Source organism: Gavia stellata, unplaced genomic scaffold (genome assembly GCF_030936135.1).
Source record: "Gavia stellata isolate bGavSte3 unplaced genomic scaffold, bGavSte3.hap2 HAP2_SCAFFOLD_42, whole genome shotgun sequence".
Taxonomy (NCBI): domain Eukaryota; kingdom Metazoa; phylum Chordata; class Aves; order Gaviiformes; family Gaviidae; genus Gavia; species Gavia stellata.
In genome coordinates this window covers 198,819-267,613 of record NW_026776913.1, presented here as the reverse complement: position 1 = coordinate 267,613, position 68,795 = coordinate 198,819, and the positions used below count along the sequence as shown (strand labels likewise).

Here is a 68,795-nt window from a genome sequence, read left to right as displayed (position 1 = left end):
GTGAATGATCCACAGGGATCTGCCTGGGACTGGCTCAGCATGGCTTGCAGGCACCACAGCCTGCTCACTCTGCAGAGCACCACTGCCAGCTTGGGGTCCTGTGGGGAGCACAGCAAGGGGGCAAGAGAGGCCAGCCAGGCCAGCACGGACACAATTCCTTGGGAAAAGGCTCTCTGGGGGCAGGGACATCCCTGGACAAGAGCAAAGGAGCAACCCTGTGCTTCCAGGGGGGCAATAAATCACCAAGAGAAACCTATTTCTGCATGCACCAGCTCGGGGCAGGCTTCTCTATTGCTGGGGCAGCCGGAGCAGCCTGAGGAGCCCCTGGGCCAGGAGTCTTTTCCCGGGAGAGGGACTGGCACAGAGGGTCTTGCTGGCATTGGACGACAAGGATGTCTTGGAGACAGGAGCAGGGGACACAGGGAGACACTGGCCTCTGTCTCCTCATGCCATGGCTGGCCCTCAGCCCTGGAGCTGATGGGAAGGCTGAGACACCTCTCTGCCCCCCAGGAGTTACAGTGACTTCCAGAGGGGCTGGGGCTGGGGGGTTGAGTGCGCAGAGCTTTGCAGCACCCATCAGTGGGCACTGCCGTGGGGTCAGCCCAGAATGGGCTGCTTTTCTGGGCTGGGTAGGGGAGAGATGGGTGGGAGGTGGGAAGTGATGGGGAGAGCCAGAGAGGGACTGGGCTGGGCTTGAAAGTGCTCGGGAGAAGAACACACTAAAGTTAGCTGAGCTGTTGGACCATGCAGGGTGCGGACTCACGCGAGGGGGTTGGTGGTGCAGAACCAGGGCTCGTGGAAGGCAGCTGAGACTTGCAGCCGCGGGAGGGATGAGGCTGCTCTGTGCTTTTGGTGGCATGGAGAGTTGGGGAAGGTGGCCCAGGGCATTTGTAACCCCTCAGCCTTTCTCGCTGGCTGTTTCCAACACTGGCAGCACACCCCAAGTTTACAGGTGAATTTTCCTGCCTGTCCATCTCCATTCTCCTGCTGGGCTCAGAGCTTGAATCACTTTGCTTGAAACAAAGGACCTCCAGGATGGTCAGGGACTGGAGCACCTTTCCCATGAGGAGAGGCTGAGGGAGCTGAGCTAGTCCAGCCTGGAGAAAGGAAGGCTGAGAGGGACCTCATTGCTGCCTGCCAGTGCCTACAAAAACATTCTAGAGAATAGAGGAAGAGGCTTTACACCATGGTGCATGGCCGGAGGACAATAGACTGTGGGTGGGAGGTGAAAGAGGAGAGATTAAGCCTGGAGATAAGGGAAGTCTATTTCACCATGAGCTGAGCCAAGCGTTGGAGCAGGTCACACAGAGATGCTGTGCAGACTCCGTCCCTGGAGGTTTTCAAACTCTGACTGGACCAAGCCTTAAACAACCTGGTCGGACACTTTTTTCTGGCAGGTTGGACTGCAGAACTCCCAAGGTCCCTTCCAACTTGAATTGATCCTATAATGTCAGGCCCTTTTTCTGACAGCAACAGAGCAAATGTTTATGGGACAAGAATCTTCCTCTGCTGCATGTGACCACCTAAACTAACATCTAAGCCAGCAAAGAGACGTCAAGACCACCGTGTGACTCTCTCTCTGCAAAGACTGAGGGGTATCATTGACAGTCCTGAGCAGGAACTGTCTTGGGGGCACAGGGCTCTGTGTGTTGTAAATACTCTGATTTTTTTAAAATAATCAAAATATGATCATATAGAAAGGTTAAATTTGATTAATAAATGAAATAATAAGATACAAATGCATAAGTTAGGATTGTGAAGTTAGAAACAATAACCATAGGAACCTCACCAGGGAGTCACTGTTCCATTCTAAGGAACTAATAGTAACGAGATGGAACGATGAAGAATTGAATAGAAAAGTCTTGCTTGAGTCCTGTGACCTGATATGCACCAATGATGCTGCTTGGAAAATTCCTTACCTTTCCCATCTTGATTTGAATATCAAGAATGCCGATCAATAGATATTAATAGAAATAACCATTGATTATTTTAAGTATGGATATTGATAGAATAGTATAGTCCAAAGAGCGATTAATAAAAATTAAATTATATATATATTTTGTATGAAGGTAACTAGGTATGATTTATCTGTGATTTATTCATAAACTAACTGTTGAACAATGTAGCATTGTGAAGAGGTAGAATTTGCTTGTCAAGAGAATGATAAGTTGTAGGCCTGGTCAGTAAACCGGGGAAAACTAAAGAAGATTCCAAGAATGGGATTTTGCAACCAACCTGAGCATGCGCAAAGATTGGGTTCAACTAAAGGACACCATGAGGAAGACTATGGCCGACCACCAGAGGACCTTTAGACCACCACCTGTATACCTGAAGGCGCATGCGTCACGAGCATTTACATATATTAATGAGTTCTTGGAAATTGTATGAATATGTTAATTGTTTCTTGGAAATATGATGAATATGTATACTTTGATTGTATATAACTTTTGTAGCAGAGAAACTAAGCACGCACACGAGGTGGAGCGATCTCCTGTGCGTCCAGCACTGCAATAAAGAAGTGCCTGCTCACCTACATACATTGTGCAGATGAGTTTTTATATTACAGATTTGTAACATGTGCAAGACACAAAATGACCTTTTTTAAAATGCTGCCAGCCTGATAAGAGACATGTTTAGAAAATGTCAATAAAAATAAAGCAAAGAACTAAACATGAAGATGCAAAGCAAAGAAAATGTTTAAAAACACTTTTCAGCTTTTAAAATCTTCATTGTTTTATTTTCTTGTGTTTTAATATACTGGTCAATGGGGGGAATTTGTGTCCTTGTTCTTTTTTTTTTTTTTAAAAGGAAGGTTTTTTCCAGAACTGGGTTTAGATGTAAGACACAAATGCCTTCAGCTATGGGGACACAGGCACCTCCTGCCAGTACAGATGCCCTGGACACCCCCTGCCCAGCCTGAAACTGTAGCTCCCGAGAAGCTCTGCTCAGGCTTGCCAGTCCCAGGCAAAACCTCAGGTACACTCAGGTCTCTAAATGTGGCCCTGGATATTTTATGGTCAGACAGACAAGGTCTGCCTGGAAAGATGAACAAATCTGCAACATTAAAAAAACATATATAAGCACATTTTCATCAGCTGAAACAATGGAGTACTTCTAATATAATGGCAATGTTTTCACACCGTGTCAGAATGGGAATTTGCAGGAATTGCATTGATCATAGGAGAAAAAATAGTCATCTCCTGTACTTGCATTACGACTACTCTATCTATTATATTACGTTGCATATTTAATGTCCCTCATCTTTCAGGTGTTCCTACCTCTCCTGGTTAAATGACCATGTCTAAGGGCATCTTTTCAGCAGATGTATTGGGACATTTGCCCTTCCCATTGCTGGCCAGATTTCCCACTCCCCTTGCTCTTTGTTCATTCAAATACCGTCCACCCATCTGGTTGCTGCTTTGAGCGTCAGGGAGTTAGAAACTTGCCCCATCTTTCTGAAGTCACGTTAATTCTTTAATCAGCTCCTTAATTGCGTTTCTACCTATCTCTTCCTATCTCTCTGTCTAAACCATTTCTTGCACGGCTATCGTTGTTGGCCATCTCCACCACAGGATGCCCTACACTGTCCCACACTTGCACCAGTTTCCCTGCAGGCTGTAGACCCACTATCCGCTTCCCCACCTTGCTGTCACCCTCACAGGTCCCTGCCTGTACCGATGTCTCTCTTTGAAACAGAAAGCCATGGGCTGATCACAGACAAACACCGCCAGCCCCGGTGACCTCTTGTTGCACCATGGCATAACCCTTCAAGTGACATTTCATTTTCTCTCATGTCTAGTCTCAGCCTCCAAAGCTTTTCCTTTCTCATGCCTCTTCCTCTACAAAGAAAAGCTTCATCCTCTCTGAAACCACTTTTCAAGTAGTTGCAGGCTACTCCAACATTGCTCTGGCCTCTATGTCATGAGGCCAAAGCAGCCCAGGTCCCTCAGCCTCTCTGCACGAGTCATGTGATTCAGCCCCTTCACCCCATCTTGGCAGACGTCCTCTGGACCTTCTCCAGTTCCTCCCCACTCCTGCAGAACATGGAGCCCCACACCAGGACACATTATTTTGGATGTGGCCACACCAGTGCTGAGTCAAGGAGGGAGGTAACTGCCCTTGTCTGGGTCGCCACGCTCCTCCTAATTCAGCCCCATATGCAGCTGGCCTTATTCGTGCCCAGCATGCTCCACTGGCTCCTAGAGCATCCCTTGTAGTGACCATGGCCTTCTCCATAGGGACACTCCTCAGCCATCAGCTCCAAGCTTGCCCTGATACATGCCCTGATGCAGAACTGGCCACTTCTCCTTGTAAAGCTTGGTGAGCTTTCTCTTGGAGAAATCTCAGAGTTTCTCGAGGTCCCCCAGAACTGAAGCTTCATTGTGTCAGCTGTTAATGGGTGCGTGTAGGTGGCTCACCCTGTCCTGTGGTGCCTCGAACAAGACGACAGCATGAGGAACTGAAGGACATGATGGATCATAAAAGGAGGTACTAGTTTAATGGACTTGCTGACCAAGGTAAGAATTCCCAATGCAGCCATCCCAGAAACACCAAAGGAGAGCAACAGGCAAGCAAAGCCAGGGCCAGTGGGTAAAGTGAAAACAGAGGTGGGCTTCTTGTATGAGAGGCATTGAGGATGACCAAAGGGAAGAACTTGGGATGGGGGAATCAGGGAAAAAGGAAGTTGGAGGTGAAGCAAAGGGTACAAGCAGGGCTGCTTATGGACACCTGCCAAGTAGCCCTCAATCTGAGCAGGGACATCAGCATGGCTGGGCACACCTCTGCTGTGCCTGTCCAGGAATGCACACAGAGAGGGGAGCAAACAGGAGGAATTTGGAGTCTGTGGGCAGTTCCTGAGCTGTAATCTGACTTAGATACCAGAGACACAGTCAGACAGCTCACACCACTGGAATGTGGCCATGGCTGGATGCAGGCTCTTGAGGAAGGACGGGGCAGGTCAGTGAGGAGGGGAAGTTGCCCTGTATGTGGGCGAGCAGCAGGAAAGCATGGAGCTCTGCTTGTGACAGACGATGAGCCAGATGAGAGCTGATGGAGCAGGATAAGTGGGCAGACCAACGTGGGTAACATAGTCGGTGTCTGCTGTGGACCAACCGTATTCGGAAGAAGCAGCAGATGAGGCCTTCTTCAGAGAAGTAGAAGCCTCTCGTTCACAGACCTTGGTCCTCATGGGGGGCATTAGCCAGTCAGGCACCTGCCCGAGGGGCAGCACAGCAGGGCACAAGACACCCAGGAGGGTTCTGGAGGGCACCGAGAACCTCCTGAGCATTCAGAGAGGGTGTTAGGAAAGTCAACGTCCATCTCGAGTTCAATCTGGTAATTCAGCCTGGATGTGAAAGGCCTCAACAAAGGATTCAACAACAGTCCAGGAGCAAGAGGAAGGCTTGGGAAAATGCAGGCCTACTGCTAGATGGGGCAGAGACCCTAGTGACAGAGAGCACAGAAAGGGCCAAGGTACTCCATGCCTTTTCCTCTCTGAGTTTACTGGTAAGACCAACCTTCAGGAATCCCAGGCACCCAAGACCAGAAGCAAGGAGCAAGGAAGACTTTCTCTTGGTGCAGGAGTCTCAGGTTAGGGAACGTTTAAGCAAACTGCACATGCGTAAGTCCTTGGGACCTGAGAGGATGCTCTCATGAGTGCTGAGGAAGCTGGCTGACGTCATTGTAGGCCACTTGAAACCATGTGTGCAAGGTCATGGTGACTGAGTGAGGGTCCTGAGGGCTAGAAGAAAACAAAGGTAAAACCTATCTTGAAGCAGGGCAAGGAGGAGGATGCAGGGAGCTGTCAGCCTGTCTCCCATTATACCCCTATAGACAAGCTGAGCAAATATGGTCTAGATAAGTGGAAAAGGAGGTGGACTGGAAACTGATGGAATGGCTGGTCCCAGAGGGTTGTGTCCAGTGGCACAAAGTCCAGCTGGAGGATAATCAGCAGTGGTGTTGCAAAGGGGTTGTTACTGGGTCCCATTCTATTCAACTTTTCATTACAGTCCTGGATGATGGGACCAAACGCATCCTGAGCAAGTTTGTGGATGATACAAAATTGGGAGGAGTGGCTGATACACCGGCTGGTTGCACTGCCGCTCAGAAGGACCTGGGCAGGCTGGTGAACTGGCTAGAGAGGAACCTCATGAAGTTCAACAAAGGGAAACACAAAGACCTGCCCGTGGGCAGGAATAACTCCATGGCCCAGTACAGGCTGGGGGCTGACTGGCTGGAAAGCACGTTTCTAGAGAAGGATCAGGGGGTCCTGGTGGAAACCAAGCTAGCCACGAGCCAGCAGTGTGGCTGTGTGGCAAAGCAGACCTACAGCCTCCTGGGCTGCATTCAGGAGAGCTTGGCCAGCAGGTCGAGAGAGGTGGTCCTGCCCCTCTAGTCAGCACTGGTGAGGCCACATCTGGAGTGCTATGTCCAGTGCTGGGATGCCCAGCGAAAGAGACATGCACTTACTGGAGTGAGTCCAGCAAAGGGCCACAAATATGATGAAGGCACACAAGCATCTCTCACAAGGAGAGGCTGAGAGAGCTGGGACTTTTTAGCCTGAAGAAGGGAAGGTTCATGGAGATCTCATCAATGTGTATCGATACCCAATGGCAGGGAACGAAGATCAGGGAGCCAGACTCTTCTCCATGCTGCCCAGTGACAGACAATGGGTAGAATCTGAAGCACAGGAACTTCCATCTCAACACAAGAAAACACTTTTCTACTGTGAGGGTGGTTGATCACTGCAACAGGTTATCCAGAGAGGTTGTGGAGTCTCCATCCATGGAGATACTCAAAACCCAGCTGGACCCTGTATTGGGCAACCTGCTCTAGACTAGGCTAGGCAATCTCCAGAGATACTGCCAAGAAGGGTCAGAAGGAACCAATGGAGGTGTCTAGTGCTACGATGTGCTCTGAGCAGGGAGAGCTTGTCAGTAGGATCCCGTTGGTCAGTGCTTTCTCCACTTGAGTTTTGAAAACCTCTGAGCCCCACACTCTGTGCTAATCAACTATGAAAGTGACTGGTTGTTTTCTTAAACCTCAGTTGAAATTTGCCTTCTAGCTTCTTGTCCTCATTGTCTCTTGTCCTCTTCTGCCCTTCCTGACTGCCAGGCAGATCCTCATGCCTACTCTGACCATGGACAATCACAACCTTCTCTCCAAGTGTGGCCTCATTGAGATCCCCTGCGACTGCACAGCCAAGCATTGGTGGCCAGCTCCAAGCAGAGCTACACCCTGGGGGTCCCTGCATGGGCTCAGAGGAGGGCATGTGGAGGCACCCAGCACCTCACACAGAGGGAATGTGGCAGTGCCTGTGGGCTGGCACCAAGGCAGAGTTTGAGGCAGAAGGGGTGAGCAGAGAAGCCCTCCAGCAGCTCCTCTGCATACCTGGTCAGGGAGTAATGCACTTGGTGGTGCTCGTGAGTGAGGACGATGGCATGGGAGGGGAGGTACTACGAGCTGTGGTGCAGGGCACTGGGGCTCAGCCCTGCTCTGGGGCCTGCCAGGGTCTGGGCATGTGTGAGCCCATGCAGGTCTGGCTGTTCCCCCAGTGCAGACACTGAGCCCAGCAAGAGGATGGAGCTGGTCATATTTCAAAGATCAGCCTTCACCTGGTCCACGGTGAATGGCCAGGGCTGGAAATGGCTGGTATGGGGAACGAGGACTGGGCGTGACTTTGGGGTAAGGGCCAGCGCATGGGGTGGAGGAGGCTGTCTCAAGGGCATGTGCTGGGCACAGAGACCAAGGGACAGCAGCAAACTCATACGGCTCCCCAATATCTTCCCAGGGCCCCGAGTTCGTGGTGCTGCTCTGCAGAGCTATTTGGCTGTGGTGCCTGGGGCCACCAGTGACTCCACACTGGCCTTGCTGGTCAGGGAGGGAAGCAGCTCCAGCTGGATGGGGATGACTGCTGCTAATCTCCCCAGTGCACTGGGGAGATCCCATTTCATTACAGGGATGCCATGGGGGAGGTATAACCCATGAGCACACAGCAGTGGCAGTAGGAGGGGTGTGAGGTCACCATCACTATAACCCATGAGCACACAGCGGTGGCAGTAGGAGGGGTGTGAGGTCACCATCACTATAACCCAGGCGCACACAGCAGTGGCAGTAGGAGGGTATGAGGTCACGTCACCAGTGGCAGCCCATGGCCATCGGGGCTCGGTGCAGAGCGGCCGTGTGCTGTCACAAGGGCATCACGGGGGACAGGAGCTGCCCGGCCCCATGCCTGCGAGGCCGAAGGAGCAGCCCCTGCAGCCCTGGCTGGAGCAGTCGGGGTGGGGGTGGCTCGGGGGCACCGCAGGGATGTGCCAGGGCACGGCGCCAGGGGGAAACCACAGACTTCCTGCCTGGGCGTGATGGGGGGGAGCGCGGGGAGCGCTGCGAGGCCACGTGGGCTGTGGTTTGTGCACCTGCAGGCTGCAGCTCCGGAGCCACCCGCGGGGAATAACGGCCCCTCAGTGACATGCCAAGAGTCAGGGATGCATGTGAGCCTGCGGGCTGCATGTCTGCTGCCAGGACAGGGACACATCCCAGCTCCAGCTCATTTGAAGGGACCTTCCATGGGGCTCTCCAGGGAGGGACAGGCGAGCCAGCACTCCTGGCATGGGGCTCTGGCCTGGGCTAAGGCCCTTTCGCAGCTGCTGCTCCCAGTGCAGCGGGGTCTGTAGCAGGGGCAGGGGCTGTTCCCTTCCCTTCCTGACACAGCCCTCAGTGCAGTCCCAGCCCTGCGGTTCCCATGGCAGGGGGATGGCTGGACACTCGCGCCTTGGGCTCTTGGATGTGCCCAACATAGGAGATGCTCAGTGCTCCTGGTCCACACAGCAGGGTTCAAGGGGTGAAAAAATGCATTTCCCCCACTACAACCGGTCCTGTCCTGTGATGTCCCACCACCACAGTGACGTGACATTTGCAGCGGAGCCATCCCTCATATATGGTCATGAATTGAACTGGAGAAGTTCATTGGAGGGCTCGGCTGTGTCGGAGGGGAGATAGCTCCCGATAATGTCTAAAAAGGTGCTGCTGCTGCTTCGATTGGCTCCTTCTGTAGCTGGGCTGGCATGTGCGGAGATATATTGCCATCCCGCTGCCATTGTCCCCATGAGTCCCCAGGTGCTGTGGCAGGGAGTGTGGCAGAGCAGGAATGTGCTGGCAGGGCAGAAGGCTCAGGATGGGCACAGAGGGACTCCTGTCCCCTGAGGTGCTGTGGCTGCTTCTCTGGGTGCAGCTGTGCAGAGGTAAGTGCCGACTCCCTTGTCCCACAGCCCAGGGCCAGCGGGTACCAGCGTGGTCATTGGGATCTGTCTGGGAACGGGGTTTCTTTGCAGGTGCCACTGAGACGAGGGCCAGAAGGTGCTCAAGTCCATGGACCCTGTGCCTTTCCCTGTGCCCATCTGGGTGGGAGAGAGTGTCTCCTTTTCCGGGGTTCCAGTGTTTAGGGCAGCCTCTGCCTAGCTTGATTCATAGACACCCTGTCCTGGGGTACCCTTTTGGACACCCCCCTCTTCCCCAACACGGTGCCTTTGGAGCCAGTGGTGGCCTAGCTAGTGATGGCAGCACCCAGAGATCCCCAGGGCACTGCCAACCTTTGGGCTACCCCAGAGGGTTTCTGTGCGGCTCGCTGCCCCCTTGTTCCAGGGGAGCCCTGACCCCATGACAGCAGTTCGTACCTCTCAGAGAGAAGGGGACCGGGCATCTCCAGTAGAGAGACATCCTTCCTGGGGGGCCTGGCTCAGTGCAGGGACTGAACTGACACCAGAGGCGAGGAGGGGATGTGGGTTGGGGGACCATCGGGATCGTCTCGGTGCTCCTTGTGAACATGGAAAGCCCCGGCGTGGGGTTGGGTTTGGACGGTGCTGGGGCAGGCGGTTTGCATGGGAAGCTGCAGGCCTGGGTGCCTGGGGCTGTTCAGGGGGTGCTGGGCTGTGGAGGAGCGGGTGCCCAGTGCAGGGCTGGGCAGTGTGCGGGTGGGTATGGGCGGGGGGGCACGTGGTCATTGCAGTGGGAGAAGGTACCTTGTGTGGTGGGATGGTGAATGACTCAGCCGGGCCAGAACTCAACACCCCCAGCCTTGTGCAGCCCCTGAGGATAGAAGGGACCCTCACATTGTACTGGGGACAGCCTGGAAGGGAGTGGGCTCCCACCCTGGTACCTCTGACTCTACCTGGGCAGGGGGTTCCCCCAGACATGCAGTGCTAAGGTTTGGTGCTCTCCTGACCCATCCCATGTTGTTGTTTAAAGGAGCTGCGGAGGTGAGGCTGGCGGATGGCGGCAGGCGCTGTGCCGGGAGAGTGGAGGTGAAACACAGGGGCCAGTGGGGGACCGTGTGTGGTGACTACTGGAGTATGAACGATGCTGCAGTGGTTTGTAAGCAGCTGGACTGTGGGTCTGCTGTTGGAGCTCCTCAGTACGGACAATTTGGACCAGGATCCGGCCCCATTTGGATGGATGATGTTGGCTGTAAAGGCACCGAGTCTGCCCTGTCTGACTGCACACACAGAGGATGGGGTAAACATAACTGTGGTCACGGTGGTGATGCTGGAGTGACGTGTTCAGGTAAGGGATCAGCCTGTTGCCTACCTTTGGGGCTGGGACAGGCAAAGGAACCTGGCTGTGCCCTCAGGGAGCAACAAGCAGATGTCTAATCAGGGCCCAGTGTGGCCAATCACACTGCCAAGCCAGGACTGTCGTTGCTGGTGTAATCGGTCTCCAGGGAAAGCCCAGTGGGAGCCTACCCCAAGGCGAACTAACTCTGCCTCAGTTTCTCAGCCCCGCCTCAGTTGGTGTCTTGGGCTGCAGATGAGTCCTCCATCCCTGGCCCAGGGTGTCCACTGGGCTTCATCGATCTCCACCTATTCTGCCAGTTCCCAGACAAAAATGCTGAGGGTCCCTGTCCTGGAAACACCACGGGGGACTTGCTTGGCACCCCACATCTTGGAGGACTGGTGTGAGGTGGCTGGTCACACTGGGTAATTCCCCCTCACAGACATGAGCACCTCGACTGAATTGAAGGGACTTTTTAGAGTGGTGGGCCCTGGGCAAAGGAGCAGGGTGGCCACAAAGCCCTTTGCTGCCTGTCCCGAGGGCTCAGGGCTTGGTGGCTGCTTGACCCTGGCTGCTTCTTCCATCGCCAGAGTCCCAGGCTGGCACTAGGACGTCCCTGGGACTGTGACAGCCCTGCGGGGACATGACCCCGTGCAGGTTGTGCTGGCCACTGCCCAACCTCTCCTGCCTGCCCACATCTCCCTACACTGCCCCATGACACGAGGGACTTTGGCAGCACTTGCAGATCCTCATCTGTGCTGGCTGTTCCGTGAGAGTAGGCATGGGCCCAGGGGGGCATGTGAAACTCCTGCCCCTCTGTCTGGCCGTTGATCCGGGTTGTGCACACATCCAGGCAGAGCGTTGTGTCCCTGGCTGAGAACATTCCCCCTTGAGCAGGCATCAGAGGGGTCTGGACAGGCACCAGCCATGATTACAGCTGCAGCATTTCTGTGCTCTGTGACATCTCCTGCTTAAAAGGAACCTCCCAGCACCCTAGAGCACCCCTGGGAGCGTGTTGTATTTATGGCTGTATCAAGGTGATGGCCCTGCCTGGTCGCAAGCTCTGCAGGGACTGAGCAGGCTGCAGCAGTCATTATCATCTGGGCCAGTTCTTGTGGACCCAAACTGCGCACACCACTGCGGTGATGGGGGGACCATGCCGGGCAGTGAAGGGCACTTTGTGCAGCAGCAGATTGTCAGAGTGGAGCCTGGTGCTGCACCAGACACATAACCTCTAGAGCCCTGAGGGTGTAGAGAAGGGGTGCGGGGAGGGTGGGGCTGGATGTGTTTATGTCACCAACACTCCCGCACAGCTTCCTCTGGGATGTGCAATGGGTGATTTGGTCATGGCTTGCTTGAAGGTCACCAGAGATGTGGAAATGTAACTGCCAGAGGGCTCTGGGAACTCCCAGCTGCTTTGTGTTTTTTCCAGGATTTGTCCGGCTGGTGGAAGGGAAGAGCCGCTGCTCAGGACGTGTGGAGATCCGTGATGGGGACCAGTGGAAAACCGTCTGTGATTCCCACTTTGGTCCCAAAGCTGCTGACGTGGTCTGCAGGGAGCTGCAGTGCGGCGTGGCCCTGCCTGTCACTGGAGGAGGTCACTTTGGAGAAGGGGTCTGTCCCATCTGGGATGGAGCGCTGCAGTGTGTGGGGAATGAATCCCTCCTGGCCTCCTGCCCCAGAGGGTCCCCCAGGGACCAGCCCTGCACCCACGTGAACAGCGCTATTGTCACCTGCACATGTAAGAATTCTGGTGGGGTGTTGAACACTGGGTTGAGCCCCAGCCTGGGGCGGGGGAGGCAGGTTGTGCTGTGGAGACAAGGGAACTGGGGTATCTGTTGCCACAGGCTGGCAGAGAGGTGACCTTCCTGGGGGATCCTCGACAAGGGCAGGGCTGGGCTGAGGCCTTGGGGACAAGGAGGGGGCATGGGTTGGGAGGGCTCCCTGGGATCACCGTGTTGCCCCACAAGGGACACAGGAAGGCCTGAGGGTGGAGGATGGGTTGGGAGGTGCCCTAGGCAGGCTGTGGTCCAGGGGAGCTGGGGGCCCTGGGGAGAAGCAGCAGTGTGTGCCTGGGGGAGCCCTGGTGGGGACAGGTCTCTTCTCAGGGTGCTGGCTGGGGAGGAGCGGGTGCCCTGGGCTGGGGGCAGGGGACAGCTGGCCATTGGGTGGGAGTGTCAAGGTCTGTGGGGCCACAAACAACACAGTAGGGCTGGACCTGGGCACCCCCAACCTTGCACAGCCCGTGGGGATAGAAGGAACCCCTGCACTGCCCTGGGAACAGCCTGGCAGGGAGTGGGCTCCCACCCTGGTACCTCTGACTCCGTCCGGGCAGGAGTTTCCCCAGACCCACAGTGCTGGGGCTCGGCACTGTCTTGACTGGTCCTGTGTCAGTGTTTGAAGGTGCTGCGGAGGTGAGGCTGGCGGATGGCGGCAAACACTGTGCCGGGAGAGTGGAGGTGAAACACAGGGGCCAGTGGGGGACCGTGTGTGGTGACTATTGGGGCATGGATGATGCTGCAGTGGTTTGTAAGCAGCTGGACTGTGGGTCTGCTGTTGGAGCGCCTCAGTACGGACACTTTGGGCCAGGATCCGGCCCCATTTGGATGGATGATGTTGGCTGTAATGGCACTGAGTCTGCCCTGTCTGACTGCACACATGGAGGATGGGGTGAACATAACTGTGGTCACGGTGGTGATGCTGGAGTGACGTGTTCAGGTAAGGGAGAGCCTGTTCTCCACCTTGGGAGGTAGGACAGGGAAAGGGGCCTGGTTGTGCCCTCAGGGAGCAACACATGGATGCTTGAGCAGGGTCCCATGATGCTGGTTGAACTGCTGAGCTGGGATTGTCATTGCTGATGTCCTCCATCCCTGGGGAAGGCCCAGTGGGAACCTGCCCCAGGGTGTCCATACCCTGCCTGGCCCCTGAAGTGGCTCAGATAAATCCCCCACCCAGCCCCGCAGTGTCTGTTGGTTCCCATCTTTCTCCTCCCTTTCACCCAGGGCCTGTCTGGCAGCACTGAGGGGAGGGCCAGGTCCCCCCATGCCAGAGGCACCAAGAGTGACTCACGCAGACACCCACAGCCGCAGGGAAGGGCGTGAGATGGATGGGGAATTTTGGGTTGTGCCCCCTGGCAGACAGGAGTCCCTTGGCCCAAGCAAAGGGATTGCTTGGAGAGGGGGACCACGGGGCTTGGGCAGACGAGTGGGGTGGCATGTGGCACTTCATTCCTCTCCCAGGGTCACCCCTCAAGAGACTTCCCGTGAGGATACAGCCCTGTCCAGGCAGTGCTGACCCGCTGCCCAGCCTCTCAGGTCTCTCCCAGTGCTGGGCTGCCTTGCACTTTTGGATGTGCCACCGTTTACTGGCTCTCCTCTGTGCCTGCCCTTGCACTGGGAGCTCGTGAAAGCCCAGGGTTGCTCTTCTGTCCACTCTCCTGCCCTCTTCCCGGCTGTTGGCCAGGGACATGCGCATCCAGAAGTGCACTCTGGCCATGGCTGAGGACCTCTTTCCCAGGAGGGTGCTGGAGCGGGGGGCTGGTACAGACACTGACTGCAGGTACAGCCTCACCATGCTTCTGCTCTGTGACATATTCTGTCTACCCGAAGCACCCCAACAGTTCAAGACCCCCTGGGGAATGGGGTGCATTTCTGGCAGCTCCAAGGGGTTCCTCACGTCTGGCCCTGAGCTCAGTGGGGCAGAGCAAGCTGCAGCAGCCAACAGCGCCTGGGCGCATTTCCCTGGACCCCAAGTGCTTCAGGTGCTGCAGTGCCCAGGGACCAGTGCCAGGCAGCCCCAGGCCTCTGGGGCAGCAGCAGTTTGTCTGAGCGGTGCCTGTGGCTATGGCTTTGGGAGAGAAGCAAGCCCACAAGTGCTGTGCTGATTTCTGAGGAGCAGCAGGGGGGCCCTGATGTGTTTGTGCCATCAGCACCCCCTGAGAACAGCAGGGGTGGTCGTGGGGCTTTTTGCCCGTGGCAACCAAAGGGCTGTGGGAAATCTCAGGGGTCTTTGGTTGGTCCAGAATCTGTCCAGCTGGTCTGAGGGGAGAGCCCCTTCTAAGGACATGTAGCGATGCATGAGGACGACCTCTGGATAACTGTCTGTGACTCACACTTTGGTCCCAAAGGCAGCAACATGGTCTGCAGGGTCTGCTGTGGGTCTGAGATAGGCACGTACCCTTGAGTGCTGTGATGGTGTAGTGAAGGGGCGCAAGGGTTCCTGGATGCCTTTGTGGCACCAACACTCCCGCACAGCTTCCTCTGGGATGTGCAATGGGTGATTTGGTCATGGCTTGCTTGAAGGTCACCAGAGATGTGGAAATGTAACTGCCAGAGGGCTCTGGGAACTCCCAGCTGCTTTGTGTTTTTTCCAGGATTTGTCCGGCTGGTGGAAGGGAAGAGCCACTGCTCAGGACGTGTGGAGATCCGTGATGGGGACCAGTGGAAAACCGTCTGTGATTCCCACTTTGGTCCCAAAGCTGCTGACGTGGTCTGCAGGGAGCTGCAGTGCGGCGTGGCCCTGCCTGTCACTGGAGGAGGTCACTTTGGAGAAGGGGTCGGTCCCATCTGGGATGGAGCGCTGCAGTGTGTGGGGAATGAATCCCTCCTGGCCTCCTGCCCCAGAGGGTCCCCCAGGGACCAGCCCTGCACCCACGTGAACAGCGCTATTGTCACCTGCACACGTAAGGACTCGGGGTGGGGTGTTGAACACTGGGGCTGTGCCCGGGGTTGGGGAACAGAACAAGGACCGTGCTGGGCCGGGTGTGAGGGCAGGAGGGATGAGGGGATTGTCTGCAGCATGAAAATAGTGCAGAAGGAGAAGAAAGGCATGCTGTTCCTCTGGCCTCCCCGCCAGCTACTGGGGGTACAAGAGCACCAATCCGCCCTCTCTCCTCCTCCTCTGTCCCCAGAGTACACAGGGTTCAGGCTGGTGAACGGCAGCACGGCATGTGCAGGGAGGGTGGAGGTCCAGGTGCTGGGGACCTGGGGGACCCTCTGTGCCTCCCACTGGGATCTGTCGGATGCCCACGTTCTCTGTCATCAACTCAACTGTGGGTTTGCCGAGTCCATTCCTGGAGGAGAGTATTTTGGGAGAGAGACTGGCCCTGTCTGGAGAGACTCATTCCACTGTGACGGGACTGAAGCCCACCTGGGTCAGTGCCCAGTGATCACCCTGGGGGCCTCACCATGCTCCCGCGGGAGCAACGCTGCTGTTATTTGCTCAGGTGAGTGCCGGAAAAATGCTGCCTTAACTTCATTCGCCCTTTGTGTGCATCATGGCCACCCAAAGTAGGGGTCGCAAGGCAGTACCAGGCTGAATTTCTCCCTGGAGAAACCCAGGAGCCAACGGGAGGGCTTTGCCTGCTTAGTCTGACCACTCTGCTGCGGGAGAGCTGAGGACTGAAGCATCAGGGCAGTGGCTTAGGCCCTGGTGCCGCTGCCAGGCCTGGGCTCCTCTGTTCCTATACTTTGGGATGAGCCCAGGACAGGGCTGCAGGGCACTGCCTCAGCCCTCTGGCTGCAGACAGCTGCATCCCATCCCCACAGAGGGCCCTGCAGAGCCTCATCCCACCACCCAGGCAGGAGCCCCCAGCAGCAGCAGACCTGGGTGTGAGCTGTAGAACAGGCCAAAGCTTTGCCCTCTCTTCTCGCCAACACAAGGCTCAATCTTGTCCTGTTTGGTCGGAAAATCCCCTCTTGCCCTGCTCCCTGAAGGGTACCATGCTCCCCGGTGCCGCCAATGGCTGTGGTATCTCTGCTCTCCCTAGGCTCAGCCAGCTTTGCATCCCTGCGGCTGGTGGGTGGAGGGAGCCGGTGCGATGGGCGAGTGGAGATCTTCCAGCATGGGACGTGGGGCAGAGTCCTGGATGACCAGTGGGATGTGCAGGAGGCCAGCGTGGTGTGCCGGCAGCTGCGGTGCGGAGAGGCAGGGAGAGCTTACAACCCCCCAAAGCCGGAGCGAGGGACGGGCCCTGTGGGGCTGCGAGGGGTCCGGTGCGCAGGGCACGAGGCCAACCTGACCCTCTGCAACACCTCCCTGCCTGAGAGTGCACTGGCGGCAGGGGTTGCGGAGGACGTGGGAGTCATTTGCTGGGGTGAGCGGCGTTGCACGGGCCCCCCAGGTGACAGGGTGGGTGGGCAGCCGGCCCCTGAGAGCAACAGGGGTTTCTACCCACTACAGGGAGCCGGCGGGTCCGGCTGGTGAACGGGGCTGGGCGCTGCGCCGGGAGAGTGGAGATCTACTACCAGGGCAGCTGGGGGACTGTCTGCGATGATGGCTGGGACACGTCTGATGCTGCCGTCGTTTGCCACCAGCTGGGCTGCGGAGGGGCAGTGGAGGTGGCTGGCTCTGCTCAGTTTGGGGAAGGCTCCGGGCAGATCTGGCTGGATGGCGTGAACTGCTCCGGGGCCGAAGCTGCTCTCTGGGACTGCCCTGCCAGGCCCTGGGGGCAGCACGACTGCGGGCACAAAGAGGATGCGGGAGTCGTCTGTTCAGGTCTGTGCTGGGAGCTGTGGTGGGAGCCTGGTTCCTGGGGAGGCCAGGACACACGGAGGGCCGGGCATGGCCAAGGCTCTCCCTGGCTGCCTCTGAGCTCCTGCCCAAGCCCGTCCTGTGGACACCCATGCATGGGCACCCTCAGTCCCACCGGGGGTCCCTGGGGAGCTCAGCTGTCCCCAAGGGTTAGCGGGAAGGGCAGGGGTGTCTGTCCATCAGGGACTTCTCTCTGCCCCTGGGTGCAAGGCGGGTGTGCTGCCCCTGCCCCTGCCCGTCTGAGTGCCTGGCGGGTGCAGAGGTGTCCTGGCTCCCACAGCCCCAGACCAGCCTGTTCCCCCTTGGTGCCTTTCCTCCCAGAGTTCGTGGCCCTGAGGCTGGAGAACAGCGACGGCTGCTCTGGGCGCCTGCAGGTTTTCTACAACGGGACATGGGGGAGCATTTGCTCCAACTCGATGACTCTCGACACGGTGTCACTGGCATGCAAGGAGCTGGGCTGCGGAGACAGAGGATCCCAGGAAACAGGCCTGCCCTATGGTAGGGTGTCTGGCCCTGCGTGGCTGGATAAGGTGCAGTGTGGGGAGAAAACCAGCTCCTTCTGGCAGTGTCCCTCGGCTCCCTGGGACCCACAGTCATGCGAAGACCTGCGAGACGAGGTCCACATCATCTGCAACGGTAACTCTGAGCCGTTTGGGCACCCGTGTCACCCCAGATCCTGCTACCCGCTGGGCATAGTCAAACACAGAGAAAGGGCTTGGAGGGGCTTTTCCTTTCCATGTCAGACCCTTGTGTTGCCAGTGGCACAAGCATGACCGCAGCCACACATGTCCAGCAGCAGTTGCCACCCAGGTTGCCAGCAGTGCCCAGGGGAGGCAGAGGTATCTCTAGGTGAGGTCTCAGAACAGACTAGACAGGATTCAGAGGTGCCTTCCCTCCATGGACACCCTCCTGCTGCTCTGCAAACCAGGGACCTTTTGGGGCTGAGCAATCTGGGTCCCCCCACAGTCCAACGCGTGTCCCCTGAATGACCGGTGTTCAGTTGCTGCCGTGATCATGATGGCAAAGGGAGGCACAAGCAGAGCTCAGCCCTGCTCTGTTCTGCACGATCCCCCAAACAAACCCCTTCACCACAGTGTTTCCTTCTTCAGGGGGACGCCCAGAAATGCCCCAGAGCCCGTTGGCCCCGTGCCCCAACTCCACGAGCTGCACAGGTAGGGAGCTGCTCCCCTGTGTACCCTTCTTGTCTGGCAGGGCTCTGCCAGCTGTCTCAGTGCCATGGGAGGTCTTTGCCTTCTCCAGACAGGGAGAAGATTCGTGCAGTGGGAGGCGAGGACGGGTGCTCAGGCAGAGTGGAGGTCTGGCACCGTGGCTCTTGGGGGACGGTGTGCGATGACTCCTGGGACATGCGGGATGCTGAAGTGGCGTGCAGGCAGCTGGGCTGTGGCCCCGCAGTGTCTGCCCTGCATGAGGCTGCATTTGGGATGGGGATGGGCCCCATCTGGCTGGAGCAGGTGGAGTGCCAGGGGACAGAGCTGTCCTTACAGGACTGCTGGGCCCGGCCCGGGGACAGCGGTGTTTGCCGGCATAAGGAAGATGCTGCCGTGCGCTGCTCAGGTGAGTGGCAGGACTGGGACCCTTTGCTTGGGTATTGGCAGGGAGCTGGGGAAGGCCTTTTGTCCACTTGGTCCTGGCATGGCCCCTGACCTCCCAAGAGCAAGAACGTTCCTGCAGAGTGCAGGAGCCTGGTGCCAGGTGGGGAGCAGTCTTGGTGGAACTGGACATCCTCTGGCCACTGCCCGTGGGGCCCTGCAGCCCCAGGGCTATCCCCTGGGCTGGCTGTGCCATCCTGCCTGCTGCCCACAGCAGAAGCCCTGGACCCAGTCCCAGCCTCCCTCTCTAGCACTACAGGAAGGGCAATTTGGGTGGGATGTGTCAAGGACACCTACAGACACATACACGGTGTGCTGAGGAGGAGGCACACCCGCCCTCTCAGCCCAGCTCTCCTTTTCCTCCTCTGCAGCTATAGCCAGGACAGCAGCATCCCCAACCCGAGCAGGTAACTTGTCCTCCCCCCAGGGCTGGGTATCCCCATGGCCAGACTGTGACCCACAGCTGGATGGAAGGGGCTCCTTGCTAGGGTGTGAAACTCCCAGGAGGAGGCACTGGGTGGGTGGTGGAGGGTTAGGGAGGGTTGTAATTTACTCAGCAGGGTGGAAGCTTCCCCGTCACTCACCCCTGGGGCCCTCCACCCCCTGCTGCCTTGTGTGCTGGGGGTCAGGACTGGTGCTGCCTCCACCTCTCCCGGGCCTGCTGCTGCCCCTTCCATGTTCTTGCCCATGCAGATCCCACCCGAGGCCGTCTGACCAGCAGTGGGAGAGTCTCAGTGCCCGTCATCATCTGCATCATCCTGGGGGCCCTTCTCTGCCTGCTCCTGGCCCTCCTGGCTGGGCAAGTGCTAAGCGCCAGGGCTGGACGCAGAGGTGGGTCCTTCCACAGCTGTCCCAGGGGGAGATGCCTCCTGGAAGGGCTTTGGGGTGCTGCAGGGTGTCAGCAAGGGGCACAGGCAGAGCTGGGGGGATGAGACTGTGTACTGCCACCTGTCCCATGCACGGCCCCATTGAGTGCCTGGCTGTGGGGCACCAGCAGCAAGGGGTGGAGAGAGCCCAGAGGCGGGGGGAGCTAGCAATAGAGCGAGGAGAGAAATGGCAGAGTGGGGATGGCCAAGGCTGGCAGTGCTCTAGGTAGCGCTGGAGGGGGCTCTGGGGCAAGGGAGATGACAGGAGGAGTGCGAGGCAGCATGGTCCATCTCCATGGTGTCAGGCCCCCGGGCTGTCCCTCTGCCCAGCCCTTCCCACCCCCTGGCAGGGCAGGGGCTCTGCTGTGGACCCATGGGGCAGATAAGGGGCAGCTCCAGGTGGAGAGGAAACATGGGAGCTGCTCTGGGGTCAGGCAAGGGGGCATGACCCAGGGGCCAGAGGGGCATGAGCGCTGTCTCCAAAGGGGTGATGCGAGGATGACACTGCACCAGATAGATAACCTCCACAGTGATGTTGCCCTCAATGGGGATGTGGCAGCTGTGCCTGGGCAACACAGTGGGGCTGTGCTGTAGGACCAGTCCCAAGGAACAGGTCTGCAGGAGAACAGTGGGGTCCCATTGCCCTTCTGTCTTTCCCTGTGCCAGCCCTGCCTGTGTCCCCAGGCTCCTGGAGAGCTCAGGAACCATTCCCCGAGGCCGTGTATGAGGAGGTTGGTTACAGCCCAGCGTGGGAGAAGCAGGCGAGGTTTGGTCGCTCAGGTGGGTGTGGGTCGTCCCTGGAGACGCATCTGCAGGACCCTTTTCCCTGGCCATAACCCAGGGCTGATCCCCATAAGGCCCCCAGCCCATTCAGCGCTGGGGCCGTGTGGTCTGTGGGGAGAGCATGCAGGTCCTGGGCCTGGGAGAGGAGCTTCCTCCCAACCAGCTTTGCCCATCCCAGCTGGACAGCCCCTCTCTGCCTGCCCCTGCACCCCATGGGACAGCCGAGGAGTGAGGGAAGGGGCTGTCCTAGGGCAGCTCTGGGAGCACCTTTGAGACAGGGTTTGTCCCAGGGGAGCAGGGTGAATTCCCATCCCTCTTCCCTATTCAGCCCCAGCTCTGTGGGTCCCCCTTCCCCAGCAGTGCTGACCACGAGCCAGGTCAGTGGGGCTTGCTCCATAACACCCGCTGTGCATCCCTCCAGGCTCCTATTCAGAGGAGTCCCTGACCCAGCTGCAGCCCTACCCTGGCGTGAGCGAGGAGGAGGATGGTCTGGGATCAGCACCAGGTAACGGGGGCAGGAAGGGGTTGATCTCCCTGCAGACTTGCGATGGACAAAGGTGTCACTGAGTGTCACTGTCAGAGATGGGCAGGACCTGGGGGTCTCCCATGGTGCTGCCAACACCAGTGTCTCAGCCCTGTGTCCCAGAACATCCTCCCGCCCTCTGCTCTGCAGGACGTACCTTCTCACTGTCACCAGCTCCCCTCTGCTTTCAGATGTTCTTGTCCTGCCCGGAGGTGAGCCAGCGGATGGCTATGATGATGCCAGGGAGGTTTCTGACCCAGGGGAGGATGCTGCCCCTGGGCAGGGAGCTTGGGAACTGCCCAGGGTGCCAGAGGAGGGAGCAGGGACCAGGGATGCAGCCAGAGGTGAGAGGGAAATTCAGTGTTGCTGGTTCCAGGGGTGTCATCCCTGGCGCCACCCAAGCCGCTGCCATACTGAGACCCCAGCCTCATGGGAAGAGGGAACCTGACCCAGGAGTTTCCCTTGGAGGGACTGGGGGTGGGAGAAGGAGCTGAATGTGGTGAGGAACAGGGAGGGAAGTGATGTACAGAACCCATGGGGCGAACTGCAACGTCCTGCTTCGCTGCTTGCAGGGGGCAGCCTGCACTCCCAGAGAAGTGCCGGGGTCCCTGGAGCTGAAGGAGTCACCTTGTCCCTGTCCCTGGGGAGTACGGGCTATGATGATGCTGAAGAGGTGTCTCTGGCACATCCTTGTGAGGACACAAAGGCTGTGACACGGGAGCTCAGTGCACAACAGTGCCTGAGCCCCAGGCCAGGAGAGCCCAACCCTGCTGTGCCGCTGGGTGCAGCCAGGAGGGAGGAGAGGTCTGTGCAGCTGGGAGAGCTGTGAGCTCCAGGGCACCATCTCCCTTGACCCATGCGCAGCAGAAACAGTCCAGAGTTTCCTCTATTTTTCTTCCCATTCTTATGCTGTACATCATATTTGTTCTTATTAAAAGTCTCGGGGGACTTTGACCCTGAGCTGCTGCTTGCCTGCCCAGGTGTCGCGGTGTCTCCCTGAGGCTGGTCTAGGGGAGCAGAGCACAAAGACATGGTGGTGGGGAAAGGGCGTGTCTCAGGGACAGCAGGCTTGGGGTGAGGTTGTGGGGCTGCGAGAGCCCATGGTTCCTGGGGGATAATCGTATTGGCAGAGACACTTCCATCCTGCTGGCCACGGGCAGTTTCTAGTCAAAATGTCTCTCTGATAGGTCCCATGATGCGACCCCAGTGGGAGCACCCATTTCCTCACCCTGGGGTTTCCCAGCTGCTCCTTGCCCCAGGCCCTACCTTCTGGTCCCACAGTGCAGAGGCCATGACAGAGCTGCCATGCCAGGGTAAGCCCTGGGCTGTGGCCCCACACAAGTGAGCCCTAAGGCGGCTGCAGTGCCCTGAACACCCCAGCCCACCCCAGGGGGATCATGGCCACAGATTACCTCCCACAATGGTTCGGAGGCAGTTCTGCTCCCCACTGCCCCAGCATAGGGTGCAGAGCCACTGTCTGGGATACATGGGACTGGAATTCCCTCTCCTCATGCTCTGCCAGGACCCAAGTCTCCAGGGGCTGTTCCTGCTGCCCAGGCACTTGCAGACCCCGAGCACTCTTGTCACAGCCGCAGAGCTGCCTTCTTCCTGAGCAGGGGCTGTAAGGCTCCATGGCAGCCCTATGACCCCTCCTCCTGCTCCCCTCCAGCCCCCACCCCTGTCCTCCTCTGCCTCACCAGTGGTGCCAGTCTGGGTTTGTGTCGGGGCAGTACTTGTGTGCAGGTACAGGAGGGGTGGGAGCAGGGGAATGGGGGCATCTTTCTCTCAGCGCTGTTGGAGGGCCAGGGGGATGGAGAAAGGATCCCCACGAGACGTGTGCTGCAGCCAAAAGCCATGTCCCAGCCCCTGGCCTGGAGAAGGGCCCATCCAGGAGGATGCTCATGTGGGCACATTTCCATGGCAGAGGAGATTTTTGTGTCCCTCCCCTAAAGCAGGTACTGCTGGGAGCTGAGCCAGGGTCCATCTCTGCTCAGGCTTTTACCTGCCCCAGTGCCCACGGCAGAGAAACCTCTTATGCAGAAGCCAGGTGGGGAGAAGGATTTGACACCTGGGCAGGAACTGGTGCCCAAACTGCCCTCCCTGCTCCCACTGGTGGATCTCCACACCCCTCCAGCTCTTCCCCAATGGACTCCTCTGCTGCGGGCTGGAAGGTGCGTTGGCTGTCTGTGGCAGGGCTCCCTGTGGGGAGCAGCTGCAGCTCAGTAGCACTGCAAAGAGCAGGATCTGGCCCTAGAGGAGAAGAGAGGCAGCAGCTGTTGCCAGCATCCTCTTCTACGGCAGTGTTGCCCCATTCCCTGCTGGGAGCTCCTCTACACCTGGGGTGACCCTGGGGGGACCTGGGGGAGCCCAGGCTCACACATCCCTCTGCCCCACACCCTGGAGCCTTCCTGCTGGCAGCCCCCATGGGAGAGCAGCGATGAGTGACATTCATGGGCACTGCAAACAGCCTCCTTTCCCTGGAAAACTACCCACTGGGGCAAGCTGCAGCCCTGCATCTCAGAGAAGTAACGTATAAAAGTGAAGTAAAGAGGAAGGGAGGAGTGTTATCTTCTGAACACAGGATGGCGGGGGCCTCTGGGCAGTACAGACACTGACCTGCAGACTCAAGGTGCCCCAGGTGGGGACCAGGGAGAAGAGCCCAGTGCTGGTCCTGCGCCACCTCCCCGCCAGCTCTGCCCTCCCACAGGCATAATATTTCTCCCCTGCTCTGGCACCTGGTAGAGGTTTGCCTCCTCCTCCTTGGGGAGATAAGCCACAGGCCTGGGTGTGCTTGAGGGGGCAGCACAGCTGAGCAGAAAGAGCCCATTTCATGGCATTTTGGGACCTGAACATTCTGGCCCTGCAGGCTGGCTCTGTTCTCTGCAGGAGGCAGGATCATCACTGTGCCCCAGATCCGTGCTTGCTCCTGCAGCTCCCAAGGACCGACCTGAGGGGGGTCACAGTGAGAGCCCAACTCTCAGCACTGCTGCCCTACACCGGGCAGAGCTCGGCTGTTGAAAACCCAGAGGAGAGCAGCCTTATTTCTCTTAGTTTGGGCTCACCGCCACCTGGGCATGGCTTTGGACAAGCCTGTGCATCCCTGATCCCACCATCACAGGGTGGACGGAGACACCCAACACCCAGAAACAAGAGGTGGGCACCGGCCCCACCAAACCCACCTCTGCAGGGCTGTGCCTGACCTCAGCAGCTCCAGGTTCCCTGAGCTGAGGCTCTGCTCTAAGCCAGTGGTGACTGCAGAAGGGGAAGGAGCTGGAGGCAGGGTCAGGGTAAGAAATGTCATTCCATTCCTCCAGCTGGGGGTCCCACAGCCCTGCCCAGGCTCCTCCAACTCAGATACCCTACCTGCTGGCACAGAGGAGTGTTTCCCATGTGGTATGGCATCTCCACCTGGAGACAGGACAATCTCAGACCCTTATCCCTGGAGACCCACCAGGGCAGCATGGCCCTGGTCCCAAAGGACACCTGGGCTGTACCAGCACCCTCACACCACATCTCTCAGTGCAGCCAGAAAGGATTCCCAGTGTGCTGCTGACGTCTATCCCCTCCCTGAGGTCTCCTCACAGGGGCACTCTGCTGCCAAGCATTGTCCCTGGGCGGTGGGTGGGGTGGGTGTGTGGTGCAGGGCAGTGACCTGAGCTCAGGTCCAGCACAGCTACCTGCTTCTCCTCCAAGAGGGGGCTCAGCAGAGGCAGCGCACACAGCCCTCCTCACCTCACAGCCAAGCCCTGGGTGGGCAGGGCAGGCCCACAGAGCCTGGGGAGGATCAGTGCCTGCACCTGCCTGAGGCTGGGGAGTCAGGGCAAAAGCACCCCTGGAGATGCTGGCACCTGAACCCAGGACCGCCGACATGCGAAGTGGGCACTCTTCCACTGAGCTACATCCCCTTGACACCTGCCAGCATCAGAGACACTCGCATCCTGTTGATGTGCCTATGACAAGCACAGTCTTGTCCCCTGGGTGCCCAGGGACACTACAGACAACAGCGCTTGAATCCTCCTGAGATGGGGGAAGTCAGGACCAGCACTCTGCTGGGGCCCGATCCTGGCACAGGGCTGCACTGCAGAATGCTGCCCCTTCATCTCTGCAGGGCAATGGGGCAGGAGGAGGCTCTTGCTGCAGGTGCTGCTGCCATGATCTGGCCTACTCCATGGTGTTTCAATGGAGAAGAGGAAATCCCTTCCCCTGAGCCTCCTCTGCCACCCAGGGCAACAGCCCTCTGTGCCACATCTGTCCCCAACTCCACAGCAGGAGCAGTGCAACAGGGGGAGGGGAATGCCCTCCCTGAGGTGAGGCAAGCCCTCCCAGGCTCTGATGGCACCCCAGGGCATGTGGTGGAGAGGACATGGGGACAGAAATCTTACACCCCTTCCTCCAGGCACTGGGCCTCCCCCTGCACCCCTCTGTCCCCCAGCATCCCTGGAGGTGGGGTGAACAGCAAGCTTCCATCTCCCTGGGGCTGAGGGTGTGGGTAGGGCTCAGGGACCTTCCCACTCCTTCAGCCCTGAGGACTGTCCTGACAGCAAAGCAGTGCCCTGGGACAGCCCTGGCTGCGGCCTCTGGGGCAGGGTGGGTGAGCGTGTTCAGCTCTTCACTCAACGGTCGATGGTTTGACCACATGCAGGGGTGGTGTTGTCATGGTGGTAAAGCTGGGGCAATTGTGGTGCCCAATGCCATAGACTTTTCCCTGCTGAGCCCTTGCCTGGCAAGGAGGGTTTGTGGGAATTAAAGCAGACCACAGTCACCGTGAACTTCTGGGGTGGCTGAGTGGAGTTAAGGGGATGGACTGCTCATCTAGTCTGCTTTGCACACAGGGCCCCAAAGCCCATCCTCAGCAATGGCTCTCCCGTTCTTGCTCAAGAAAGACCTAGAAGGACTCTTGGAGCAGTGACAATCCTGCAGGCACTACCCCTGCGGCCAAGCATTTTCAAGCTCATGCTCAAAGCTGACAAGACAGCAGCTGTGCTGTGACAGACGGTCTCTCACCGCCTCTCACTTGCGCTCGGTCACAACAAACGCAAACTCCTCTAGAGGTGCATGCCTGGGGAGCCAGCCCTGAGGCAGCCGATCTGCAGGGAGCTAGGACGTGCACATTGCTGTGGGACTATAGTCCAGTATGTGCCATTCCTTGGCCTGACCGGTTGACTGGGGAGGTGCTCAGACTGGAGACAGAGAGACATGTCCTGGGTCACAGTTGTCACTGTCTTCCTGATGGGTGAGAAGGGTTCTGTAGCAGCAAGAGGTTGCAAGAGTGGAGCCCAGCAGCTTGTTGGAGCTCATGAGCAGGTCTTTCTTCCTCTGGACAGTGTCTGATGGCTGTGAAGGGCTGCAGCTGGCTGGACAGTCCAGTCTGGTGGGTGAGCATATTTGGGTATGGAAACTGGGGACTGTTGAGACAGGTGTGCTGTGAGCCCCGGGTTTGGTGCTGATGGGATGGAGAACACAGAAGCAGGTGTGATGCTGAGGAAATGCAGAGGGAGGTAAATCTGGAGCGTAAAAACGACATCCAGCGGTCGAACTGGTGCTGTACGGAAGTCACAGTGTGAGAGTTGGTGACCTTTAATGCTAGACCGCAGGGGAGCCACTGCTGGCATTTCTGTCCGGACTTGTGCCCTTGCAGCAGGGAGGAACTGATGCAGAGGGATGTTCATGTGGGGCCCCAGAGGGGTCCCCCTGTGCCGTGTATTTCCTTGCTGATGTGCAGAGAGCAGCATGTTTGTGTTTCATCAAACTTTGCAGCAGGGGGGCAAAGGGGTCCAAGAAACTCTGCTCAGGACAGCGTGTGACTAAGCCCATGCGCCACAGGGGACGATCCTCAGCACGGCTTTGTCAGCTGCCCTTCGCACATCAGAGGTCTCTCTGCGACAGACCTCTGGAGGGAGGCTGCTGCCGTTCAGGCCTCAGCTCCAGGGAGTGCCTCTCCCTGGCACTGGGGGGACGGTGGCCTCCCCCATGGGCAGTATGCTCTGGTCTGGGAACTGAGGTCCAGGTGAAGGATGTGTGTGAGGAGGGGTGCAGCCTGTGCACCATCGAGAATGACAAAGAGGACAGAGACAGGGTCTTTGCAGAGACCCCGCAAAGGAGGGATGCCGATTGCTGTGGAGCAGGGAAGGAGGGACAGATGCAGACCGCCCCGAAGAAGCACTGACTAGGGAGTCCTGTCCAGGGCAAGCCTGGGGACTTGTGGTGCAAGAGGAAGGCTCCTTCTAACCCCCAGATCTGCAGCTACAGTGCACGGGCAGTGCTCTGGCAAGAGGTGAAGGAGCAAGGAGGGCCAGGGCAGGATGCAAGAAGGCAGACAGGCTCTGCAAAAATCAAAGGGAGAAAATCATTGCTGAAGCCTGGGGTTGAACCAGGGACCTTTAGGTCTTCAGTCTAATGCTCTCCCAGCCGGGCTACATTAGCCCTGCCCCAGCAGCCCTTGTCCCAGTTCCACCCCGTCCAGGCCACCGGCTGACACACAAGAGGAGAGCTCCTTGGGGACATTCCCAGAAAAAAGCTGTGCCCAGCACCTGGCCTCTCCCTGCCTCCATGGCCAGGTGGGCTCCAGGTGTGGGGTGGGGTCAGCTTACAGTAGGAGTGCCAAGATATGTGTCGGGCCTCAAGTACAAAGCTGACAGTGGCGAAGGCAAGTGGGCAGGGTAGGCACGTGCAGCTGCAAAAACTGAGGGTGGAAGAAGTGTGGGGTTGGTGGAAGAGCTCTCTCACAGGGAAGAGAGGGCCCAGGGGAGGCAGAGCTTGCGCTGGTGCCATAGGCTTTTGCTTCTTTCTTGCATGAGCAAGAGTATTTTTTTCAATGTTTGGAGATGATATTTAGGGGGAAAGAAGGCTTGAAAACCTCCAAGGATCAGGACTGCACAACCACTCAGGGCAACTTCTTCCAGTCCATGAGTGACCTTATGATTACGACCCCGTGGACCTCATGGTCCTTATCTCCCACCTGAACATTCTTTCAACTTTTGTCCCTTTCCTCTCATTTTCCCACCATGCACCATGACGAAGAGCCTGGCTCTATCTCCTTAACCACCTGATAGGAACTGAAATGCTTGTATAAGGTTTCCCGAAGCCTTCCCGTCTCCATACTGAACAGTGTTCCCTCAGCCTTTCCTCAGGTGGAAAGTTCTCCAGCCCCCTGCACACTCACACACACCTGCCTGTACTGGTGCCCCTTCACTGAACTCACTCCAGTTGATCCATGTCTTTCCAGTATTGGGGGTAGTAGGCTCCAAACTCAGTGCGGTACTGTGTGTGTGGTCTAGTGAGCACTGAATAGAGGGGCAGAGTGCCTCTCCCTTCTCTCCTGGATATGCTTCTGTTCATACACCTTGTTGTCCACCATGACCCCCAGGGCCTTTTCTGCTGAGCTGGGCCCCAGCTGGGGCTGTTGCCCAGGGTTAGGCCACCCCACGGGTAGGACTTGGCATTTTTCCTCTCTGAAATCTAGTAGGTTCTTGTTGGCCCACTCTACCAACCTGTCAGAGTTCCTCCAGAAAGCAGCCCTTCCATGTAGACACTGGTCCCTTGCCTCAGTTTTGTGTCATCTGCAAACTCTGTCAGCTCCTCCAGGACACTGATAACATCGTTAAGTCCCAGGAGAGACTCCAGTGCATCCAATCAGTCTTTTGCTCACCTCTTTGCCCACCTATCAAGACTGTAGCTTCCTAGGTTCAATACGGGAGTATGGTGGGAGACAGTGCGTGGTGGGTTGACCTCGGCTGGCTGCCAGATGCCCACCCAGCCACTCTCTCACTCCTCCTCCTCAATAGTGCAGGGGAGAAAAAAGGGAAAAAAAAGCTCAGGGCTTGACATAAAAGCAGGGACATGACTTCCCAATTACCATCATGAGCAAAGCAGACTCAACTTGTTGAAAATTAATGTAATTTAGTACCAATTCAAATAGGTTTGGATAGTGAGAAGAAAAGGTAAATATTACAATGGCACCTCCCCTTTCTCCCTTCTTCCCAGGCTCAGCTTGATTCCTTCATTGCTGTTTCCTCTACCTCCTTTCCCCGTGAGTGGTAAAAGGAGGAAAGGGGATTGCAGTTAGTTCATCACAGTTCACCTCTGCTGTTCCCTCCTTGCACTTTCCCCGTGGCAACCTTCCCACAGGCTAGAGTTCTTTCAGGAAATACCCAACTCCTCTGGCACTTGATCCTCCACAGGCTGCAGGGAAATACCTGCTCCATTGTGGTCCCTCCGTGGGCTGCAGGGCAATCTCTTCTGCAGCATCTGGAGCTCCTCCTCCCGCTCCTTCTTCACCGACCCTGATGTTTGCAGGAAGTTTTCTCACACCTTTTTTTTCCTTACTCCTGTCCCACTCTGGCATTTGTGCCCTTTCTTAAATACATTTTCACAGAGGTGCCACCAGCTTGGCTGATGGGCTTAGCTTTTGCCAGCAGTAGGTCTATTGCAGAGCTGGCTGGACTTGGCTGTGTCGGGCATGGGGTAACCCATTGCCTCTTCTAACATGGGTTCCTGATGCCCCTCCCCTAGGAAAAAAGCGGACACAGACACCAACAGAGAGCAAAAAACTTGGCCTTGCTAAATGACATCCCCTGCTCTTCCATCATCAAGAAATCCAAACTACGCATTGGAGGGGAAGAGAGAGAAACAGAGAAGGCCTCGACACTGTGCAAGCACTGCTCAGCAATAGCTAAAACAGTTATTAACGCTGTTTTGGCCACTGATGCAAAGCACCAGATGAGCTGCTATGAGGAAGGTTAATCCCAACCCAGCGAGACCCGGTATAATCTGCACCCTTATTCCACAGAATTTCCGTCATGGTCGGGTCCCACACTGAGTGATACACCTGAGTGTATACAGTCAATACATACAGAATCACCCCATTCCTATGTTGTTGCATTTCTACACCCTACTCAAACCTTTCCATTCTCTCTTTCTCAGTCCCCAAATCCCCTCTTACCAACACTTACAACTTCTACTGCATACTTAGGAGCAGCTTTGCTTCCAACAGTCAGGTTTATACATCCTCATTTACCACTATGCTGCTCCTTGACATCACTGATATTATCCACCCATTCCAGCTCCGCTCCCCCCACCCCCCTCAGCGAGTGTCCATATGAGAAGCCAATGACTTGGGCCCCATCTGTCAAGGTGGTCACTTAGGACAGGTGAAGTAAGGTGCTGGATCCTTGTGTGCCAAGACCGGATTGGATTGGATCACCATTGCACCCACCCCCTTCCTCATGAGGATTGTCCTCTGTTGGTTTGAGTGGTTCCTGCTGCCTCGCGTCCTAGAACTTATAACTCACACCACAGATGATTTTCCCCCAAGGTCAGACCTCCTTGAGGTACATGCCGGATCTCCCATCCTTCTGTATTACCCACCAAGTGCACCCTGGTCCTTGAGCAAAGACAATCTCACAAATGGGCTTGCTTTTTCCCAAGGGAGGAGCAGCCCACACTGCCTTCCCCAGCCACCTCCCTGTGTGCACTCCGGGGAACTTATCTCCTCCCACAGTTATGTACAGGCTTTGTTTGGGCAGGACAAGGACAGTTAGCAGATCCCCTGGGGTTTACCAGCTGAGTGAGTTCTGCTAAACCAATGACCTGTCCAATACGACATAGAACAGCATCACTGAAAGTTTGGCCTGTTTTCTCAGCATCCTTGGATGAAGGCCCTCCCGTCTCATGAGCTGGCAAGGGCTGAGTTTGTTCAAGTGACTCCTGACTTGATCCCCACCCACTGCTGCTTGTTTTCCATGGGTTCTGCCTTAGGGTACAAGGGCCGGGGAGACCCTGCTGATGGAGACTGAGCCAAACACAACACAGAGTATCTCAGAACTATTTACACCTGCTCTTGCTAAATGTTGCTGTGGCCTCACATTGCTTTGTTTCTTCTTTAACTCTAACTTCCGTAGTAACAGCTCATCTTGGTGCCATTGAATTCCCTTGAGAGAGTCAACTGAATATCCCTGTGGGCCATTGCAGCGGGCTGTCCTTACAGCCCAGCTATACTGAGCTCTGCTCAGTGCTCAGTGCTGTGTTCTGTTCTCGGTAAGACCCTGTGTCACTGATCCTGAGAAATCCACAGGTTGCTTAAAGAAGACATTGTCCACCTCCCTGCCCTGACTGGAATTTCCTTATGTCCGACCACAAAATCCAACAGCAGCTCCATCACCCAGTTCCTCCTCCTGGCATTTGCAGACACGCGTCAGCTGCAGCTCTTGCACTTCTGCCTCTTCCTGGGCATCTACCTGGCTGCCCTCCTGGGAAATGGCCTCATCATCACCGCCATAGTCTGCGACCACCACCTCCACAGCCCCATGTACTTCTTCCTCCTCAACCTCTCCCTCCTTGACCTGGGCTCCATCTCCACCACTCTCCCCAAAGCCATAGGCAATTCCCTCTGGGACACCAGGGCCATCTCCTTTGCAGGATGTGCTGCTCAGCTCTTTCTGTTTGTCCTTTTCATGTCAGCAGAGTTTTATCTTCTCACCATCATGGCCTATGACCGCTACATTGCCATCTGCAAACCCCTGCACTATGGGACCCTCCTGGGCAGCAGAGCTTGTGTCCACATGGCAGCAGCTGCCTGGGGCAGTATTTTTTTCTATGCTGTGCTGCACACAGCCAATACATTTTCAATACCACTCTGCCAAGGCAATGCTGTGGACCAGTTCTTTTGTGAAATTCCACAGATCCTCAAGCTCTCCTGCTCAGACGGCTACCTCAGCGAGGTTGGGTTTATTGTTGTTACTGCTTGTTTCAGTTTTGGGTGTTTTGTTTTCATCGTGCTGTCCTATGTGCAGATCTTGAGGGCCGTGCTGAGGATCCCCTCTGAGCAGGGACGGCACAAACCCTTTTCCACATGCCTCCCTCACCTAGCTGTGGTCTCCCTGTTCCTCAGCACTGGCATATTTGCCTACCTGAAGCCCCCCTCCATCTCTTCCCCATCCCTCGACCTGTTGGTGTCATTTCTGTACTCGGTGATGCCTCCAGCAGTGAACCCCCTCATCTACAGCATGAGGAACGTGGAGCTGAAGGAGGCCCTAAGGAAACTGATGCAATGGACATTGCTCCATCAACAATAACCTGCCTCCCCTTCTCTACGGAGTGCGCAGAGATTCTCTTAGCCCAGGACTGTGCTTTTTGTCCCTCTGATTATCATACCTGGTAGTAATTGCTGGGGTTCATACCAATGCTCTTGAGGCTTGTTCCTGTTGTGTCTGACCCTTTCACAAATGTGTTGAACACTGTGTCACGTCTGGCCTCTCTAATAGCATCTCTGAAATAAAAGGCAGTCTCCTGAGTGCAGTGCCTGACGGCTGAGCTTTCGTTGTAAAGCTCAAGCCAACAACAGTCCAAAGGAATTGGACCTTTGGAAGTTTTCTCCTTCTGTTCTCACTGTGTTTGTGACCATTTGTTCGAATCACACCTGGGACACTAAGAACTTGTCTGAAAACCACCTTCCTGGTGTCCAGAGGCAGTGGAGATGGTGCGTGAGCTCCCAGTCCCCTTCCTCCGGCTGCCAGAGGTATGACAGGGCTGATAGCAGCTGTCAGTGCCTCTGGAAAGGAATGTGGAGGGCTCAGGAGAGGACAGGCACTGTCCATGTGCCCTGGGGTGGGCTGTGAATGGGGACTCAGAAGGTGAAACCCCCTCAGAGGTGAAGTCCCCCAGTGTAAAGCGCTAAACCCAGGTACCCACAAACCAAGACTCTGCAGTCCCATGGGAGCCAGTGAGGACGCAGCAGGCACAGGGAAGGGGGAGTGGAGAAATGCGGGAGCTGCCTGAGGAGCCCCAGGGCCTGGGCTCTCATGCTGTCCTGGGGAGCAGGGCTGGCAGGGAGCAGAGCGGGGCATTTTCCCATGTCTGCCCATAGACCCCAGCCCTGGGGAGGGGCCTTTCTTGCGTGGCCAGCTCCGTCCTCCTGCTGGGCTCAGGGTACTGGGGCATGGCCAGCTCTGCCCAGCCTCTCACCTGGGCCAGACCCCCGGATCCCACAGCAGGGCTGTCTGCTGGTGGTCCCATGGGACACGACGGAGGTTGTGCAGGGGAGGCAGTGGTGGGGGGCTGCACATAGGGGGCTGCTGGGGGAGCAGGCACAGAGGGCTGCTGTGTGGACTGTGTCGGGGGAGTGTTTCCCTGTCCTTTGATGCTCTCTGGTCCATGCAGCGCCTGCACTGTGGGGCTCTGGGACCATGTGGGGACCACTCAGCTGCAAAGGTCTCATCTTCTTGTCCCACAGTCCCCAGCTCGGTGTCAGCCAACGGGCACTGCCACGGGGCCTCTGTGCTGGGTGTAGGGTGTCTCCTCGTGCCCTGCTCTGAGCCCATGCAGGCACCTGCAGTGCATGTCTTTGCTTGTAGCTGGCCACCATGGCCCGCCTGCATGCTCCCAGGACATCCTGACCAGGCTGTCCTTGGAGATGGGTTGTGATGGTGGCTGAGGTGAGCAGCTCTGGTGCAGGCATGATCTGCAGTGCAGCACTCTAGCACCATGTACAGGGTATAGAGTGTACAGGGGCTTTCCTGAACCAGGGACACCTCAGGGGAGTGGAGAGACCCATCAGAAGCCAGCAGCTAACGTGACAGCGGCCAACGAGACCTGGGTAGGGCCAGGAGCGGTGGTGGCCAAGCCCCCACATGTATAAAATAAAACCCTAGGGAGTGCCACGAGCAGGGCAGACAAATGCGGTGTGGTGCATCAGAAAGGGCGTGGCACGGCAGTTTGCGGGGCAGTTCACGTGGAAGGGCGTGCAGGAAGGGCGCTGTAACTCCACTGGCTTGACCAGGGAGATATGGTATCTACCCAGCAGAACGCCATGGCCTCTCTAAACTCTGCATCCACTGTGACTGTCGAGTCTTTGCAGACAGAGGTCCATTGGGAACATGCTGGAAACACACCCTACCTTTCCTGGAACAAGCCTGTCAGGCAGACCAGACACATCATATGGAGGATTCCCTATCCTCTCTCCACCTGGCTGAACGCGGTCACTCAAGGGATAGGGGGAAACGGCGACAGGTTCCTGCCTGGCACAACAGACGCATCTCCTCCATCACTACCCCACCTTCCCAGGTGTCCTTGCACAACAGGTACGAGAATCTGCAAGTGGAACCCAATAATGACGAGGACGAAGTTTCATATAGGTTGAAGGTGTCCCCAAGGTTAAGTCAGACTACTCCCTGTGTCAAAACCACTTCCATAAAGAGAAAAAGATGGGCCACTGTCATAGGAGACTCTCTCCTGAGGGGAACAGAAGGCCCAACAGGCAGACTGGACCCACTTCTTTGGGAAGTCTGCTGCCTCCCTAGGGTCTGCGTTAAAGATGTGATGGGAAAAATTCCTACCCTGGTACAGCCCTCGCATTATCATCCATTCTTGCTTTTTCATGTCAGCAGCAATGAATCACAGAATCACAGAATCATTAAGGTTGGAAAAGACCTGTAAGATCACCAGGTCCAACCATCACCACAACACCACCATGCCCACTAAACATGTCCCGCAGTGCCACGTCCACAGGTTCCTGGAACCCCTCCAGTGCTGGTGACTCCATCACCTCCCTGGGCAGCCTGTTCCAATAAGTTGCAATAAGAAGTCCAAGGGCAATCAAGAGAGAATTCAGGGCCTTGGGATGACTGGTTAAGGGATCAGAGGCACAAGTAGTGCTCTCCTCTGTCCTTCCAGTTGCAGGAAATGATGAAGAAAGAAACAGGACGAGCCAGCAGATCAATACCTGGCTCTGAGCCTGGTGTCACCAGCAGGATTTGGGGATTTTTGATCATCCGTCGGTCTACACAACACCAGGCCTGCTGTCAACAGATGGGGTACACCTGTCCCAGAAGAGGAAAAGAATCTTTGCAGAGGAGCTAGCAGGGCTCCTTGAAAGAGCTTTAAATTGGATTTGAAGGGGGAAAGGGATAAAACCAGGCTCACCAGAGATAAACCTGGGGGTGGCACTCCAATGTTTGAGGGCCGGCGTGCTAGCCCGGTCCTTCAGTCTGCTCCACGATGTGCTGAGTACAATGGAGCACATTTGAAGTGTGTTTATACTAATGCGTGCAGCATGCAGAATAAACAAGAGGAACTAGAAGCTTTGGCCCAGTACAGCCGAGGGTGCCCCCAACCTTCATGTCCCTCACCAGTCCCTCTTTGTTTGTCAGTACTAGGTCCAGTAGAACACCTCTCCTTGTTGGCTCCTCCACCACCTGAGTCAAAAAGTTATCATCAATACACTGGGGGAACCTCCTGGACTGTACATGCCTGGATGTGTAGCCTTCCCAGCAGGTATCAGGGTGAGTGAAATCCCCCAGGAGAACTGAGACCTGTGATGGTGAGATGACTCTCAGCTTTCTGTAGAAGGCCTCCTCATTTTCCCCACCCTGATCAGGTGGCCTGTAATCAACACCCACAACAGCATCTCTCATGTCAGCCTGCCCCTTAATCCTTACCCAGAAGCTCTCAACTCGCTCTTCATCCACCCCCAGGGAGAGCTTGATACATTCCAGTTGCTCTCTCACATAAAGAGCAACTCCACCACCTCCCCTTGCTGGCCTATCTTTCCTAAAAAGAACACAGCCATCATGACAGCATTCCAGTCATGTGAGCTATCCCACCATGTCTCAGTCATTGCAATGAGATCAAGGCCCTGCGACCACACACAGATCTCCAATTCTTCGTGTTTATTCCCCGTGCTGCTCGTTCTGGGTGTCATCTCAAAGCACCAGGAGGAAAAGAAGGTTATCAGAAGTAGTCAACGTGGATTCACCAAGCAAAGTCTTGTCTGACCAATCTGATATCCTTCTACGATGGCATGACTGCATGGATAGATGCGGGGAGGGCAGTGGATGTTGTCTGCCTTGGCTTCAGCAAGGCTTTCGACACCGTCTCCCACATCATCCTCAGAGGCAAGCGTAGGAAGCATGGGTTAGAATAACAGACAGTCGGGTGGATTGGAAACTGGCTGATAGACAGAGCTCCGAGGGTTGTGATTAGTGGCACAGAGGCTCGTTGGAGGTCTGTAACAAGTGGTGTTCCCCAGGGGTCAGGACTGGGTCCAGTCCTGTTCAATATATTCATCAAAGTCCTGGATGAAGGGATAGAGTGTGCCCTCAGCAAGTTTGCTGATGACACAAAACTGGGAGGGGTGGTGGACACAGCAGAAGGCTGCGCTGCCATTCAGCTTCACCTGGACAGGCTGGAGAGTTGGGCAGAGAGGAACCTGATGAAATTCAGCAAAGGCAAGTGTAGGGTATTGCACCGGGGGCGGAATAACCCCCTGCATCAGCACAGGTTAGGGGCTGAGCTGCTGGAGAGCAGCTCTGTGGAAAGGGACCTGGGAGTCCTGGGGGACAACAGGATGACCACGAGCCACCAATGTGCCCTTGTAGCCAAGAAGGCCAATGGTATCCTGGGGTGCATCTTTCTTATGAGGAAAGGCTGAGGGACTTGGGTCTTTCTAGACTGGAGAAGACTGAGGGGGGACCTTATCAATTCTTAGAAATAGTTAAGGGGTGGGTGCCAGGAGGATGGGGCCAGTCTTTTTTCAGTGGTGCCCAGTGACAGGACAAGAGGTAATGGGCACAAACATGGTCATAGGAAGTTCCATCGTACATGAGGAGGAACTTCTTTCCTTTGAGGGTGTCAGAGCCCTGGAACAATCTGCTCAGAGAGGTTTTGGAGTCTCCTTCTCTGGAGATATTCAAAACTCGTGTGGAAGTTTTCCTATGCAACCTGCTGTAGGTGAACCTGCTCTGGTGGGGGGTTGGACTAGATGATCTCCAGAGGTCCCTTCCAACCCCTCTCATTCTGTGATTCTGTGATTTTCTTGGTGGCTCCTTATCCCCTTCTGCAAGAGGGTGGGGAAAACTCTAGTCAGGTTCATGTGGAAGCTGTTTCCGTGTTGGAGGCAGTGAATGGATTTCTTTTGTCCCTGTCCACCAAATGCAGTATTGGCTGTGAGTGAGGCTGTTGCAGTGGTCAGGAGGGTATTTTTGCCCTCACAGAGATGGCCGTGCCTCCTTTCCACGCAGGACTCAACTTGCAAATCCCCAGCAGAAGGTTTCTTTAGCAGTGTTATGGCTGCTTTCTCCCAGTTCTGAGCTCCTTGGCCCCTTGGGGAGGCAGGAGGAGGGCAGGGCCTGTGGGAACCGGAGTTAGAGGCCAGTAGAGGACAGAGACAAGCGAGAGGTCACTTTTCCTGAGACCCCGTACGCAGCGCGGTGTTGTGTATATGTGTTCTGAGGAGGGGGGATAATGCCCGCTGTGCTGTGTGTGCATCTGTAATGGTGTTGGTATCTGCATGGGGGTGTGTGATGCTATGGATAGCTGCAACGGGATCAGTATCTGCAATGGCCTCTGCATCTGCAGTGGGAAAGAATCTGCCAGGGCATCTGCAAAGGTATCTGCATCTGGAATGCTGGGTGTGCAACTGTCCTGTCAGCTACAGCTCTCCAATGCAGCCATCACTGCGGATGCAGATACCATTATGGATAACAGTGCCAATGCTGGTGCAGATGCCACTGCAGATGGAAATACAGTTTCAGGTGCAATTGCTGATGGAGATGCTATTGAGGATGCAGGTGCCATTGCAGAAACCATGGCAGATGCAGACACCATTGGAGATGCAGGTGCCTTTGAAGATTCTTTTGAAGGTACCGGCACCGATGCCACTGGAGATGCCATGGCAGATGCAGATACCATTACAGACACCACCGGAGACAGAGGTGCTGTGTCAAACAGCATTGCAGCTGCAGATACCACAGCAGATGGCATTGAAGGTGCTAGTATGATTTCCAATGCAACTGCATCTAAATTATGCTGAGTAGAAGCAGCTACTGCAATTAAATACTCATGCTTTTACTCATACTTTTTGTCTTTGTCTTCTTGAAAGTGGATCTGCAAACCCGGTTCCTATTTCATGTAATGAAGACTTCCGATGGGATTTCTAGGAAAGGACCGATGGCAGGGAAAGGGAGGACTCGAGGATGTTGGGGGATGAAATTGGGCTAAAAACAGCTAGTCACGATGAAGGAGGTTGCTGGTAAGTACACTTGTCCAGCCGCACCCTGCAACTAATGTTCCCAGCCTGTCCTGCCTTCTTGTTAAACTCCATTTCACTACTTCCTGGGGTGAGGGGGATCTCTGTTCTTTGTGCGTGTGGAGGTGTGAGTGCCAGCCCCTGGAGGGGGGACCACAAGTCAGAGGGGCTCACGTGCCCGGGGGGAAGCAACCGGAGAGACTGGGAGGGGGGAGTTGACTCCTGGAGGGAGCAGGTGGTCCAAAGCATCGCCTGGAGAAACTGTGGGGTCTTGGGGCTCTGGTACTGGTAAGGCCATAGGTCTGGACCAGGAGGGGAAGTGGTCCTTTACATGCCCCAGCAAGTACCTCAGATACAGCTCTCGAGGTGGCACTGGCTGCTTATGGTCAGACCCTTAAGCTCTGCCTGAAAACCTGGGAACTGCTCTCAATACTTTCTAAAAAGAAAGAAAAAAACCCCAGCACCTTTTTACCAGCTGCCATGTTTCAGTACTTTCAATAAAATGTCACTGTATTTTCTATCCTGCCAAAATGGGACTTTTGAGACTGTGTATTTATTGCAGGAGAGAAATCCTGATCTTGCCCTGTGCTTGCATTGCCAGTACTCTGTCTGTCATGCTGCGTATTTAATCTCCCTAACCTTCCAGGTGTTTCTACCTGTCCTGATCAAACTCCCCACGTCGGAAGTCATCTCTTCAGAAAACGATCTGGACATACGCACTTTCCACTGTTCTCCAGGGTTTTCCGCCTCTTACTCTTTGATCATTCAGATCCCTCTCACCTATGACCCTGCTTTGAGCTCCAGGGAGGTAAAGCATCATTGTCTTTCAGTCCTCTCTTGTCTTTCAGTACTCTCCCTCATAGTCCCTATAGGCAACTCTTCAACTGGGGTGGCGAACCTAGTTGGAAGCTGCCAAAAATAACCATACAGCTGAGAAGTGCGTTTCTTGTGGATTAAGCTCTCTTGTGTTTTACTTTTTCTTCTTTTTTCTTTCCCCCAATTAAAAAACCCTGTTTCCATGGCAGTTCTCCACGGAGAGCAGGTAGGAATTGCTGCAAAGCAGCTGTAATATTCAGGTGCAGACTTTGGTGGAGAAGTCTGATGTAAAGAAAAGTGATGCAAGTCCCCGGTGGCCAACGAGAGCAATGGCAGGGTTGGAGAGGTGAGGAGCAAGGCTGTCCATACCGTGTCTGGCCTCAAGGGACTGCTTTTCCTACCTGTGCACACCTCTTTAGGATACATTCTGCATCCATATCAACTGGAGAATTCTCCTATCACATCTTCAGATTGCTCATTGAAAAGCATGAGCTAGCTATGCTACTTCAGGGTAGGTGCCTACCTCTCTAACTGGCTATACAAATGTTGAAGACCTGAAGAAAACTATAGAAGAGGCATAGCTCGTTAGCGCTTTCTGCATTTTAATGAGCCCCATGGTGTATGTAGTGCTGAGTCCAGGAGCCTCAGGTACTGAGAAGAGACTGAACAATCCCCTCAAGGAGACAAAGGCAGAAGACAAACCTAAAATACTCTGAAGCATTACTGGGCCCCACTGAGGGCCATTACTGACAGAGCCTCCCCAGGGACTCGTTAGAGCCGATAATTGGAGGCTGTGATTGCAGGTAGGCAAAGGCACTGTGCAGGTGGCTCTAATGCTGAGTCAAGCCTTGGTTTGCTTTATGCACCAGAAAGGCCAAGCCCTGACCCCCGGCCCATGGGAAGGGGGATCCTGTCCCTCACACGTGGGTCAGGGCCCTTCCTGGGGCAGTGGATGTGGGGTCTGCAATGCCCAGTGCAGGACAATGCAACAACACTCCCAGCTTCCCCATGGGGTTGCAAGGAGGAAATGAGGCTCCAGTGCCATGAGGACAACATGTCTTCTCACAGCCCTTGGTGGCACAGACAACTGCCATAGCCCAGAGGACAAAGACCTGGGTTCTGTTCGTGTCTTCCAGCCTGGCCAGCGCCCTTGGCAGTTTCCATCGCAGGCTGTCCCACACCTGCCCCTGTTTTCCTGCAGCCTGTAGACATCCATCTTGCTTCTCCACCTTGCTCTCCCCTGGGCATTTCTCTGCCTTCACTGACGTCTCCCCACCCTCACCGGCCGTTCGTTGAAACACAAAGCCACGGTCTGATCACCAACTCTCACTGGGTGACCTCTTGCACCACAGCTCTACCCTTCGAGTGACATTTCTTCTTCCTCATGTCCAGGCTCCACTTTCCAAGCTGCACTTTGTAGCAGCTTTTCTCTCTCCTGCTTTTTCCCACCTCCAAGGAAAGCTCAAAATTCTCAGAAAGCACCCTTCAAGCACGCGACCTAACTCATCAGCCTTCTTGTGGCCTTTCACCTGAGCTGACAAAAGTAACCTCACCGTGATCTTCTAAACCACGTGCCTTTTCCCTGGCCTTTCAGCTTCTTGGATACACACAAACGAGCCCTATGCCTGCTGCTGTCCCGTCAGGTACTCAGGCAGAAGGCACATGCCAACCCATATCCATGCCCTCTTCCTGGATGGGGCTCCACCATGTGGGGGGATAATAAGGACATTCAAGAGTCTTGGCCCAAATGCTAATCACTGAGGGATTCTGGGTATGACTGGCTTCTAAAAAGACTTTGTACTGCTGATGACATTTGGGCCTCACCATCCAGCCAACTTCCCACCCACCCTACCATCCATTTCTTTATCCTGGAGAGCATCAGTCCGGCTCTAAGGAGACTCTGGGAGATGATGTCAAAGGCCTTGCAAAAGGCCAGGTACACAACGTGCCCTCGTTTCCCCTAACCATTCTGGTTCAGCAATGCCTTTCTTGTCCTTCAAGGGCCTGGAGATGGCTGCAGGACAACTTGCCCCATGTCCTCCTAGAGTCTGAGGCAGGCAGGCCACTTGCAATTCTGTCAATCCTCATCCCTGCCCTTCTTGAAGAGGGGTTTGATGTCTGCTTTTTCCAAGGACCACAGAACCTCCATGATTGCTCCGGCACTTTTGAGGTCACAATCCGGAATCACAGGCAAGGGTGATGTAGCAGTCAGGAGCACTTGCAATGAGCCTGTCCAAGGCAGCTGAGATGAATGTCGCTGGGAAAATGGAAATTTGTTCTTGGAGTCACACACAGAATTGTCGGAGCTCTGCCAGGTGCCCATGTCTCAGCTGGGCTCGTGCACTCCTCGTACACACACGGGTGATCAGAGAGAGGAGTCCTTGCCTTGCACGTGCAGAGGCAGTGCACTGCAGCAGTCACAGTGTCTCTCTGACCTCCTGCTGCTGCTCCCAGAGGCTGGGAGGCACCTCAGCCCTGCGGTGTATCGCCCTGCTCTGCACTCGTCTGAGATGCTCCACGGCATGAGGAATGGACACGGGGACGTGGGTTAAATGAAGCACATCCCAGTGCTGCATCCAGGTGCTTTCCCAGGGGATGTTACTCTCAAAGTGAGAAGTGACCTCGAGAGACTGTCTGTCCCACAGGCCTTCATGGCACCCCCAGGAAGAGCTGATGGCATTTGTGCTCACTCGGGTTCATCTCCCCACATGCCCACCATGTGCATGCTTACGTCTCGTCTGTACAATGCAAACCTGGACTTCTGACCTGGTCATTCGGTGTCCCTCTGTGGAGGGACAAGCAACCTCTCCAAGCTGGGCTGAGAGGCCAGTGCTGGACATGGTGGTGGTTATTGGCTGGTGTGTGACGACTGCCCTGGGGCAGCTGCCCGGGGTGTCCAGCGAACACGGGCACAGGCCAGTCCCTGCTCTGCTGGTCCTCCATGTCTCTGACTGGTCCCATGGCAGGAAACGGAGGCCAGTGAGAATGTCCATCCAGCCGGCACGCTGAGGAGATCTCCGCTGCAGGCAGCTTGCAGCCCCAGGTGCCAAACTTGCTCCCCAGGATCTTGCAGCCCCAGTTCACTGCCCATGGGACAGTCAGAGACATGGGGGCCCAGGGAGCCCAGGACTGGCCCTGTGTTCGCCTGGACAGGGCAGCTGCCCCCAGCTGCCAGTCCGTTCCACACACACAGTGCCCTGCTCTTCTGCTCACACATCCCATCTCCCCACAGAGCCTTTTCCCTAGCGAGCACATCTAGGCTGGCCTGGCCAGCCACTCCTGCACCCCCTCCCCAGGCTGTGGAGCCCAGGGCCATGGGGTGAGTCCTCAGGGTCATGCTGGTCATGCTGGGAAGCAGACCCAGCTCCAGGTGCCTACTGTGCCTACTGCCCCCTTCACCTCAGCACTCAGACACTGCCCCACGGCTTTAGAGAAGATCTCAGAGAAAGGATCTCAGACAAACTACTCGGAGCAGGGTCCTTTATTTTGTTTAAACAAACAGCTCCCAATTTACACAAAGTCTCTGGGTCACACAGGACAGGCAGATACTGAAATAGAAATAGGATGAAGAATGACTTCCTTTTTGTGGACAGCATTAATACAACCAAGAAAAGCTAAAAACCAAAGAAACCAAACCAAACAACCTCCCAAAGAGAGTCTGGGCATGTAATGAGTTACGAGACAAGGGATATGCAGAAGAAGATGGGCAGTTCATTGCCGCTTCTGAAAAGCAACCAGTCATCAGTTTCCTTAGGGCATCCTTGAGCTCCTGGTTCCTCATGCTGTAGATGAGGGGGTTCACTGCTGGAGGAACCACCGAGTACAGAACTGCCACCACCAGGTCCAGGGATGGGGAGGAGATGGAGGGGGGCTTTACGTGGGCAAACACAGCAGTGCTGATAAAAAGGGAGACCACGGCCAGGTGAGGGAGGCACGTGGAAAAGGCTTTATGCCGTCCCTGCTCTGAGGGGATCCTCAGCACAGCCCTCAAGATCTGCACGTAGGACAGCACAATGAAAACAAAACACCCAAAAGCAAAGCAAGCACTAACCACAATAAACCCAACCTCCCTGAGGTAGCCGTCTGAGCAGGAGAGCTTGAGGATCTGTGGGATTTCACAGAAGAACTGGTCCACAGCATTGCCTTGGCAGAATGGTAATGAAAATGTATTGGCTGTGTGCAGCACAGCATAGAAAAAAAGACTGCCCCAGGCAGCTGCTGCCATGTGGACACAAGCTCTGCTGCCCAGGAGGGTCCCGTAGTGCAGGGGTTTGCAGATGGCAATGTAGCGGTCGTAGGCCATGATGGTCAGAAGATAAAACTCTGCTGACATGAATAGGACAAACAGAAAGAGCTGAGCAGCACATCCTGCAAAGGAGATGGCCCTGGTGCCCCAGAGGGAATTGGCCATGGCTTTGGGGAGAGTGGTAGAGATGGAGCCCAGGTCGATGAAGGAAAGGTTGAGTAGGAAGAAGTACATGGGGGTGTGGAGGTGGTGGTCGCAGACTATGGCGGTGATGATGAGGCCATTGCCCAGGAGGGCAGCCAGGTAGATGCCCAGGAAGAGGCAGAAGTGCAAGAGCTGCAGCTCCCGCGTGTCTGCGAATGCCAGGAGGAGGAACTGGGTGATGGAGCTGCTGTTGGACATTGGCTGTTTCCTGGTCTTAAGTTCTGTCCAAAGAAGGAAAAGACAGGAAAAATTTAGGACAGATTTCTCGAAGAAAATCCAGTCAATTTTTCATAGAAATCCCCCCGCAGTTGGAATGCATTTCCTTTCTCCAGTTTGTGCTGGCTGAGTGTGCTGTGAGGAGCAGGACCTCTGCCCTTCTGCTGCTGAGGAGTCAGCTTTGCTCTGCTGCAGTGGGTACATGGGAGCTGGTTTGTGACAGCTCCGATGTTCACAGGGGATGTCAGATGTAATCCATCTTTCATGGAAAAGTTCAATATCTGCACTCATGACTCATGGAAGAACGTGGGCTGCGGAAGAGAGGCTCAGCATGACTTTCTTATAACTTTGTCTGTGTTTTTTCAGAGGGCTGCAGTGTCCATTAGCCCTATTCCCATCTGCCCTGTGTTTTCATTTTGCCACCTTGAAGATGACTTCACACACAAATTACTCTTTTAAAAAAACCCTAAACCTGGACTCTGATGAGACCAGAGGAGTCCTGTTTCAAAGGACAGCTCTGCAAACTCTCCTCTAGCCCAGCCCAGAGGTGGAGGTGTGATGGAGATGGCAGGAGACGGCCCCTCCCAGAGAGAAGCAACTGACTCTGCGAGGAGAGGCGCACCTCGAATACTGTGTTCAGTTTTGGGCCCCTCACTACAAGAAGGACACTGAGGTGCTGGAGCGTGTCCAGAGAAGGGCGACGAAGCTGGTGAGGGGTCTGGAACACAAGTCTTATGAGGAGCGACTGAGGGAGCTGGGGTTGTTTAGCCTGGAGAAGAGGAGGCTGAGGGGAGACCTTATCGCTCTCTACAACTACCTGAAGGGGGGTTGCAGAGAGGTGGGTGTTGGTCTCTTCTCCCAAGTGACTAGTGACAGGACTAGAGGAAATGGCCTCAAGTTGCGCCAGGGGAGGTTCAGGCTGGATATTAGGAAAAAGTTCTTTACTGAGAGAGTAGTGAAACATTGGAATAGGCTGCCCAGGGAGGTGGTAGAGTCACCCTCCCTGGAGGTATTCAAGGAGCGTGTGGATGTGGCATTGTGGGATGTAGCTTGATGGGCACGGAGCTGTGTGGTGTTGGGTGGGTTGGTTTTTTGGTGTGTTGTGGTTTGTTGTTGTGGTGTGGTTTGTTTTTGTTTTTGGTTTTTTTTTTTTTTTTTCCCAGGTTGGACTTGATGATCTTACAGGTCTTTTCCAACCTTAGTGATTCTGTGATTATGTGATTCTGTGATTCTGTGAAAGGCTCCGCACTCCCGAGGATCCCACAGCAGAGCTGCGCCTTTCTGGGGGGCAGCTTGCAAGCCCTGCAGGACAGGCAAAGCAGAGACTCGGGGGTCCCTCACATGGGAGGTTCTACAGAGAGAGTCAGCTCATTGCCCCGCAGACAGTGCCCAGCAGACATCTGCAGGGAAACACAGAAAGAGAGCTGCCTGAGCGCACCCTCCCCCTGTGCTTGTTTGCAGTGTCCTCCCACTCCCCGTCCCTGTCTCTGCTGCCTGCAGCTGTCCCTGCCAGGAGCTGGTTCTCTGTCCCCTGTGTCTCCTCCCTGGCAGTGCTCACAGAGCCCATCCCACCCGCTGCCTGCTCAGCTCTGCCCTGCAGAGCCCTCCCTGCAGCAGGACACTGCCCAGGGGCATCTCTGGGTGTGCAGGCTCTGAGGGGAACATCAGACCAGCCCTGGCGAGGCTGGAAAAGTGACACTGATGCTGTCTGTAACCACGGCATGGTGATTTCCAATACTCCCCGCTTTATTCACCTCTAAGAGGAACAGACTTGGAATTTCAGTGCCTCCTCCAGAAATGAGAGATTAATTCCTATGTGCCATCGCCCACCCAGACAACCCAGAGGAGAAGATTGAAAGACCAGGATCCTTCCCTTTCAGTCATATTTCTTGTGTATCGACTGTAGGACATATGCACTGGTCCTACACTGGAGGTCTGACTGCCGAGGAGGTGATTCATGGCCCGGACCCTGTGGCCCTGGGGATGAGGCTGTGCTGGGTGGCAGAGGAGACCAGGGACTTGCACTGGGGAAGTTCTCTGAACTGCAGGAGATGGCAGGGAGGTGTCCAAATTCTCCCTCCCGCAGCACTTTGTGTAGGAGGAACCTGTCTCTCAGTGTCTCTGATGCCTGGGGCTCTCCCTGCTGGGAGCTGATTCTCTTTCCTCCTGCAGCAAAGCACTGCCCAGGGACATCTCTGTGTGTGCAGTGAGCAAAAGAGCTGCTCAGAGAAGTGCTAACAAGAACTGGGCTGTTTGTGCCTTCTCCAGAAGAGAGAAATAAATTGCCATCACCCACTGCTCACCCAACCACCAATCGGAGAAATGTCAAAGCACAGACTCCTGCCCTTGCAGGAAAATGCTGCCTTTACGTCCCTCTTCAGAACAACCCTCTGCAAATATCCTGAGAGTGATGTGGAGCTGTGAGCAGCCCTGACCCACACAGCACCCTCTCAACAGCAGAAGGACCCTGCCATTGCACTGGTCTCTCCTTCCACCCCCAGCTTCTCCCCACAGCGCCATGGGGAGCTCCCCGGGCAGGCTGAGTGCTGACCCTGGCAGACGGCAGAGTCCCTGCCCCAGCACCCAGCCCCGGGGGTGCAGGGACCCTGCTCGGACGGACAGCCCTGGGCACCCCTGGCTGCACACCCACCTTCACACCCTGCAGCCGTCCCTGGCAGAAGGCAGCCCTCATGCCCTGTCCCTCTGATGGTGCAGCAGGGAAGCCCTGCTCTGGAGCACCTCCTTCTCCTCTATACAGGAGTAAGATTCCTGGGTACCATGCCAGCTTTACGAGAGCCCTCCATGAACTGTAGCTGCATTGCCCTGCAGCCAGAGACTTACCGTGTCAAGGGCTGTGAAGATTTCTCCTCCAGTGAGCTCACCTCTGTCCTCCCATTCCACACTGCCTTTAACCTCTCTCTGCCTCACTCCTCTCCCCTCGGTGCCTGCAGGCAGTGCCCTCAGCCCTGCTGCGCTCTGCAGAGGAGCTGCTCCTGGGCAGAGCTGTCTCTCGGCAGTGCTGCCCGCTTGCCCTGAGCTCCCTCTGTCCCAGGAGCCCGGCACAGCCTCGCAGCAGAGGACCATCTCAAGGTGTTTTAATGACCCCTCGGGTGGGTTTGGTGCCCAGTCCATGAACCTCAGACAATGACAGGGAGTTGAAGAAACCTCTCAAGATGTCAGTGTCTGATGTAATCTCCAACTTTTCTTGGAGTGTTAATGGGTCCCACGGAGGGACATTGCTGACAAAGCCTCCCCAGGGGCTGCTTAGAGCAGAAAACTCCAGGCAGTGATGACAGGTAGGCAAAGTCAATGTGAAGGAAGAGATTCTGAGTAACCCTGGATGTGTTACCTACAGGCAAAGGGCCAAGTTCTGACCCCCAGCCCCTGGGAAGGGAGATCCGGTCCCTCACACATTGCTCAGGCCTGTTTCTTGGGGGATGTGATGTGGGGATGGGCAATGCCCAGGGCAGGACTACGGTAGGATACCTCCCAGGCTCCCAGGTGGGGAAGGGGAGGCAATGAGCCCCGAGTGCTGTAAGGACAAGGTGCTTCCTCATGGGTGTCAGTGGCAGAGACAACAGCCACAGCCGAGGAGGGAAAGAGCTGATCTCTGTTGGGGGCTTTTCCGACTTTCTCCATCCCTCTCTCATCTCCACCATTGGCTGTCCTATGGTCTCCCACACCTGCACCTCTTTCTCTGCAGGCTGTAGACATCCACCCTGCTACCCCACCTGGCTCTCACCTGAGCATCTTCCTTTACTGATATCTCTCCATCCTTCCTCGTTGTCCCTTGCAACACAAAGCCTTGGGTTGATCCAGTCTCCCTCTGGGTGACTTCTTACACCACAGCACTGCCCTTCGAGTGACATTTCTGTTTCCTCGTGTCCAGTCTGGACCTCTCCAGTTGCACTTTGTGCTATAAGTTCTTCCTCATGCTGTTTCCAACTACAAACAAAAGATTCCATCATCTCTTATACCACCTTTCAAGCAGTTTCAGGCTACTCCTATACTGCCCTGAGACTCTCTGCCACTGGGCCAAAGCTGCCCAGGTCCCTCAGCCGCCCCTCACATGTCATGTGCACCCGGTCCCAAACCCCATCTTGGCAGACCTGCACTCGACACTCTCTCGTTCCTCCTGACTTCTCCAAATTGGGGAGCCACCCACTGGGACACACCCATGTGTGTGGAGCCACACCAGTGCTGAGTCAAGGGGGATGATCACTCAAGTTGTCTGGGTGGCCCACACTCCTCCTAACACAGCCCCACGTGCAGCTGCCCTTGTTCATAGCGACCATACGCTACTGGTTGTAGCACATCCCTCATAGTGCCTGTGGAGCAGTGGCTTAGTAACAAGGGACACGATCTGATTCCCATGAGCAACCCAGTCTCTGATGAGAGGAAAGGCTCAGAGGAAACCGTTAACTGTCCTTGAAAGCCTGTTGTGATAAGAGACAGTGGAATGGTAAGCAAGAAGAAGGAGCTACATCCACGAAGAGGAGAAGTGCTCCTGTGCGTGCACAAGAGCACTGTACCAATCACACTCGCCGTCTTGGCGCGTGAACAGAGGCTGTAAGCCAATCATACAACTGTTGCGGACGCGTGTTCTTGGCATCTGTCTATATATACTCTGTAAGCTTGAATAAAGGGGAGAACGACTATACTCATATTGAGATCCCATCGTTACTCCGGGTGGTTCTCCCTCTCCAACAAGTGCCCAGGCCCTGCTCCTCAGCTGCTCACGTCCCAGCCTGTCCTGATATATGGGGTTATTCTCCCCACGCCCCCCACCACTGCAGCTCAGATGCAGAAATGTTGAACCATACGACTGTCACAGAGTTCCTTCTCTTGGGCTTCTCCTCCCTCCACCATCAGGAGCGCCTCATGGCAATCGCTCTCCTGGCTTCGTACCTGCATATCCTAGGGACAAACCTGCCGATCATTCCCTTGTTCTTGCTGAAAGAGACCTCTACAGTCCCACAGACTTTTCCCTCTGTAACCTCTCCTGTTTGGAGGTTTTCATCACCATATCCATCATACCCAAAGACGTAGGAAACTTGTGCATGGCCAGCAAAGCCATGTCCTGCCCAGGCTGCTTAACTCAGTGCTACTTCTACTCCCTTCTGGGCTGCATCTTCATGTATGTCCAGCCTTCAAGTCACCACATTTCCTGAAACAAGGCAGTGGCCCTTCTCAACACAGTGCCAACTCCTTTGACGAACCCTTTATTTTCAGCCTCAGGAATCAGCTGATGGAAGATGCTCTCAAGGCAGGTTTCAAGAGAAGTGGGATAATCTTCAGAAACCACTTTTCCACATGAGGAGAGGTGTTGTAAGTGAATTTTCAAAGGGGAGAGGGGTGGGGAGGGCAAACACATGGTTATGATGCATCTGCAGAAATGAGACCTCTCTTTCTTAGCAGTGTAAGATCTCCTTAATCGAATATCACACCAGACTCTCTTCTGCAACAGGTCATCATAGGACGACCCTACATAGCAATGCCTTTCAAATGACCTACAAGCACTTTACAAACCCTGGTGAATACCACAGTGGCATTTTCTAAGCATGCAAACCAAGACAGAGAGCAACAAGCAGAGGACTTCGTCCCTCCATGGCACACCCAATTCTCAACAAGCTTCACCCTCCTCCAGTTCTCATGCAACTTCGCCTTCCTCCTAAATCTGGTTTCCTGATTATTTTGGTGGCAGATCTTTGCTGAACCTCTTAGTCTTTAGAAAATGACAGAAAATAGGTGGAACACAATGAAGAGAACAGTAACAGCTTGCTTTCTGGACCAAGTGGCACTTACATCTCTGTTAACCTCCCGGTCAGAACAAAAACATGCCTGAAATTCAGTCCAGTTGAACTGTTGAGAATGACCTCTCTTCTAATTTGGTCCCGAATCTAGAACATTGGTCAGGAATGTCGTTTTGAGTAACAGTGCACCTGTCTCCAGATCACTCATGTTTGGTGAAAGAAATGTCCAGTCCTTGACACAATGGTCCCAGAGCCAATACTTCAGCTAATCCAGCACATTCAGTGGAATTATCTTGCTCAGACATAGACTTTTATAAATTTAATATCTAAAAACATGAGTTCATTGTCTGACATCCTTTGATAGCGGGGAAGATCAGCACTCTAAAAGGTGATATCATCTCCTCCTACAGTGGTCTTCAGGAGAACTGTACTTAGCATAGACTTGGCAGCTTAGTTTTCCCATAGGTCATTTGCAGAAGGGAGGGACTCTTGCTCAGCAGGGCCATCCTTTGAAGACATGAGGGATACAATTGTACCTTAAAGTCTCTCCAAAATTAAACGGAAACCTGTCCTCTTCTCTAATCCCTGTCACAGTGTTGCCATTTAGTGCCAGTGGCTCTTTGCACAGTGGCAGCTATGAAGTGAGACCATGTGTCTTGGTACAGTCCTGTCCTGCCTGTCTTCTCATTCCAGCTCCTCTTTCCTTAGATACCCTCTCTGTGTCCTTGACACTGCTGAACCCAGATACAGGCAGCGTGGTGGTCAGTGCAGTCAGAGCTGTGGGGCATAAGCTAATGGGCACTCACACACCTCAGTGGACAGGCAGAGGTTGGGGCAGAGTGTATGGGGCCAGGCTGCCAAGACATGTCCCTTATGTTCTCAACTCTCTTAATCTCTCGCTGTCTCTTTCTCCATCTTGCGCGTATCTTAGGGATCCATCTCAATCCCTCAGCTCTCTCACAGTTGTCTCTCAGCCATCTACATGGGATGTGATTTAGAGCGAGCAGTGAATCTGAGGCACCCTCCCCATGGAAGCACCTTCAGGACCAAGGCACCCCAGTGTAGGAGGGGTGAATGACTGAGTAAAAGGGCTCCTCCATTCCAGGAGCTCTCTGGGCTGTCTAGGTGACTGCCTCGGCCATCTCCAACTCGCTGTAAAGGTAAAAAGTTTGAGAAATTTCTTCCTCAGGGTGAAGATCAGTCTATGGCACAATGCGTTGCCCTAAAGGCTTTTTTGCACGATGGAGCTTTTCTGTCGGGCCCCTCTTTCTGTTGCTTGAAAGCAGGACTTGGCTAACGCCTGTGCCAGGTACTACGGGGAATAACTTCATGCGTCATAATGTAATGTGAGCAAATGAACATTCTCTCTCATTCCACAGAAATAGGCACCTCAGTGCGGCAACTCATCTCTCTAATGAGAGGAGGTTCTTCCAAGAAGAGCAGTTTGTCCCTCTCAAAGAACCTGTTCCTGCCCTTTCACGAGGAATGGAGCCCCTAAGCCAAGTGTGAATTCAGTCAGAGGAGGGAAAACCGCCATGTTGTCTCTGGCAGTGACTCCTTCCCGATTCCTTTGTACAACAAACAGAGAAGCGCATGCCCTTCCTCAGGTTCCCTTCCTGCCAAGTGGGGAAAAGAAGGTCCTACAGCACTTCATGGAGAAAGAGGATTGGGACAAGCGGACATCACCAGTGGAGTTCCTCCTCCTGCTGGGACTGAGTAATGTCCCCAAGCTTCAGGCGCCTCTCTTTCTCCTCTCCCTCGGGATCTACATCGTGACGGTGTTTGTTAACATCCTCATTGTTGTGCTGGTGCTGGCAGATGGGCATCTTCACACTCCCATGTCCGTCTTCCTGGGGAATTTCTCCAGTGTGGAAATCTGCTACACCTCCACTATCCTGCCCAGGCTGCTGGCCAGCTTCCTAGCCAGGGACAGAACCATTTCTGCCCAAGGCTGCATGGCACAGTTCTTTTTCTTTGGCTGTTTTGCAGGTACTTAGTGCTATCTGCTGGCCACCATGTCCTAGGATTGCTACTTGGCCATCTGTCAAGCCCTGCTCTAGGCAAGCCTCATGAACTGGAAGCTCTGTCTCCAGCTGGCGGCTGGGTCTTGGCTAGCAGCATTGCTCATGTCTACCATAGTCACCGGGCTCTTTTCCAGGTTACAGTTCTGTGCTCCCAATGCCACTGATCACTTCTTCTGTGGTTTTGCCCCATTGCTAGAGCTTGCCTGCAGTGACACCACGGTGCTTAGGCTGGTTACTTTCAGAGTCTGCTTTCTGGGTGTAGTCTTCCCATTTGGACTCACACTGGTATCCTACATCTGCATCAAAGCTGCAGTCCTGAGGATCCCAACCACCATGGGGAGGCAGAAGGCCTTCTCCACCTGCTCCTCTCACCTCATCTTGGTGACTGTTTTCTATGGCACCCTCGTCCTTGTCTATATGACACCCAGGACAGCCTCCCTGAGGCAGCTCCATAAAGTCCTCTCCTTTTTCTACACCATCCTCACGCCCCTGGTCAATCCACTCCTCTGCAGCCTGCGGAACAGGGAGGTCAAGGGGGTTCTTGGAAATGCACTCAGAAAAACTGTGGCCTGCATCGAGAGCTCATACATGTTGTGATCCACCAGGAATAAACAGGTGGTGGATCTCTTTTGATCAAGTGGGGACCACTTGTAAGTGCCTCTTTTGTGTACCAGGTATATCTTTAGAAGTGCAGAATCTTGGGACTGGTTGTGGAATGAAAAGCGGGAGAAGGGAATTTGTGTCTTAAAGAAATATAGGTCTGGTCTTGAAGAGTGTAAAAAACTTGCCTGGCTTTCTTCCTTCTTTAAAGGAAACCCGGTTGTGATCCTGCAAGTGGGAGCTGTTGAAATGCCACACCTGCCCAGGAGTGGGAGGAAACTGACTCTAAGCATGCTGTTTTCTCTTCTGTCACCCAGCCAGGCTGAGGCGTGGCATTCCTGCATGTCTGGGATTCCTCAGGGCATCTCCCTATTGGCAGGGAGAAGTGGGCAGCTGGATCAAGCCCTTCCACTGCACATGTCTAAATCCAACTAGGTGAATCCCATCTCTTTGTTCTCTGGGCTTCCTAGCAGAGGAGAACTGTGAAAGCTACTCTGATAGGGTCAGATCCTCTGAAAAAAAAAAAAGGTAGATCCTTGCGCAGAGGAAAGATGCACAAGTTGGGTCTCAGTTTCCCAATTTTTTAACACAGAAATCATTACTTCCCCTTTCTTTCCTTCTCATATTCTGACTCCCATCCAACAATGTAATTCCTTGGAGTCCAAACCACTAAAATTCACACTGCCTCCGTCTTCACTATGACACTGGGTGTTGTGTGACACAACTCTCCTGGATCTCCAGGCAGGACGGCAAAAGTCTGATAGCTGAACCAGAACTTTTCCTCTTCCTGGAAATGTCAATGCCACAGGCTCGAGCCAAGAGGCCCAAGAAACAAAACTTCCCAGAGGGTCAATTCATGAAAACATCCCACAGGCTGTGGGACTTGCTCTTGACTGACAGAGAATTTGTGAGTCTGGACAAATTTGTGAGTCTTCACCTATTTTTCCCCCTCTCTTTGTAACTTGGCTCTCAGCATTTCTGTATTGGATCTGCTTTGCCGCTTTGAAAATGTGTCTTTGAAAAACTAGCTCAGGATATTTTCTTTATCTTTTTTTTAGCCCAAATGAATATGCAGCATTGAAGTGGGTTTCCATATATGGAGCAGTTTTGCACAATGTCTGCTCCAAGAGGAGAAATATCTCAGCCTGCAGTGGGAAAGGAGTGAAGCTGTGGGGGGTAAATGTGCTGCTTCAGACAATATGTGGTATGCATGCAAGAGAAAATGTTGTGAAGGTGAATGGGCATGAAAGAAATGGAAAACTGCCCATCCAATGGAGCTCTGCAAGAGGAGGATGGAGCCGTACATAACATGGCGTGATCCAAGTGGGATCAGAATGGAGAGAAGACTTTTGTAGGGAATGGAGTTGCAAGGGACTACCTTGATGTCACTCAACTGAAAAAGAGAGATTGGACAGTGTGCTGAAGTGACGGGCAGAAGTGTCCTGGGCTAAAGGACCTTGGCTAAGAGAAGGTTGGAGGGATTTGGGTTGCAGAGATTTGAGGTAGTCCTTTCAAGACCTAATCAGGCTGAGCTTTGGAGACAAGTGAAAATAAGGAAGCTCTCAAGGATGTTTTGGAATTCGTTGTACTATCTTTGCTCTCTCTTATCATTTAAAGATTACAGTATTGCCCTTAAGTAATCCATGCTCCATATGTTTTTTCTCTGCTTTTTTGAGGAGGGGGAGGTGGAAGAGAAGAATAGTTTCTTTTTTAACCAAAGGCAGCCAAAGGGCAGATCCCAGGTTAGCGAAAAGGTACAAAGGAAGGCAAAATTTTGATGTGGTGTACACTGGCACAAGAAGTTTACCTGCATTTCCATTCTCTGAAGTCCTAACTGGGCGGCAGAGAGCCTGGAAGCTCAGAGCTCCCTTCATCTGCCCTGTATTTCAGCATGTAAAATGAAGCTAACCTAGTCATAAAGTTGGTTTTGATTCTCTTCACAGCCTAAGGCACAGCATGGGGCAGGAGACAGGCAGGACACCTAAAGAGGACTCACACTTCTCTGGAAAAAAGTTTAGGTGCTTGTGGGAACCTCAGGAGGCATGGCATACCGATTCCAGGGTTCAACAACCTGGTCAAATGCCTTGTGTCCTTCTCTGGAATGGTGGCATCGATTTGTGGCACTTGTTTGCGGACTCTGTACAAGGATCATAGAAACATCAATTCATAGAATGGTTTAGGTTGGAAAAGACCTTTAAGATCATCAAGTCCAACCATAAACATAACCCTGCTAAGTCCACCACTAAACCATGTCCCTAAGCGCCTCATCCACAGGTCTTTTAAAAACCTCCAGCTATCGTGACTCAACCACGTCCCATGGCAGCCTGTTCCACTGTCTGACAACCTTCTCAGTGAAGAAATTTTTCCTAATATCCGCTCTAAGCATCCCCTGGCACAACTTGTGGCTGTTTCCTCTTCTCCTATCACTTGTTACTTGGGAGAAGAGACCAGCACCCACCTCTCTACAGGGGGACAATCACTTCCCTAGTCCTGCCGGCCACATGGTTTCTGATACAAGCCAGTATGCGGTTGGCCGTCATAGCAATGTTGGCCAACAGATGAATGTTTCTTTTCCATAGGTATTCAGAGAGATCCTTCTTGTGCTCGGAAGAGGCTGTCCTGCAAGGCCTATCACATTTCCTGAGCTCCTTCCCCCTTCAGAGCTGCTTCCCACGGCACCACCTGGATCAGTCCCCCCCTCTGGAGTCCACCAGCCTGTGCTCTGCTGCTGGCCTTCCTTTGACACCTGGGACCCCACTATTTCCTTGTTTGCCAGTACCACCTCACAGAATCACAGAATCACAGAATCAGTACGGTTGGAAAAGACCTGTAAGATCATCGAGTCCAACCTGGGGCGGGGGGGGGGGGGGGGGGGGGGGGAAACCACAAAAAAAAAAACCACACCACAAAACCCACGCCACACAACAACAATAACAAGCCACAACCCACCCAACACCACACAGCACCATGTCCATCAAGCTACATCCCACAATGCCACATCCACACGCTCCTTGAAGACCTCCAGGGAGGGTGACTCTACCACCTGCCTGGGCAGCCTATTCCAGTGTTTCACCACTCTCTCAGTGAAGAACTTTTTCCTAATGTCTAGCCTGAACCTCCCCTGTCGCAACTTGAGGCCATTTCCTCTAGTCCTGTCACTAGTCACTTGGGAGAAGAGACCAACACCCACCTCTCTGCAACCCCCTTTCAGGTAATTGTAGAGAGCGATGAGGTCTCCCCTCAGCCTCCTCTTCTCCAGGCTAAACAACCCCAGCTCGCTCAGCCGCTCCTCGTAAGACTTGTGTTCCAGACCCCTCACCAGCTTCGTCGCCCTTCTCTGGACACGCTCCAGCACCTCAATGTCCTTCTTGTAGTGAGGGGCCCAAAACTGAACACAGTATTCGAGGTGCGGCCTCACCAGAGCCGAGTACAGAGGCATGATCACCTCCCTGCTCCTGCTGGCCACACCATTTCTGATGCAAGCCAGGATGCCGTTGGCCTTCTTGGCCACCTGGGCCAAGATGCTCACCTCCAGGTGAGCATCCCCCTTACTGTCCCACCTGGCAGCTCTCTTAGGAACTTGTCCCAGGAGCATCCAGGCTGCCGGCATCCTGTCGCTTTGCCTGGCCAGGGAATGCCAGGGCACTTACAGTCCCCCACAGGAACCTGCTCCTTAACCTGGAGACTTCCTCGGCTTGCTGAGAGAGGACTATTGCTGTTTCCTCTCCCTGACCAAGTAGGTTATGACTGCCGATACCATGTCACCCTTACTGACTTCCCTTCTCATCCTCACTCACAGGGGGTAGCCCAGCCTGTGGCCCATCTCACAGAGGAGCTCCACATATCATAGCTGCTCCTTCACGCAGGGTGCTTCCCCCCAATTCTCGTCCTCCCTGTCACCTTCTCCATCAGAGCCTGTATCCCTCCACTGCAGCACCCCAGCTCAGCAAGCTGTGCCACCACATCTCATTTAATCCCAAACCATCACAGTAGAGTGACAAGTCCTGGGGCTTCACCTCCTCCTGCCTGTGCTCCAGCTCCTCCTGGCCATGCACCTTTGGGCTGCAGCACCTCAGCCGTGGCACCGGGGTGGAGCGCAGACTTCTCACAGGGAAACCTGATCACTGATCCTGACCATAAGACCATTGTGCATCGAGCAGTTAGTGCTGTGCTGCGCTGTGCTGCGTGTACAGCGTGGCCTCCACACCTGTACAGTGCTGCAGAGATCCCTTGGGCACAGGACAACCTCAGCAGCTCCTTGTCACAGTGCAGCCTGCGGGCAGCTCCCATGCGGTACTGGCCATCATGGCACCTGCATGGCCTTGTCTCTGTCTGACAATGCAGCAGGAAGGTCTCATGAGAACATTATTTCTGACTGACTGTGGAGAACAGGCATAGTCTCGTTTCCTTGTAAGAGAACAGTAAGAGTTTGAATGGCCAAAATGGGAGACTTTTTTCTCTGGACAGGGTCTGCGTGGCATGCTTCGCATGGCTGGGAGTCCCATCTGATGCTACACCACCTAGGCATCCCACCACCTAACTGGATCAAAGATTACCTATACTATTGTCTCCTTATAATCTTAGCCCTCACAGCATTTTAAATGATACCTCACAGAGTCTGAGTACCTTCCTTACTGGGATCATCATGGACCAGGTTCTACTGGTGAAGAACTCTCCCAGCACACTTGGATGCAGCCCCTACGGTCCAATGGACTGGTAGGTGTGCAGTTTGCTCAGGTAACCCCTGGCTTCATCCCCATTCACAGCTGGTTGTTCTCCTCCAGAGCCCTGCCTCAAAGCACAAAGGCCTGGGAGACCTTGCTGGTGGAAACTGAGGCAGAGGGGACACAGAGCATCTCAGATCCATCTACACCTACTCTTACTAAACTCAGAAGTGGTTCCACAGTCTCTCTGTCTCTTCCTTAACTCTTCCTGAATTAGCAACAGCTCATCTTGGTGCCCTTGAATTCCCTTTTGAGTGTCAATTGAGTTTTGATATGGACCATTGCTGTGGTTGGAGGATGTAGTCTTTGAAGACAAGATGTGTGCAGGCACAGTGAGAAAAGGATTGTTCTGTTCCGGGACTGTATCATCAAGGGAGTGAATAAAGATCCCTGTGTGATGTGCTTTGTGTTCACGCAATGCCTGCAGCTGTTGGGTAGAGAAGGGACAGACGTTGCCTCTCTGATGACATCTGATGAGCGATACCTCTGAGTGATGGCAACATTCAATGGCACACAGCCACTAAATTGCATTGTCTGCAATGCCGCCTGCGGTGTCTTGTCACGCACCCACCCTGAATGGGAATTGCTTTCCTGTTGGTCCTGTGATTTTCTTGCCAGCCCTGGCATCTCATGTAGCTCTGTGGGCCTGGATTTGAACATTACATTGAGCAGCTGCCTTGAATTCTGTACCACAATGTGGGGATGAACACGAGACAGCTGCCAATACAGTCAGTGAAGGTCTAGTGAATCCAACACCTGGAGGAGAGGAAGAAAGAGACAGAGCTCTCCCTGTGGCATACGACTCCATTCCATCCTATGAATGTCTCTATAGGCTGACCTGAACATAACGAGTAGGGACAGGTTCAGTTGCCCTTAATTTGGGCAGCAGCTGTCCTTTCAGTTGGCCAAAGGAAATTCCCAAGAGCCTCCAAGAAGATGCCCCAGATGTTGGCCTGTCTCTACATCAGCCTGCACGTACCTTCAATCTGTCTCTATTAGCGGCACATATCTTTGACCACCTCTGGCACCTCAGATGTCACCAGACAACTGCATCTGAACAGCTCACTCCTGGCCTCCAGCTCCATTAATTACCATGGGAGCTGAGAGCAGGAGCTCACATGCAGGTGCCTATTGTGTGTCCACCTGAAGGGGGGCAGGAGGAATCCCACCTGCTGTGGGTCTGTGGTGTGCATGGGAGGGAGCTGAGTGCCCTTCCAGCCCCAGCACTCCAAACCCAGGATGAGATGCCTTGTCGGGCTCAGCTGCATCCCTTCCCTCAGCAGGGGTAAAGGAGATCCCTGCCTGTCCCTGTCTGGCTGTCCTGTCTAAAGATGGGCCAAGAAAAGGTGATATTTAGGTGTGAGTCTGTCTCTCAGCAGGGAAATGTCAGTGCTGGGAAGAAGTGTCTCTCCCCAGCTGCGGGAGGGAACCTCAGTGATTGCTCCAGCCTGTTTCACAGCAGGTTCCCCTGGAGCCCCAGGGACCCCTGGGGGGAGCCCCGAGGGGCAGAGAAAGTGCCGCCTTGGGCTGCTCCTCTGCTGCTGAGCTGGGCCGGGCTCCTGGGATGGAGGGAGCTCAGGGCAAGCGGGCAGCACTGCCGAGAGACAGCTCTGCCCAGGAGCAGCTCCTCTGCGAAGTGCAGCAGGGCTGAGGGCACTGCCTGCAGGCACCGAGGGGAGAGGATCAAGGCAGAGAGAGGTTAAAGGCAGTCTGGGGTGGGAGGACAGAGGCGAGCTCACTGGAGGAGAAATCTTCACAGCCCTTGACACGGTAAGTCTCTTGCTGCAGGGCGATTTAGGTACAGTTCACGGGCAGATCTCCTAATGGTGGCACATCCCACAAACTCTGAGACCTTTCAGGAAGAACTGCCACAGGTGCTCCAGTGTAGAGGAGGAGGAGGTGCTCCAGAGCAGGGCTTCCCTGCTGCACCATCAGAGGGACAGGGCATGAGGGCTGCCTTCTGCCAGGGACGGCTGCAGGGTGTGAAGGTGGGTGTGCAGCCAGGGGTGCCCAGGGCTGTCCTTCCGAGCAGGGTCCCTGCACCCCCGGGGCTGGGTGCTGGGGCAGGGACTCTGCCGCCTGCCAGGGTCAGCACTCAGCCTGCCCGGGGAGCTCCCCACGGCGCTGTGGGGAGAAGCTGGGGGTGGAAGGAGAGACCAGTGCAATGGCAGGGTCCTTCTGCTGTTGAGAGGGTGCTGTGTGGGTCAGGGCTGCTCACAGCTCCACATCACTGCAGGATCTTCCCAGGAGACTTTTCAGGAAGCACAGCAAGGCAGGGGCTGCCTGAAAGGGAAGGATCCTGGTCTTTCACTCTTCTCCTCTGGGTTGTCTGGGTGGGCAATGGCACATAGAAATTAATCTCTCATTTCCGGAGGAGGCACTGAAATTCCAAGTCTGTTCCTCTTAGAGGTGAATAAAGCGGGGAGTATTGGAAATCACCATGCCGTGGTTACAGACAGCATCAGTGTCACTTTTCCAGCCTCGCCAGGGCTGGTCTGATGTTCCCCTCAGAGCCTGCACACCCAGAGATGCCCCTGGGCAGTGTCCTGCTGCAGGGAGGGCTCTGCAGGGCAGAGCTGAGCAGGCAGCGGGTGGGATGGGCTCTGTGAGCACTGCCAGGGAGGAGACACAGGGGACAGAGAACCAGCTCCTGGCAGGGACAGCTGCAGGCAGCAGAGACAGGGACGGGGTTGGGAGGACACTGCAAACAAGCACAGGGGGAGGGTGCGCTCAGGCAGCTCTCTTTCTGTGTTTCCCTGCAGATGTCTGCTGGGCACTGTCTGCGGGGCAATGAGCTGACTCTCTCTGTAGAACCTCCCATCGGAGGGACCCCCGAGTCTCTGCTTTGCCTGTCCTGCAGGGCTTGCAAGCTGCCCCCCAGAAAGGCGCAGCTCTGCTGTGGGATCCTCGGGAGTGCGGAGCCTTTCCTTGGGGGTCGGCACTCTCCTCGCAGAGTCAGTAGCTTCTCTCTGGGAGGGGTCGTGTCCTGCCCTCTCCATCACACCTCCACCTCTGGGCTGGGCTGGAGAAGAGTTTGCAGAGCTGTCCTTTGAAACAGAGCTCCTTTGGTCTCATCAGAGTCCAGGTTTAGGGTTTTTTTTAAAAGAGTTATTTGTTTGTGAAGTCGTCTTCAAGGCAGCACAAGTGAAAGGACAAGGTGGATGGGAAAAGAACTGATAGACACTGCAGCTCTCCTGACTCTGCATTAAGTTACAAATAGCTGAGACCTTTTGCCTGTCCCATCTCAAGACTCTTCACATTTTCAGTCATAAAAAAGAGGATTTCTACCCCTAAAAAAAACACCCGCCAGATGTGATGTTGTAAAAAAAAAAACATAGACAATATTGTCAAAAAGACATGCTAAGCCCCTCTTCCTCAGGCCACGTTCCTCTCAGTCATGAGTGCAGATATTGAACTTTTCCATGAAAGGTGGATTACATCTGACATCCACTGTGATCATCGGAGCTGTCACAAATGAGCTCCCATGTACCCACTGCAGCAGAGCAAAGCTGACTCCTCAGCAGCAGAAGGGCAGAGCTCCTGCTCCTCACAGCACACTCAGCCAGCACAAACTAGAGAAAGGAAATGCATTCCAGCTGGGGGGGGTTGCTATGAAAAATGGAGTGGCTTTTCTCAGAGAAATCTGTCCTAATTTTTTCCTGTCTTTTCCTTCTTTGGATAGAGCCCCAGACCAAGAAACAGCAAATGTCCAACAGCAGCTCCATCACCCAGTTCCTCCTCCTGGCCTTCACAGACACGCGGGAGCTGCAGCTCTTGCACTTCTTCCTCTTCCTGGGCATCTACCTGGCTGCCCTCCTGGGCAATGGCCTCATCATCACCGCCATAGTCTGCGACCACCACCTCCACAGCCCCATGTACTTCTTCCTCCTCAACCTCTCCCTCTTTGACCTGGGCTCCATCTCCACCACTGTCCCCAAAGCCATGGCCAATTCATTCTGGGACACCAGGGCCATTTCCTACTTGGGATGTGCTGCTCAGATGTTTTTCTTTCTGTTCTTGATTGTAGGGGAGTATTGTCTTCTCACTATCATGGCCTACGACCGCTACGTTGCCATCTGCAAACCCCTGCACTACGGGACCCTCCTGGGCAGCACAGCTTGTGTCCACATGGCAGCAGCTGCCTGGGGCAGTGGGTTGCTCTACGCTGTGCTGCACACAGCCAATACATTTTCACTACCACTCTGCCAAGGCAATGTTGTAAACCAGTTCTTTTGTGAAATTCCCCAGATCCTCAAGCTCTCCTGCTCAGACGCCTACCTCAGGGAGGTTGGGCTTATTGTGGTTAGTGCTTGTTTCAGTTTTGGGTGTTTTGTTTTCATTGTGCTGTCCTATGTGCAGATCTTGAGGGCCGTGCTGAGGATCCCCTCTGAGCAGGGACGGCACAAAGCCTTTTCCACGTGCCTCCCTCACCTGGCCGTTGCCTCCCTGTTCCTCAGCACCATCATGTTTTCCTACCTGAAGCCCCCCTCCATCTCCTCCCCATCCCTGGACCTTGTGATGGCAGTTCTGTACTCGGTGATGCCTCCAGCAGTGAACCCCCTCATCTACAGCATGAGGAACCAGGAGCTGAAGGAGGCCCTATGGAAACCGATCCAATGGACATTTCTCCATCAACAATAACCTGCCTCCCCTTCTCTGTGGAGTGCCCAGAGATTCTCTTAGCCCAGGACTGTGCTTTTTGTCCCTCTGATTATCATACCTGGTAGTAATTGCTGGGGTTCATACCACTGCTCTTGCGGCTTGTTCCTGTTGTGTCTGACCCTTTCACCAATGTGTTGAACACTGTGTCACGTCTGGCCTCTCTAATAGCATCTCTGAAATAAAAGGCAGTCTCCTGAGTGCAGTGCCTGACGGCTGAGCTTTCCTTGTAAAGCTCCTGCCAACAACACTCCAAAGGAATTGGACTTTTCAAAGTTTTCTCCTTCTGTTCTCACTGTGTTTGGGGCCATAATCTCAAGTCACACCTGGGACACTAAGAACTTGTCTGAAAACCACCTTCCTGGTGTCCAGAGGCAGTGGAGATGGTGCGTGAGCTCCCAGTCCCCTTCCTCCGGCTGCCAGAGGTATGACAGGGCTGATAGCAGATGTCAGTGCCTCTGGAAAGGAATGTGGAGGGCTCAGGAGAGGACAGGCACTCTCCATGTGCCCGGGGGTGGGCTGTGAATGGAGACTCAGAAGGTGAAACGCCCTCAGAGGTGCTGGGGAGCAGGGCTGGCAGGGAGCAGAGCGGGGCATTTTTCCATGTCTGCCCACACACCCCAGCCCTGGGGAGGGGCCTTTCTTGCGTGGCCAGCTCCGTCCTCCTGCTGGGCTCAGGGTACTGGGGCATGGCCAGCTCTGCCCAGCCTCTCACCTGGGCCAGACCCCCGGATCCCACAGCAGGGCTGTCTGCTGATGGCCCCATGGGACACAACGGAGGTTGTACAGGGGCAGGCAGTGGTGGGGGGCTGCACATAGGGGGCTGCTGGGGGAGCAGGCACAGAGGGCTGCTGTGTGGACTGTGTCGGGGGAGTGTTTCCCTGTCCTTTGATGCTCTCTGGTCCATGCAGCGCCTGCACTGTGGGGCTCTGGGACCATGTGGGGACCACTCAGCTGCAAAGGTCTCATCTTCTTGTCCCACAGTCCCCAGCTCGGTGTCAGCCGACGGGCACTGCCACAGGGCCTCTGTGCTGGGTGTAGGGTGTCTCCTCGTGCCCTGCTCTGAGCCCATGCAGGCACCCGCAGTGCATGTCTGTGCTTGTAGCTGGCCACCATGGCCCGCCTGCATGCTCCCAGGACATCCTGACCAGGCTGTCCTTGGAGATGGGTTGTGATGGTGGCTGAGGTGAGCAGCTCTGGTGCAGGCATGATCTGCAGTGCAGCACTCTAGCACTGTACAGGGTATAGAGTGTACAGGGGCTTTCCTGAACCAGGGACACCTCAGGGGAGTGGAGAGACCCATCAGAAGCCAGCAGCTAACGTGACAGCGGCCAACGAGACCTGGGTAGGGCCAGGAGCAATGGTGGCCAAGCCCCCACATGTATAAAAGAAAACCCTAGGGAGTGCCATGAGCAGGGCGGACAAATGGGGTGTGGTGCATCAGAAAGGGCATGGCGCGGCAGTTTGCGGGGCAGTTCACGTGGAAGGGCGTGCAGGAAGGGCGCTGTAACTCAGCCGGCTTGACCAGGGAGCCATGGTAACTCCCTGGCAGAACACCATGGCCTCTCTAAACTCTGCATCCACTGTGACTGATGAGTCTTTGCAGACAGAGCTCCACTGGGAACATGCTGGAAACACACCCTACCTTTCCTGGAACAAGCCTGTCAGGCAGACCAGACACATCATATGGAGGATTCCCTATCCTCTCTCCACCTGGCTGAACGCGGTCACTCAAGGGATAGGGGGAAACGGCGACAGGTTCCTGCCTGGCACAACAGACGCATCTCCTCCATCACTACCCCACCTTCCCAGGTGTCCTTGCACAACAGGTACGAGAATCTGCAAGTGGAACCCAATAATGACGAGGACGAAGTTTCATCTAGGTTGAAGGTGTCCCCAAGGTTAAGTCAGACTACTCCCTGTGTCAAAACCACTTCCATAAAGAGAAAAAGATGGGCCACTGTCATAGGAGACTCTCTCCTGAGGGGAACAGAAGGCCCAACAGGCAGACTGGACCCACTTCTTTGGGAAGTCTGCTGCCTCCCTAGGGTCTGCGTTAAAGATGTGATGGGAAAAATTCCTACCCTGGTACAGCCCTCGCATTATCATCCATTCTTGCTTTTTCATGTCAGCAGCAATGAATCACAGAATCACAGAATCATTAAGGTTGGAAAAGACCTGTAAGATCACCAGGTCCAACCATCACCACAACACCACCATGCCCACTAAACATGTCCCGCAGTGCCACGTCCACAGGTTCCTGGAACCCCTCCAGTGCTGGTGACTCCATCACCTCCCTGGGCAGCCTGTTCCAATAAGTTGCAATAAGAAGTCCAAGGGCAATCAAGAGAGAATTCAGGGCCTTGGGATGACTGGTTAAGGGATCAGAGGCACAAGTAGTGCTCTCCTCTGTCCTTCCAGTTGCAGGAAATGATGAAGAAAGAAACAGGACGAGCCAGCAGATCAATACCTGGCTCTGAGCCTGGTGTCACCAGCAGGATTTGGGGATTTTTGATCATCCGTCGGTCTACACAACACCAGGCCTGCTGTCAACAGATGGGGTACACCTGTCCCAGAAGAGGAAAAGAATCTTTGCAGAGGAGCTAGCAGGGCTCCTTGAAAGAGCTTTAAATTGGATTTGAAGGGGGAAAGGGATAAAACCAGGCTCACCAGAGATAAACCTGGGGGTGGCACTCCAATGTTTGAGGGCCGGCGTGCTAGCCCGGTCCTTCAGTCTGCTCCACGATGTGCTGAGTACAATGGAGCATATTTGAAGTGTGTTTATACTAATGCGTGCAGCATGCAGAATAAACAAGAGGAACTAGAAGCTTTGGCCCAGTACAGCCGAGGGTGCCCCCAACCTTCATGTCCCTCACCAGTCCCTCTTTGTTTGTCAGTACTAGGTCCAGCAGAACACCTCTCCTTGTTGTCTCCTCCACCAGTTATCATCAATATACAGGGGGAACCTCCTGGACTGTACATGCCTGGATGTGTAGCCTTCCCAGCAGGTACCAGGGTGAGTGAAATCCCCCATGAGAACAGAGACCTGTGATGGTGACATGACTCTCAGCTCTCTGTAGAAGGCCTCATCATTTTCCCCACCCTGATCAGGTGGCCTGTAATCAACACCCACAACAGCATCTCTCATGTCAGCCTGCCCCTTAATCCTTACCCACAAGCTCTCAACTCGCTCTTCATCTGCCCCCAGGGAGAGCTCGATACATTCCAGTTGCTCTCTCCACATAAAGAGCAACTCCACCACCTCCCCTTGCTGGCCTATCTTTCCTAAAAAGAACACAGCCATCATGACAGCGTTCCAGTCATGTGAGCTATCCCACCATGTCTCAGTCATTGCAACGGGATCATGGCCCTGCGACCGCACACAGATCTCCAATTCTTTGTGTTTATTCCCCGTGGTGCTCGTTCCGGGCGTCATCTCAAAGCACCAGGAGGAGAAGAAGTTTATCAGAAGTAGTCAACATGGATTCACCAAGCAAAGTCATGTCTGACCAATCTGATAGCCTTCTACGATGGCATGACTGCATGGATAGATGCGGGGAGGGCAGTGGATGTTGTCTGCCTTGGCTTCAGCAAGGCTTTCGACACCGTCTCCCACATCATCCTCAGAGGCAAGCGTAGGAAGTGTGGGTTAGATGAATGGACAGTGGGGTGGATTGGAAACTGGCTGATAGACAGAGCTCCGAGGGCTGTGATTAGTGGCCCAGAGTCTAGTTGGAGGTCTGTCACAAGTGGTGTTCCCCAGGGGTCAGGACTGGGTCCAGTCCTGTTCAATACATTCATCAATGACCTGGATGAAGGGATAGAGGGTGCCCTCAGCAAGTTTGCTGATGACACAAAACTGGGAGGAGTGGCGGACACACCGGAAGGCTGCGCTGCCATTCAGCTTCACCTGGACAGGCTGGAGAGTTGGGCAGAGAGGAACCTGATGAAATTCAGCAAAGGCAAGTGTAGGGCACTGCACCGGGGGCGGAATAACCCCCTGCATCAGCACAGGTTAGGGGCTGAGCTGCTGGAGAGCAGCTCTGTGGAAAGGGACCTGGGAGTCCTGGGGGACAACAGGATGACCACCAGCCACCAATGTGCCCTTGTAGCCAAGAAGGCCAATGGTATCCTGGGCTGCATCCAGAAAAGTGTGGCTAGGAGGGCGAGGGAGGTTATCCTCCCCCTCTACTCTGCCCTGGTGAGGCGCATCTGGAGTGCTGTGTCCTGTTCTGGGCTCCCCGGTTCAAGAAGGACAGGGAGCTGCTGGAGAGAGGACAGCAAAGGGCTACGAAGATGATTAGGGGAGTGGAACAGCTTTCTTAGGAGGAAAGGCTGAGGGACTTGGGTCTTTCTAGACTGGAGAAGAGAAGACTGAGGGGGATCATATTAATGCTTAGAAATAGTTAAGGGGTGGGTGCCAGGAGGATGGGGCCAGTCTTTTTTCAGTGGTGCCCAGTGACAGGACAAGAGGTAATGGGCACAAACATGGTCATAGGAAGTTCCATCTTAACATGAGGAGGAACTTCTTTCCTTTGAGGGTGTCAGAGCACTGGAACAAGCTGCCCAGAGAGGTTTTGGAGTCTCCTTCTCTGGAGATATTCAAAACTCACATGGAAGCATTCCTGTGCAACCTGCTGTAGGTGAACCTCCTCTGGTGGGGGGGTTGGACTAGATGATCTCCAGAGGTCCCTTGCAACCCCTCTCATTCCGTGATTCTGTGATTTTCTTGGTGGATCCTTATCCCCTTCTGCAAGAGGGTGGGGAAAACTCTAGTCAGGTCCATGTTGAAGCTGTTTCTGTGTTGGAGGCAGTGAATGGATTTCTTTTGTCCCTGTCCACCAAATGCAGTATTGGCTGTGAGTGAGGCTGTTGCAGTGGTCAGGAGGGTATTTTTGCCCTCAAAGAGATGGCCGTGCCTCCTTTCCATGCAGGACTCATCTTGCAAATCCCCAGCAGAAGGTTTCTTTAGCAGCACTGCGCCCGCTTTCTCCCAGTTCTGAGCTCCTTGGCCCCTTAGGGAGGCAGGAGGAGGGCAGGGCCTGTGGGAACCGGAGTCAGAGGCCAGTAGAGGACAGAGACAAGCGAGAGGTCACTTTTCCTGAGACCCCGTATGCAGTGTGGTGTTGTGTATGTGTTCTGAGCAGTGCTGAGGAGGGGGGATAATGCCTGCTGTGCTGTGTGTGCATCTGTAATGGTGTTGGTATCTGCATGGGGGTGTGTGATGCTATGGATAGCTGCAACGGGATCAGTATCTGCAATGGCCTCTGCATCTGCAGTGGGAAAGAATCTGCCAGGGCATCTGCAAAGGTATCTGCATCTGGAATGCTGGGTGTGCAACTGTCCTGTCAGCTACAGCTCTCCAATGCAGCCATCACTGCGGATGCAGATACCATTATGGATAACAGTGCCAATGCTGGTGCAGATGCCACTGCAGATGGAAATACAGTTTCAGGTGCAATTGCTGATGGAGATGCTATTGAGGATGCAGGTGCCATTGCAGAAACCATGGCAGATGCAGACACCATTGGAGATGCAGGTGCCTTTGAAGATTCTTTTGAAGGTACCGGCACCGATGCCACTGGAGATGCCATGGCAGATGCAGATACCATTACAGACACCACCGGAGACAGAGGTGCTGTGTCAAACAGCATTGCAGCTGCAGATACCACAGCAGATGGCATTGAAGGTGCTAGTATGATTTCCAATGCAACTGCATCTAAATTATGCTGAGTAGAAGCAGCTACTGCAATTAAATACTCATGCTTTTACTCATACTTTTTGTCTTTGTCTTCTTGAAAGTGGATCTGCAAACCCGGTTCCTATTTCATGTAATGAAGACTTCCGATGGGATTTCTAGGAAAGGACCGATGGCAGGGAAAGGCAGGACTCAAGTTTGTTTGGGGATGAAATAGGGCTAAAAATAGCTAGTCACGATGAAGGAGGTTGCTGGTAAGTACACTTGTCCAGCCGCACCCTGCAACTAATGGTCCCAGCCTGTCCTGCCTTCTTGTTAAACTCCATTTCACTACTTCCTGGGGTGAGGGGGATCTCTGTTCTTTGTACATGTGGAGGTGTGAGTGCCAGCCCCTGGAGGGGGGACCACAAGTCATAGGGGCTCACGTGCCCGGGGGGAAGCAACCGGAGAGACTGGGAGGGGGGAGTTGACTCCTGGAGGGAGCAGGTGGTCCAAAGCATCGCCTGGAGAAACTGTGGGGTCTTGGGGCTCTGGTACTGGTAAGGCCATAGGTCTGGACCAGGAGGGGAAGTGGTCCTTTACATGCCCCGGCAAGTACCTCAGATACAGCTCTCGAGGTGGCACTGGCTGCTTATGGTCAGACCCTTAAGCTCTGCCTGAAAACCTGGGAACTGCTCTCAATACTTTCTAAAAAGAAAGAAAAAAAACCCAGCACCTTTTTACCAGCTGCCATGTTTCAGTACTTTCAATAAAATGTCACTGTATTTTCTATCCTGCCAAAATGGGACTTTTGAGACTGTGTATTTATTGCAGGAGAAGAAATCCTGATCTTGCCCTGTGCTTGCATTGCCAGTACTCTGTCTGTCATGCTGCGTATTTAATCTCCCTAACCTTCCAGGTGTTTCTGCCTGTCCTGATCAAACTCCCCACGTCGGAAGTCATCTCTTCAGAAAACGATCTGGACATACGCACTTTCCACTGTTCTCCAGGGTTTTCCGCCTCTTACTCTTTGATCATTCAGATCCCTCTCACCTATGACCCTGCTTTGAGCTCCAGGGAGGTAAAGCATCATTGTCTTTCAGTACTCTCTTGTCTTTCAGTACTCTCCCTCATAGTCCCTATAGGCAACTCTTCAACTGGGGTGGTGAACCTCGTTGGAAGCTGCTAAAAATAACCATACAGCTGAGAAGTGTGTTTATTGTGGATTAAGCTCTCTTGTGTTTTACTTTTTCTTCTTTTTTCTTTCCCCCAATTAAAAAACCCTGTTTCCATGCAGTTCTCCACGGAGAGCAGGCAGGAATTGCTGCAAAGCAGCTGTAATATTCAGGTGCAGACTTTGGTGGAGAAGTCTGATGTAAAGAAAAGTGAAGCAAGTCCCCGGTGGCCAACGAGAGCAATGGCAGGGTTGGAGAGGTGAGGAGCAAGGTTGTCCATACCGTGTCTGGCCTCAAGGGACTGCTTTTCCTACCTGTGCACACCTCTTTAGGAGACACTCTGCATCCATATCAACTGGAGAATTCTCCTATCACCTCTTCAGATTGCTCATTGAAAAGGATGAGCTAGCTATGCTACTTCAGGGTAGGTGCCTACCTCTCTAACTGGCTATACAAATGTTGAAGACCTGAAGAAAACTATAGAAGAGGCATAGCTCGTTAGCGCTTTCTGCATTTTAATGAGCCCCATGGTGTATGTAGTGCTGAGTCCAGGAGCCTCAGGTACTGAGAAGAGACTGAACAATCCCCTCAAGGAGACAAAGGCAGAAGACAAACCTAAAATACTCTGAAGCATTACTGGGCCCCACTGAGGGCCATTACTGACAAAGCCTCCCCAGGGACTTGTTAGAGCCGATAATTGGAGGCTGTGATTGCAGGTAGGCAAAGGCACTGTGCAGGTGGCTCTGATGCTGACAAAGCCCTTGGATTGTTACCTGGAGCACAAAGGCCAAGCCCTGACCCCCGGCCCATGGGAAGGGGGATC

At 54.6% G+C, this 68,795-nt stretch overlaps 4 protein-coding genes and 1 pseudogene across 4 annotated transcripts; 4 read left to right on the top strand and 1 right to left on the bottom strand.

Moving 5' to 3' along the window:
* The first annotated feature begins 11,701 nt into the window (after window positions 1-11,701).
* Window positions 11,702-21,687, top strand: LOC132321399 (antigen WC1.1-like). The gene is made up of 14 exons (XM_059834897.1): window positions 11,702-11,756; window positions 11,978-12,142; window positions 12,940-13,263; window positions 14,918-15,226; window positions 15,455-15,773; window positions 16,323-16,639; window positions 16,726-17,040; window positions 17,398-17,712; window positions 18,186-18,248; window positions 18,337-18,651; window positions 19,380-19,517; window positions 20,237-20,332; window positions 20,757-20,840; window positions 21,431-21,687. Exons 1-14 carry the CDS (start codon window positions 11,702-11,704, stop codon window positions 21,685-21,687), a joined length of 3,072 nt encoding a protein of 1,023 aa, XP_059690880.1.
* A 9,394-nt stretch (window positions 21,688-31,081) lies between these two features.
* On the top strand, window positions 31,082-31,930 carry LOC132321398 (olfactory receptor 14C36-like; the record flags this gene model as incomplete). The annotated part of the gene is made up of 1 exon (XM_059834896.1): window positions 31,082-31,930. A coding segment is annotated over one exon (849 nt), but the record flags the coding sequence as incomplete, so codon positions are not given.
* Window positions 31,931-42,368: 10,438 nt separating this feature from the next.
* On the bottom strand, window positions 42,369-43,342 carry LOC132321397 (olfactory receptor 14A16-like; annotated as a pseudogene).
* Window positions 43,343-50,648: 7,306 nt separating this feature from the next.
* Window positions 50,649-51,734, top strand: LOC132321396 (olfactory receptor 13C7-like). The gene is made up of 2 exons (XM_059834894.1): window positions 50,649-51,102; window positions 51,400-51,734. Exons 1-2 carry the CDS (start codon window positions 50,649-50,651, stop codon window positions 51,732-51,734), a joined length of 789 nt encoding a protein of 262 aa, XP_059690877.1.
* Window positions 51,735-60,166: 8,432 nt separating this feature from the next.
* Window positions 60,167-61,102, top strand: LOC132321395 (olfactory receptor 14C36-like). The gene has a single exon (XM_059834893.1). It carries the CDS (start codon window positions 60,167-60,169, stop codon window positions 61,100-61,102), a length of 936 nt encoding a protein of 311 aa, XP_059690876.1.
* Window positions 61,103-68,795: the final 7,693 nt, after the last annotated feature.

Excerpts from the sequence above, each read along its gene's own strand:
- LOC132321396 (XM_059834894.1), top strand. The coding sequence starts at position 50,649 with ATGTTGTCTCTGGCAGTGACTCCTTCCCGATTCCTTTGTACAACAAAC. Across the intron at positions 51,103-51,399 it reads TTTCTTTGGCTGTTTTGCAG|TCTTCCCATTTGGACTCACA; the intron begins GTACTTAGTGCT and ends TTCTGGGTGTAG.
- LOC132321399 (XM_059834897.1), top strand. The coding sequence starts at position 11,702 with ATGCCGGGCAGTGAAGGGCACTTTGTGCAGCAGCAGATTGTCAGAGTG. Across the intron at positions 19,518-20,236 it reads CGCCAGGGCTGGACGCAGAG|GCTCCTGGAGAGCTCAGGAA; the intron begins GTGGGTCCTTCC and ends CTGTGTCCCCAG. Across the intron at positions 20,333-20,756 it reads GGCGAGGTTTGGTCGCTCAG|GCTCCTATTCAGAGGAGTCC; the intron begins GTGGGTGTGGGT and ends GCATCCCTCCAG.
- LOC132321395 (XM_059834893.1), top strand. The coding sequence starts at position 60,167 with ATGTCCAACAGCAGCTCCATCACCCAGTTCCTCCTCCTGGCCTTCACA.